The 62,500-nt window shown below is 45.8% G+C and overlaps 6 protein-coding genes across 9 annotated transcripts in view; 4 read left to right on the top strand and 2 right to left on the bottom strand.

Moving 5' to 3' along the window:
• The window catches only part of nrg2b (neuregulin 2b), a gene marked incomplete at its 3' end in the record, with an annotated part of 34,562 nt that extends 29,033 nt beyond the window's left edge, over window positions 1-5,529 (top strand). The window contains exons 10-12 of the mRNA XM_084451017.1: window positions 668-892; window positions 3,302-3,488; window positions 5,110-5,529. Of these exons, the coding sequence (XP_084307143.1) occupies window positions 668-892; window positions 3,302-3,488; window positions 5,110-5,529 (832 nt within the window). The remainder of the gene's footprint in view (window positions 1-667; window positions 893-3,301; window positions 3,489-5,109) is intronic.
• A 12,952-nt stretch (window positions 5,530-18,481) lies between these two features.
• Window positions 18,482-19,813, top strand: LOC311319455 (N-acetyllactosaminide beta-1,3-N-acetylglucosaminyltransferase 2; the record flags this gene model as incomplete). The annotated part of the gene is made up of 1 exon (XM_084451016.1): window positions 18,482-19,813. One exon carries the CDS (start codon window positions 18,482-18,484, stop codon window positions 19,811-19,813), a length of 1,332 nt encoding a protein of 443 aa, XP_084307142.1.
• A 546-nt stretch (window positions 19,814-20,359) lies between these two features.
• Window positions 20,360-26,560, bottom strand: eif1ad (eukaryotic translation initiation factor 1A domain containing). The gene is made up of 5 exons (XM_084450680.1): window positions 26,421-26,560; window positions 25,881-25,995; window positions 25,603-25,711; window positions 22,145-22,253; window positions 20,360-20,940 (listed from the first exon to the last, which is right to left on the bottom strand). Exons 2-5 carry the CDS (start codon window positions 25,965-25,967, stop codon window positions 20,712-20,714), a joined length of 534 nt encoding a protein of 177 aa, XP_084306806.1. The 5' UTR covers window positions 25,968-25,995; window positions 26,421-26,560; the 3' UTR covers window positions 20,360-20,711.
• A 430-nt stretch (window positions 26,561-26,990) lies between these two features.
• Window positions 26,991-41,961, bottom strand: ctsf (cathepsin F). Its single transcript, XM_084450660.1, has 14 exons — window positions 41,926-41,961; window positions 40,792-41,043; window positions 40,003-40,113; window positions 37,002-37,083; window positions 34,929-35,063; window positions 33,389-33,502; window positions 33,048-33,196; window positions 31,168-31,264; window positions 30,910-30,990; window positions 30,529-30,648; window positions 30,229-30,293; window positions 29,673-29,763; window positions 28,484-28,542; window positions 26,991-28,353 (listed from the first exon to the last, which is right to left on the bottom strand). Exons 2-14 carry the CDS (start codon window positions 41,038-41,040, stop codon window positions 28,279-28,281), a joined length of 1,428 nt encoding a protein of 475 aa, XP_084306786.1. The 5' UTR covers window positions 41,041-41,043; window positions 41,926-41,961; the 3' UTR covers window positions 26,991-28,278.
• LOC311319193 (seipin-like) lies at window positions 41,794-49,168 on the top strand. 4 transcript variants are annotated; one of them, XM_084450665.1, is made up of 9 exons: window positions 41,794-41,849; window positions 43,341-43,740; window positions 44,244-44,325; window positions 45,298-45,441; window positions 46,841-46,975; window positions 47,128-47,225; window positions 47,479-47,608; window positions 48,076-48,181; window positions 48,395-49,168. In XM_084450665.1, the coding sequence occupies exons 2-9, from the start codon at window positions 43,502-43,504 to the stop codon at window positions 48,661-48,663; spliced, it is 1,203 nt and encodes a 400-aa protein (XP_084306791.1). In that variant the 5' UTR covers window positions 41,794-41,849; window positions 43,341-43,501; the 3' UTR covers window positions 48,664-49,168. The 4 variants fall into 4 exon arrangements, with proteins under 4 accessions (XP_084306791.1, XP_084306793.1, XP_084306792.1 ...); XM_084450667.1 differs by having other exon boundaries at window positions 41,798-41,849; window positions 43,408-43,740; XM_084450666.1 differs by lacking the exon at window positions 41,794-41,849 and adding an exon at window positions 41,954-42,172 and having other exon boundaries at window positions 43,408-43,740.
• A 9,935-nt stretch (window positions 49,169-59,103) lies between these two features.
• Window positions 59,104-62,500, top strand: part of nxf1a (nuclear RNA export factor 1a) — a 17,778-nt gene continuing 14,381 nt past the window's right edge. The window contains exons 1-7 of the mRNA XM_084450659.1: window positions 59,104-59,321; window positions 59,941-60,145; window positions 60,428-60,581; window positions 60,898-60,981; window positions 61,684-61,788; window positions 61,911-61,991; window positions 62,251-62,320. Of these exons, the coding sequence (XP_084306785.1) occupies window positions 59,291-59,321; window positions 59,941-60,145; window positions 60,428-60,581; window positions 60,898-60,981; window positions 61,684-61,788; window positions 61,911-61,991; window positions 62,251-62,320 (730 nt within the window). The 5' untranslated portion in view covers window positions 59,104-59,290. The remainder of the gene's footprint in view (window positions 59,322-59,940; window positions 60,146-60,427; window positions 60,582-60,897; window positions 60,982-61,683; window positions 61,789-61,910; window positions 61,992-62,250; window positions 62,321-62,500) is intronic.

The following is a 62,500-nucleotide window of genomic DNA, read 5'->3' as shown; positions in this document are numbered from 1 at the left end:
CACACACACACTCTCACACACGTACTCACACACACACACACACAACACACTCACACACACATACACACATACACACACATACACACACTCACACACACACGCACACACGCGCACACGCACACACATTTCCACACATAAATCTGTTACAGCATATCACAACTTTAATTTCCCACCCCTCCATCTATCTCTCTCTCTCCTTCCCTCTCTCTCTACCTCCCTCTCTCTGTACCTCCCTCTCTCTGTACCTCCCTCTCTCTGTACCTCCCTCTCTCTGTACCTCCCTCTCTCTCTACCTCCCTCTCTCTGTACCTCCCTCTCTCTCTACCTCCCTCTCTCTCTACCTCCCTCTCTCTGTACCTCCCTCTCTCTCTACCTCCCTCTCTCTCTACCTCCCTCTCTCTCTACCTCCCTCTCTCTCTCCCTCTCTCTCTGTACCTCCCTCTCTCTCTACCTCCCTCTCTCTCTACCTCCCTCTCTCTCTACCTCCCTCTCTCTGTACCTCCCTCTCTCTCTACCTCCCTCTCTCTCTACCTCCCTCTCTCTGTACCTCCCTCTCTCTCTACCTCCCTCTCTCTCTACCTCCCTCTCTCTGTACCTCCCTCTCTCTCTACCTCCCTCTCTCTCTACCTCCCTCTCTCTCTACCTCCCTCTCTCTGTACCTCCCCAGACACGAGGAGAGGACGTGGAGCATGGAGCGCACAGACAGCATGAACTCGGACTGCCAGTCGGGGGCGCTGTCCTCCTCGGTGGGCACCAGTAAATGCAGCAGCCCTACGTGCATGGAGGCGCGGGCGCGGAGGGCCGCCCCCTGGGGCTGCTCTGAGGGGGCGGGGCCAGGCATGGCCTACGGGGACTCCTACGACTCACTAAGAGACTCACCTCACAGTGACAGGTAGGTGGAGAACTCTCACTCTCTTTCTCTCTCTCTCTCACTCTCTTTCTCTCTGTCTCACTCTGTCTTTCTCTCTCTCTCACTCTGTCTTTCTCTCTCTCTCACTCTGTCTTTCTCTCTCTCTCTCACTCTGTCTTTCTCTCTGTCTCACTCTCTTTCTCTCTGTCTCACTCTCTTTCTCTCTCTCTCACTCTCTTTCTCTCTCTCTCACTCTCTTTCTCTCTCTCTCACTCTGTCTTTCTCTCTCTTTCTCTCTCTCTCACTCTGTCTTTCTCTCTGTCTCACTGTCTTTCTCTCTCACTCTGTCTTTCTCTCTCTCTCACTCTCTTTCTCTCTGTCTCACTGTCTTTCTCTCTCTCTCACTCTGTCTTTCTCTCTCTCTCACTCTCTTTCTCTCTGTCTCACTCTGTCTTTCTCTCTCTCTCACTCTGTCTTTCTCTCTGTCTCACTGTCTTTCTCTCTCTCTCTCACTCTCTTTCTCTCTCTCTCTCACTCTGTCTTTCTCTCTGTCTCACTCTGTCTTTCTCTCTGTCTCACTCTGTCTTTCTCTCTCTCTCTTTCACTCTGTCTTTCTGTCTCTCTCTTTCTCTCTCTCTCTCACTCTGTCTTTCTCTCTGTCTCACTCTGTCTTTCTCTCTCTCTCTTTCACTCTGTCTTTCTGTCTCTCTCTCTCCTCTCTCGCTTGCTCTCTCTCTCTCTCTCTCTCTCTCTCACTCTGTCTTTCTCTCTCCCGGAATCCTTCTGTCACAAACTGAAATTCAATTTAATTCGATTTGATGTCGATGTTGGCATATCAGCTGTAATCCGGTCCTGCCAAAGTGGTGCAATTTAACTTATGAGTATTATTTACAAAAGGCAACAAATCTTTATTCGGTAGGTAGGTAGGTAGGTCAGTCGGTCAGTCGGTAGGTACATTACATTACATTACATTACAGTCATTTAGCTGATGCTTTTATCCAAAGCGAGTTACAATAATTGCATTGAATGTAGGAAAAGCCAATGTACTACTACTCGCCAGAACTCACAAGTGCATCTCCTTTCTAAAACAAGTGACTAAGAGCATAATCTAGAGCTGGAGAAGGCAAAGTGCAAGAATAGCAATCTACTGTATATTAAGAGGGAGGATTGTTGTAGTACTTCTTGAAGAGATGAGTTTTGAGTCTGCGACGAAAGATGGGCAGTGTTTCTGCTGTCCTGACGTCAGTGGGCAGTTCGTTCCACCACTGCGGGGCCAGGACAGAGAAGAGCCCAGAGGGGAGAAAGGTGGGATAAGGTGGGGCGTGGAGAGGAGGGGGGGAGCGGAGAGGGGAGAGAGGGTGGGGGTGGGGGGGTGAGGTTGGTGCACGGAGCGTTGACCGGGGGAGGGGGGAAAGAGGATCTGATATCGTTAACTTTCTTGTCAAAGAAGTTTGGCGAAATCATCAGGGAGAAGGGAGGAGTTGGGAGTAGGAGGTGGGGGCTGGAGTAGTGAAGAGAAGGTTTCAAAGAGTTTTTTAGGATTGGAAGCAGAGGTTAGGATTTTAGAGCGGAAGAAAGCAGCTTTAGCAGCAGACAGGGAGTATCTAGTAAGTTCAGAAGGTCCTCTGGGAGTCTTGCCTTTCCTCCATTTACGCTCAGCTATTCTCAGGCTCCATCTATCAGTACGCACTGAGTCCGACAGCCATGGGGCAGGTGGAGTTGGGCGTGCAGGCCTGGAGGTGAGGGGACAGAGATTGTCCAGAGAAGAGGAGAGAGTAGAGAGGAGAAGATCAGTAGCAGTATCAGAGGGTAGGAGAGAGAAGGATTCAGGGGCGGGGAGGGCGGAGGTGATGGCAGTGGAAAGGTTGGATCAAATGGGAGGCGCATTAATACTGAAAATGGAATGATATGCGGTCCCAGGTGTGTGTTATAAAGTATTTTAACACGGCTTCCAGCCAATCAGAATCAAGAACCAGAACTAACCATTGTATAACTGTAGATAGATAGATAGATAGATAGATAGATAGATAGACAGACAGACAGACAGACAGACAGACAGACAGACAGACAGACAGACAGACAGACAGACAGACAGATAGATAGATAGATAGATAGATAGATAGATAGATAGATAGATAGATAGATAGATAGATAGATAGATAGATAGATAGATAGATAGAGTGCTTTGTTTCTCAAAGGAGTTCCAGAGTTTAGGCCCCGCAATGTGAAAAGTGTTTCCCCCAATGCATTCTAGCTGTAGCGATGTTTAATGCTAGTTGTACGTGGCAATGCTGGTGGCAATATATGTGGTAATGCTGGTGGTAATACTTATTGTATTATTGTTGTATTGTCAATACAATTACTATTTATTGGTGTATGAACACCTGTGTTTGTTGGCATGCTTGTTTGTGTGTGTGTGCGCTTATTTTCTCTACTCCCTCGTCCCTGCAGGTATGTGTCAGCGCTAACCACGCCTGCCCGCCTGTCGCCAGTAGAGTTCCACTACCCCCCGCTGCCCCCCCAGGTACCCACCTTCCACATCACCTCCCCCAACACAGGCCACGCCCTCTCCTTGCCCCCGGCCGCCGCTGCCGCCTACCACCGCGAGAACGACCAGCCCCTGCTGCGCTGCCCAGAGGTACGATACAAGTGCACACACACAACACAGCACACGGGTTAGTGTATTACATTTTTGGTAGTGTGTGTAATATTCTCTAATATATATTAGGTGTACAGTAGAGAATTATTGTGTGTTGGTAGTGTATGATTATGGGGTGTAAACTATAGATTTATATTGAAAACCACAAATAAAATTACCAGCACTATGCACTTTTTTTGCATTAACATTAAAATAATGTGTCTGAGACTGTTGCTAGCCTTGGTTGATGCTGGACAGTATTTACAGTGAGTTTTTAAAATGCGGGGCAATCAAGTACAGTTTTAATGATACAATTATCACGATCAATTTAATCAAATTGAATCACGGTTTATCATTATACCGGTTATCGTTACATCCCTACTGCAGTTATAAACTCCATTACTACCTGTCTTCTAGCAATAAATATAGATGGATGTGACCAATAGTTAAAAGCTAAAGGGAAAAGATTTTTAAAAAATTAGCTTTCTTTTAAAAGTATTTAGCGAGCAGCCTTCCCTGATATCTATAGGTATTGTGTCCCCCTTCCCTCCCTGATATCTATAGGTATAGTGTCCCCCTTCCCTACCTGATATCTATAGGTATTGTGTCCCCCTTCCTTCCCTTATATCTATAGGTATTGTGTCCCCCTTCCTTCCCTGATATCCATAGGTATTGTGTCCCCCTTCCTTCCCTGATATCTATAGGTATAGTGTCCCCCTTCCCTACCTGATATCTATAGGTATTGTGTCCCCCTTCCCTACCTGATATCTATAGGTATTGTGTCCCCCTTCCCTCCCTGATATCTATAGGTTTTGTGTCCCCCTTCCTTCCCTTATATCTATAGGTATTGTGTCCCCCTTCCTTCCCTTATATCTATAGGTATAGTGTCCCCCTTCCCTACCTGATATCTATAGGTATTGTGTCCCCCTTCCCTACCTGATATCTATAGGTATTGTGTCCCCCTTCCCTCCCTGATATCTATAGGTATTGTGTCCCCCTTCCTTCCCTTATATCTATAGGTATTGTGTCCCCCTTCCTTCCCTGATATCTATAGGTATTGTGTCCCCCTTCCTTCCCTGATATCTATAGGTATTGTGTCCCCCTTCCTTCCCTGATATCTATAGGTATTGTGTCCCAGAGCTTTGAGCCATAATTGACTCCCGATCTTCCCCAGTTAACAATATAGCTTGAACTTGAAATAAATGCATGAATCAATTTTTGTGAATCTGTTTGATTTATAACTGGCCGTACCTTAGTTATGTTTCTAAGGTGTAAACATGTTTTGTTCTTGTTTAGCTTGTTTGTTGGTAGTGGATGATTCTGGGGTGCAGGGTGTAATATCCTGGTGTATTGTTGTTTGTTGGTAGTGGATGATTCTGGGGTGCAGGGTGTAATATCCTGGTGTATTGTTGTTTGTTGGTAGTGGATGATTCTGGGGTGCAGGGTGTAATATCCTGGTGTATTGTTGTTTAGTAGTGGATGATTCTGGGGTTCAGGGTGTAATATCCTGGTGTGTTGTTGTTTGTTGGTAGTGGATGATTCTGGGGTGCAGGGTGTAATATCCTGGTGTGTTGTTGTTTGTTGGTAGTGGATGATTATGGGATGATCTGTCACTCTGCAGGACGGACTGCTGTACCGGCAGCCCCGTCGCCCACGGCGACCGTACCTAGCGGAGAGCACGGGGAGTCTCCCATCCAGCCCCTACCATCTCCCTGACGACGAGGCCTACGAGACCACCCAGGAGTACGCCTCCTCCCGCGAGCCAATCAGGAGCCGCCGGCGCCCACGCCGGAACCGGCTCAACGGACACGTTTCCCAGCGTGCAATGGGCCTACGGGACTACAGCTCCCAGAGCTTCAGCGGGTCGGAGGAGGAGGAGGATGAGGAGGAGGGCCATGGGGAGAGCACGCCCTTCCTCAGTATGCAGAACATGAACATGGAGCCGTGTCCCGGGTACCGGACTCACGGTGGCGTGAGCCGACCCAACACGCGCAGCAATGGACAGAACCGGCGCTCCAAACCTGACAATGCACCCCTTTAAAACCTGCCCTCACCCCCCCCCCCCCCCACACCCCTCCCCGACCCCTGACCTCAAACCCCCACACAAACAGTGGACTAGAGACCCGCACCTAGGAGAAATATTTTTATTTTGTATAACAGACAGATATTCTAAACAAATGAAATATTTATTTTCATTTCAGCAAAAATTGTCTACTAGCGAACAGCAAAGACTTTTTTTATAGGGGGAAGAATATTTATATGTACAGTTTTTTGATTTACAGCATTATGAGAGAAAAAAACCCAGAGAATTACGTGCCAATTTTTTCACGAGTTAGACAGTAGAATAATATTGTGGTGCCTTTTGCTGTTTGCTGAACCTGGGGGTCCCCTTGAGTTTTTGTAGCCTTTCTTAAACAAACTCCTCGTTTTTTATAGACCAACTCCTTCCTTTTTCCTTTGGTTTTTCTCTTGAGTTTGGGATCTTCCTGTTCGAACTGTGATATGATTCTGTCATCATGCAATATGAATCACTCCTGTGTATAAGGTGTATGTTTACATGAGTATGATCTACACGCACGCTCGTTTCCCGGGGACATTCTATCACAGACGCAACAGGACGTGCTTCTGTCCCAGACAGGAAGTCACGGGCTAGTTTGTTTTGATGAGTCACTCCAACAAACTCGCATCGGTCACTCATGTCATCCGCTGCCCTTCATTGTGTGTTGTAGTTTCCATAGAAACAGAGGAGTTTGAACGGGATCTAACGTACCTGCACAGGTGTTCAGGGTGTTCTGAATAGGCGAGATGTTGACTTTGGTGTGTATGTGTGTGTGGGGGCCAGTGGGTGTGTGGGTGCGTGCATGCGTGTGTGTGTGTGTGTGTGTGTGTGTGTGTGTGTGTGTGTGTGTGTGTGTGTGTGTGTGAAAGAAAGAAAGAAAGAGAGAAAGAGGAAGCGTCCACTGTGCAAGGCTCTGGATGCGTGTGTGCAGCTGTGCATGCATGGATGTGCCCAGCGTCTATAACTGTGAGGTGTGAGTGTGTCTCGTGAAGTCTCTTTGATCTCTCACTGGGGACCTGAGTGTCCAGCTGAGAGGGTGTGGTCTCTGTTCATCCTAAGCCCACCAATTCTCATGCTGCCAGAAGCCTCATTGCACTGTAAAAACCTCCTTCCATGAGCAGCCATTGACCAGGGAGCTGCCGATCTCACTCCAACCAATCCAGTCAATCCAGCCTGATTCTGGCCTCCCATGGACTGCCCCCCCCTGCCCCCTCCCGTTCCTATGCCAGCAGCTTAAAGCCGCACTGTGTCTCAGGACTTTCCCATCCCATCCATTGAAAAGACTCCATCCCCCATAAGTCCACAGGCCAGATCCACTGTCCCTCCTTCCTGTCTGCCTGTCTGTCTCATGTGTGAAACCATGAAGGGAGTTTGGGCAACTCAAGATAAAACTTGAAAAAATGTCTGGCTTGTGAAATGCCAAAATATGCTGATGATGTGTAGTTGTGGGCGTGTCTAGACTTGTGGCTGATCGTCATTCAGTACATTTGATATGTTGTCCATCATTATGTGGGAGAACAGTCTCTGACAGAGTTTTGCCGTGGTTTTTCTGTGTGAAGGCCACGCCTGCTTGCGAGGACGATGGCACCAGTTCGCTGGTTCATTTAGCCACGCCTCTCCTATGTTGACTGTCCGTCTGCTGTACTTTTGATTCCGATTGGTTCATTCTCCTTTTCTTTTTTTTTTAAATCACAGCCAACAGATGGTATATAATATATTGATTACTTCTTGCATCATTGGTTTGCATATTTCCTATACCTTTATTAATTAACATAAGTATACCTTGCTTGGTCATATTGACTGGATGATCTGATATGTGTCTGTCTGTCTCTGTCTGTCCATCTTTACGGTCTGTCAGAGAGTTTCAACTATAAAAGAGGTGTCAGTGTGGCAGATAACAGCCCGTCCACTCATCTATGGCAGTCAGTTGCTCCTCACGATTCACCTCAGAGATACAAGAAGATTAGAACCAGCAGAAGGAGAGAACCTGGCTCCCCCATCTAAAGCAGGGCAGTAGGAAGTTCCATTCCAATTCCATCAATTCAGGAAGTGATTTGAAACTCCCATTTTGAACAAAATGTTCTAGTTTCAATTTCCTGTAGAGTATAAGCTGAATAGTCACAGCATATTATGTAACATTCTGTATCACCTGATACCCGGATGTTTCAAATTATTGATGTGAAAATGATGAATGTTTGCCCCTTTTCAATTTTAGTCAATTGGACTTCACTTCCTAAGTTGACAGAATTAGAATTGGAACTGAGCCCAGACCTAAAGGACATCAGACTGTCAGATATGGTACAGGTCCCCAGGAGTGTTCTCGGTGAATATTACATTTGCCCTAAGACAGGATTCACAGGAGCTGCATGTGTCACTGATATGTTAGTAAATACCTTTAAAAAATGACAGCAAACTTCTCTGGTAAATTCAGAGGAATTTTGTGATCACTTAGAAATACATAAATGTTCTTTTCATGGCCCAAAGTTCTGGCTAGTTTGTCTTAGTATCACTGTATACAATCTGGGATTTGCAATGTGGGATACTGCAAGTGAGGGTAGTGTGCTTCTAGAGGTAGTTGAAATTGTAAAATCCCCCCTCTCTCCATTCCCTGCAACGCCCCCCCCCCCCCCCCCTCGCCCCCCCCAACCAACAACACACACACACATCATTCATGCATGCAGACACATATACAGTACATCCACTATAGCACATGCAGACGTACACACTTTCATACCTCGCACGCACGCATGCACACACACACATACACGCACACACACATGCGCGCACGCACACACATACACACACACACACACACACACGTGCACACACATACCTATTGGAGTTTCTTCCATGTTTGTGTTTGTCCAGCTGTCCTTGTCTTTCTACCCCCCCCCCGTCCTCTCACCCCCCCTGCATGTCCTATTGGTCCAGGTAGTTGGGTGCATGGAAAAAGCAGCAAGCAAATCGTTTTTCCACTCGGTGAAAAGTGTCTTCATTTAACATTCAGCAATAATTCCCTCTTTTTTCATGTCCATTCTTGGAATATGCTAGAAGTTTTTTGCAAGTTTTATCAAACATACTACTTGTAAAAGAAGAAAAATCCAAACCACCTCTCTTCATATGAAAATAAATCTTTATCCCTACCATTTTTGAAATAGTGTTGTCGTGTCTGTAACAAAGACTGTTCACTGTAGGTGTGACTGTTTGGTTTTATGTTGTTGTTTTTGTCCTAAGGGTAACCTGCTCTGCTCTGTAACCTACAGCTCATTAGCCCATGAATACCAAACTATGTATGAGCAGTAGGCTTAGAGCAGGATTCAGGAACAGATTCTATAGTATTCCTATGAGTTTTAGTACAGAATGGAAGAAAATATGAAACCAAAGCATAAAACTACGCCCTCTACTGGTCTTTCAAAAAAAAGTTGAAATAATAATAAATCGATATCAAGACAAAATAACGACAATACATAGCATTTTGGATAGATAAAGCAATAAACTACTAACTATATCAACTTCCATCGTAATAACGTGCTGTTTCTCAAATGTACTTTTTTAATTTATTTTACGTTTTTGTTATTTTACAATGAACTACAGATCCGGGTCCTGCTGATTTTTGACAATGGATGTGGGTGGGCACCGTGAAAAATCATTCAAAAAACATGTTAAACTCTCAATTTCAAAGACAAGAAACTCACCGAGGTGTTAGTTGCCGTTCTGACATATAATTCACTATAAAGTAAGATTCTAGTTCATCTGGAAAGGCTTTTTTAAATATTTAGCATAGAACTATTAAGTCGCAGCACATACGTGTGTAAACTTCCACAAACTAGGTAGCCTAGCAACATAAACAATAACAATAGCTACCGTAAGTAGTTCCGCTTCCTGAATCCCCTCTGCGGATTGATCTACACATCTACAACGGTCGCTTCAATACAAGTCAATGGATTTCATAAAATGATCAATAAAACCCCACAGGATTCATACTTTGCGGTGAATTTGATGTCAGAACACCAACGGACACCAATTACCCCCTCGGTGAGCTTCTTGTCTTTGAAATCGAGAGTTTAACATGTTTTTGAATGATTTTTCACGGTGCCCACCCACATCCATTGTATGACCTAAACGGTGGTAGAGCAATTATCAGACTTTCTCGAAAGTACTAGTTTTGGCAACATTTTGAACCATTGTATATGATCATAAGTAACCTTAAAACAGGGCTAAACATAATTTTCCCTTTACTACTCCTTTAAGATCTCCCAGACTAGCTTCAGACTAGATCCCATACTGTTAGAATACTTAAACAACAAGAAGTAATATATTGAGGCCACATGGCCTGTACCAAACGCCTTGACTATGTCAGATAGTACATCAGAGGGTGGCAGGATTGTTGTAATGGAACCAAAGGTCTGAGATAAGGTGTCTAATCTGCAGATATCTCCACAGTTGCTGTCGGGGGAGGCCATACTGTTGTACCAAAGCCGTGAATGATTTCAGCGCCACCGTCGAGTAAGTCACCCAGGATTAGTATTCCTCTTTCCACCCACTGTTTCCAAAGAAATGTTTTTTTTGTCTATCTTCAATTTGGGATGCAGCCAGATACATGCTGATAAACTTAAGTGGGGGTTAAATTGAAGCATGAGTGAAATTCTTTTCCAAAGCCATTGGATGTTTTCCACTATGGGGTGACTGTGAGCCTCTCTGGGCAGCACTGCTGTGATGAGGTGGAGGGGAGGGGGAGCGTCATAGAGTGTGCTTTCAATACTGAACCAGGAGGGGGCGCTCAGGGGGCACGCACCAGTGGGCAAGGTGTCTGAGGCCAAAGACTAGATAGTATAACAATACATTCAGAACACCCAGCCCCCCTGGGTCCACCGGCCTTTGTTGTTTTAGTAAGTGAAGCCCGGGGCGTTTCCCAACCCTAACCCTAACCCTAACCCTAACCCTAACCCGTTTCCCATTCCATAGACACTTGTTGCAAAGTTTGTCAAATTGTTTCAAGAATTTAAGTGGAATTCTAACTGGAAGTGCCTGGAGAGGTCATTTTCAAAACAAAAGAGGGGCCATCTTTCAATATCCGGTTTTCATTTGTTAATTTTTGATTACTAGTAATTATGTCACCAGTACATTGATTGATTGGTGTAACATTAATTTTGCTTTCATTTTAAGATGTAAAGGCTGTGAGGCTGCATATAGTCTAAGTTGGCTAAAAATTATATCAAAACTACTCTTACACCAAACACCTGTTTGCCCCGTTAATTGCAAACAATTGGAAAATGCCCATTTATGTTAGGGATGTATGACATATAGAAGAGGCCTCTATATTCTATATATATCTATATTTTGCCATAGGATAGGCTATATGTTTTGATGTGATGAACAGGCCCATGTGGCTGTGCTGTGCTTAGATGTCAGAATCAGTCTCATATTCTCAAACTTGCTAGACGGTCTGAGACTTGTCGTGAGATTTGGTCTCAGTTTCCACTCACGCCCAAATTGATAAATGCCGAACTTAGCGTGGAAATGACGCCGTTTTCTGTCCTACGATCGCTTAGTAAATGAGGGCCACTGTCTCCATATGCAGTTGAATGCAAGCATTAACAATCTGATAGAAAACATATATTAAGATATGCACCTCACAACTTCCTGCTAGCAACTTGACAGCCATCAACCGTGTCCTTGTGAGCCCTGCTCCTGTGTCAACAAGACCCTTGTCTCCAAGGCACGGCAGGGCAAGTTTATTTGTATGCACATTTCAGCAACACTACTATGTGTGCAGGTTTCATTCCTGTTATGGCGCTGTCTAATGGGTCAAATATACTGTTGCCTGGATCCCACCAAATTGAACTGTATATATTTCTTTCCTCACCCCTGATTCTACCAGAGAGTGAACCGGTCTCACTAATTCATCATGAATATGCAGTACCAGGGCTAAATGCCAAGTCAATAACATTCCAGATGAACGTTCAAATGTCTTAACTTCTGCCTCTACATGTTGTCTATGTTTTCAGGCAACCACCAATCTCTCCTTGCTGCACTATGTCTGAGGCCCTATCTATCACAGGGGTTAGACTCGGTGCACCGACGAGGAGGCAGGCATGGACACACGGACAAACACACAGATAGACAAACACGCCCACATGATTGCACACATGCAGACAATGTTGTCAATGTGTCAAACGCAAATTGTCTATTCCACGAAGCTCATAATCTGAGTCTCCAGGAAGTGTGCGTAAGCAGACAACCTTGCGCTGGTGTACTCCGCTGGAGACTGGCAGGCCGTGGAGGAGACCTTGAGCCAGGACCAGACACCAGTGGCATACCTCCAGAAATGGAGATTGAAGCTCAGCTAGGCAAAGACGGTGTTGGCGGCCTTCCATCTTAACAACAAGGAAGCCAAACGTGAGCTCTGAGTACACATCGATGGAAAACTCCTGCCCTGCAGCGCCGAACCAACCTATCTCGGCGTGTCATTGGACAGGTCACTGACGTTCCGCCGACACCTTGAGTCACTGCACAAGAAGTTAACAGCCTGTGTGGCATTGATGAGGCAACTGCTCCGATCAGGCTGGGGCGCCGGCGCAAAAACACAGCGTACGGCATCCCTAGCCCTGGTCTACTCCACCAGGGAATATTGCGCACCGGTGTGGTGTCGCAGCGCTCACACCCGCCTCATTGATCCGCCTATCAACGAAGCCTTGCGCATCGTGACAGGATGCCTGCGTCCCACTCCTGTGGACAACCTTCCCATCCTCGCAGGCATCCAGCCCGCCGGCCTCCGCTGCACAGGAACCACAGCACATCTCACCTGCTGGGCCGTGGAGCCTAACCACCTGCTCCACGACAGGCTCACTGCAACAGCGGAGTCTCGAGACCCCCTTCTGTGCCTGCCGCACGGGATCTCCTGCAGCAATGCAGAGATCTTAACATCAGCGAGGCAGGATGGGTGGACTACACCTGGCGTGCGGAGTGGGAGACAAACATCTCCAGACTCCAGACTGATTTCATCCCGGCCGCCGGTCCTTCCCCTCCCGGGATGGACTTACCCAGACCGGCGTGGGTGAGGCTTAACCGCCTCCGGACCGGCGTCGGACGCTTCCGCTCATCGATGCACAGATGGGGCTTGGTATCCTGTGCGGCGTGCGAATGTGGCGCCGAGGAACAAACTGCAGACCTGGTCATCCAGGACTGTCCGATATATCGTACACCCAACGGAATGCTTGGCCTGATGGTTGTGCATGACGAAACGGTGACGTGGCTTCTGGAGGTGTGTCCGGGTATATATCGCCCGGATGAACCCCACACCCAGGCTCGGGGTGGTAGAAGGACAGCCCCTCGGCCCCGAGCCTGGGGGGAAAGGAAGATAATCTGAGTCCAAGGAGGAAATCATACTGTGTTCCACTCTGAAACCAATGCTTCTCTCATCTGTGCTTGTCCGGCAACTCCCAAGAGCGGGTCAAGTGGTGGAGAAGCACCGCTACAGAAGAGCCATACCTTCAACTGTTGTTCAAAGCAAAGGGCCAATCTTCTGAATGTAGTATAATTACAACGCCTTTAAAAGGGTCCCACGGGGCAAACCACTCAATATGAAGAGCTTCCAATAAGCTCTACCTCTCTATGTTAATGGTTAACTTATAATAGGGCCAAGCCCATAATTTGAATCCTCAACTATATAATGCTGAATACACTGGCCATAAACTGCACCTAGACCAGGATGAGAAGCTGGGGATGTTTGGCGTCACATGTTTTGGCAGTGGATGGCTATCTCCAAGATTGTAGGTCATTCAACCATGTCTGTTAAAAACTGTAAAAACGATCTGGTCATCTGTGTGTGTGTGTGTGTGTGTGTGTGTGTGTGTGTGTGTGTGTGTGTGTGTGTGTGTGTGTGTGTGTGTGTGTGTTTCTATATCTGACAATAAAAACACTCAGTAATGAACTGTAGTTTGTTATACTTTTATATACAACTAGACTACTGGGATTATAGAGTGCACTAGCCATAGCCTCCAGGTCATATGAAAATATGTAGCCTTAGTCTAGCAGACAAAGGGTCTTTTTTGGCTGGACCTTGCCTAGGGGTATTACGTTTATTTTACTGGCCCAAAATATTGTCTATATAACGAGCTTCATAAAACCACTTGCTGACCAGCTGTTAGCCTTGGCGATTTTACAGTACAGGGCTATGAACATACCTCTTTATTACAAGAAATGTCATCAAAAATCTTTTAAATAACCTTATTATATATATTATATATTTTATGAACCTATAAATATTTTAACCCATTAGTATACCATTTCGGACATAAAAAATAATGTCATAGTAGTCTGAGAAATGAAGATATGCGAGTCCAAAGCAGATTTGGAAATTTTGGACACAGGAAACCCAGTGTCTGTGGTTGTCATACCACTACCTCGCTCACCCACTCCTCTCTCCTAGGCTGAACAATCGTAAGCGCCTTCTAGACCATGGCACTACCGATATGACTGGCAAAGCTCTTATTTAAATAAGTGGCTGAAGCCTACCCATTGCTTTTCATTTGTTAATTTTGATTGCTAATAATTATGTCACCAGTAAATTCATTGATTGATTGATTGATTGATTGATTGATTGATTGATTGATTGATTGGTGTAACATTAATTTCACTTTAAGACTAAGGCTGCATAGTCTAAGTAGGCTCAAATATTACTCTTAAACCAAAAAACTGTTTACCCCGTTACTTGAAAACAATTGGAAAATGTATCCATTTATGTTAGGGATATAGGATACATAGAAGAGGCCTTTAAAAATATATTCTATATTGCCATAGGGTAGGCTCCATATTTTGAAGTGATAATTAGGCCTACGTGGCTGTGCTGTGCTTAGATGCCAGTCAGTCTCCGCTCACGTCCACATTGATAAGTCGAACTTGGCGTGGAAATGACCGTACACACAGTTTTCTGTCCTACGATCGCTTAGTACAGTAAATGAGGGTCATTGTCTTGTTGAACTTAGGCTATTGTATCTATCATAGGGTTGTCTGTCTGCTCATCTGTATATGGATCGGATATTTGGATATTTTTGCATATGTGCAGGACACCAAAATAGAATACTGTGTTGTTCTGAAGAATGTAGCTCCTAAAAGTTTTCAAGTTTTATATTTTAACTGTTTCACTCCATCTCACACACACACACACACACACACACAGTGTTGCAGTTGAATAATGTGTTGACACATTTCTTGCATGCTTTAGTGAGTTTAATTGGTGGGCACAGGTCTGGTTACACAGGTTCCCTGTGTATATACACACACACACACACACACACACACACACACACACACACACACACACACACACACACACACACACACACTTAAACACAAACACAGGTGAGTGTCAAAGCATCTTTGTAGCACTGAGAGAGTCACAGTTTCTTTATCCTTTCTTTCTTTGCGGTTTGATTACACTGCAGTGACAGATTACGTCCTCATTGTTGTATGGTGTCTGTTGGTTTGCTGTAAGCCACCTGTTATTCTGACCTTTGAATCCTTGAGAGATTGGAACATCCCACAGCAGCACCTGATTAGTGCCCAACAAGTGACTTGGCTAAAAGTCTTAAAATCTGTTTCAACTAGCTTATTAATCACACACACACACACACACACACACACACACGCATGCAGTAGCAGTCACCGATGGCAGTTATCCCATCCAAGCTGTCCTCCTCCAGGGCAGCCAGAAGCAGCGGGTGAGCTACAACTCCTCATGTCCGCGTCCCGGTCGGAGACGGCCAGCACAGACAGGAGGGCCATGTCCTTTTTCTTCGTGTTTTTATATCGGGCCTCTTTGTGGAGAAAACCCAGCTGTTGAGGTTTTGTGTTTTCCTCGTGTCCCATAGAGATTAAAAGAATGTTTACACCTTTTACCCAGCCTTGTTTGTGCGACGGCCTGGGATCTTTCAGAACACCACAAGAGCACCTTGAAGACAATCTTGGCGCAACACAACTTTGGGATGGATCATTGCTTCCCTCTTGGGGTTCCCTCCACGCTCTGGCTCACCCAGCTCTGTGCCTTTGTTGAAGGTGTTAGTGTTGCTCATCAGTATTGCTTCTGTAACCCTTGCGTTCCAGCGTGCCCAGGGTGGGATTCGAACCCGGGTCTCCCGCAGGATGGACACCGTTTTAACCAGCTACGCCGATAAAAAGCTAGCTCTTCATCAGCGTGGGTGGACGGTATTTATACTGGGGGAGTGAGTTATAACCAACAACTCACTATACCAACTCAGGACTCACAAGGACTTGATTAGTTTCACTCTTCCACCCTCATGGGCCCGTAAACTTCAACATAGCCAAATACACCACGGAAGAGTATAGGCCCTAGCTCCATGCTCGTTGAGAGGGGTCAGGGAAGAATTTTTACAGCTCACTATCTGGCCCCCGGGTGATTACTGTTTTTTTGCTTCCCTCTGGAATATGAGGGGGTGGGTCATATACCCACCTCCCTTGTTCTCTGTAAAGCGCATTGTGTTGCCTCTGGGTATGAAATGCGCTATATAAATAAAGCTTTGATTGATTGATTGATTGATTGATTGATTGATTGATTGATTGATTGATTGATTGATTGATTGATTGATTGATTGATTGATTGATTGATTGATTGATTGATTGATTGATTGAGTGGTAGGGGTCTTTCAACTGAGGAGTGAGTTTAACCAGTTCAACTTGCACCCGGAAGAAACTGGAGGCATTATATTCTTATCTCTCTGAAGTCTCACAGAAAATTGCAATGTTTAGCAAATAGCCTCCCTGTGCCAACCAGGTGTGGAAGGGAATACCTGTCCTGTCAGACAGCAAATCTGGGATGGGACGACAGCTCACACAAGTGCTGTTCCGATTCTCGTCATTCCGGTTTCACTTGATGTAGCCTACCTCTTAACAAGTAACCTACTTATGTAGCAAAACCACAAATTGTCGGTGGAAAAACCGGTTTCGGGCTATGTGAAACGCATTAATCTTGGTATTTAATCTAGTCTTGTAGGCCTATATCTTGTCTTGGATGTCGAAGTGTCCTTGGGCCCCACTGAACCCCAAATTGTTCCCTATGAGCAGGCGAGCGCCTTGCAAGGCAGCTGCCACCATTGGTGTGTGAATGTGTGAATGAGAGGCCTTCATTCACACAATCAAGTCCGTTTACCATTTGTACACATGTTTTGGCTCTGGTTTGTTTTTCCCACTAGAGGTTCAAACCTGTCGTTGAAATCCATTATGTAATCACCTTTAAGGTATGCTACACGTTTGAGCCGCTTCTCAGGGGTGCATGCCAGAGCCTGCCGGAATACTGTTTGAATATGAAAGGGGCGGATATTAAATAGCCTATAACAGCAATAAGGAAGGGTAGGGTTTGAAGCATGGAGGTATAATATAACGGGTTTGAAGTACAGCTGCGCTGATAAACTGAGATTACGACCGTGTGGCTGGGTATACAAGCCCTTTTATAGTTTTCACCTTTTGTGTTTGTGAAAGGTGGGCCGTCCTTGTTCAGGTGCACATGGGCTCTCTTTAGCTCAGTGTGTGTATTCAGAGAAAGTTGGCGCAGGATGTTTCATAACCTTAATAGTTTATAATAGATATAATCCAATTTGACAGTGGGGCTGGCCACCTCACCTCTAGAACAAGAAAACTATTTTTAAGCCACATAGCCAACTGTATTTGTATATACAGCTTTCTAATTAGCAAAACAGGAACTGTACCTCAACAAACATATTGACTAGTATCTGTTTCAAGGGGAACAGAATGAGAAACTGACTGAGAGGCGTGTCCCTCGTGTGACTGAGTCGGTCTGGTTAGTATGAGACTCACTCATGTCTAAAACGGATAGACTTCAGCTTTGGAGCCGTCTGCTACAGCATTTGGACCTGTCAGCTTCATAACTTGTTGTTTTGGTTGTTTTGTGGGGATTTTTGTTAGAAATCATGACGCAAATTGAGCCACATATGGACCAATGACATTATTGTTCAAAAGAAAAGGCTTATAGGAAAACGCCTATTCTAAAAGGTAAGTGTAGGCTAATTATTTGATTGGATGTTTATTTTGTGAATATCTGTTACAATATATAGGCCTATAGAGAGGGAAAGTGAAAACATGCGCCCCTAGCGGATTTGTTCCTATCGGAGAGGAGTTTCAATGTAAACTCCCATAGACCGGATTTTCTAATAATTACTACGAAGCCATTTCGGTGAAGTTATCAAAACAAAAACTTGTGAGTGTCTTTACAGTAATAACCTACTAACCGTGAGAATTCCAAACAGTATTTCGCCTTCTTTCAAATATTCGAAATTGCTCCATTCCTCCAGTCAAAGTCAATGGAATTTAAGAAAAATATTTTCATAATTCGGATTATGATTGAAAATCAACTATGATCACCAGAATCAATAAAGTTTATCTCCGAGTATTTGCCGTTTAAGGCATTCTACTAACTTTTCGGTGTCGACCAAGATATCATTTTTCAAAAGACGTGTGAGAAATGCCATTCATTCTCTCGGTATTAGGAACACTACCACTAGGGGGCGATGAGATTAATTTCCCTATACTCACAATATGACATGTTATTACTTAGATTATTTTGTGAAACATTAACACTTTTCAATATATTAACATAGTTAATATTTAACAGTCCTGGCAAAGAAAATGTACAACCTATTAGGGTTGGTCAGAGACACTGATATATAGTCAGGAACTATTATAGCCTACCGTTCAGCTCAGATATTTATTAACAGACGTGGTCATCAGAACCATAAATGCTACACTTGACAACCATGACTAACCCTCGGCTCTTTCCCCTAGCTGAATGGCTCGATGTCGATGTCGTTGCCGGTGGCGTCGGACGCTCATGTGCATTTGTACACCCTTCATTCTTTTGGCGCTGCTCTTCGTCTATGTCACTCTGGCGGTGTGCTCCAACATGGCCACTGGTGGCACCACGGGGTTCCCCGTCATGTTCGAACAAACCCGCTTCATCTCCCCTGGGACAGTCAGAAGCGCAGGTCTGGCCCTCATGCCCTCCAAGCCCTTCTGGGACCCCCACCCCCACGGGGACGCTCTCTGGAACCAGCTCCAGCTGCTAATTGACCGCCAGTACAACCCTATCCTGAGGTCCAGACTACAATCCCACCGTCAAACTTTAGTCAGATATCAGGGGTCCCGCTCCCCACTGGACACAGGGTTCTCTGAGATCACGGACCCGGGTTCTCAAATGGCGGATTTCAACAAGATGCCGCAGCTGATGAAGGACTTTGTTCGCTCCATGCACCAGAGGAAGTACCCCGTCCTGATCGAGCCCCCAGAGGGCTGCGGCGTCGGGGCAGACGGGGTCCAGAAGAAAGCCACCCTGCTCCTGTTGGCCATTAAGACGGAGGAGGCGAACTTCGCAAACCGCCAGGCCATCCGGCAGACGTGGGGCCGGGCGGGCTGGGTGGACGGGCAGCTGGGCCCCGGCGGGTTCGTCCGCAGGGTGTTCCTGCTGGGGAAGAACCGGGCGGTGACGGCGCTGAACACCACGCCACTGCTGCGGATGGAGAACCAGCACTACAAGGACATGCTCCAGTGGGACTTCCAGGACTCCTTCTTCAACCTGACCCTGAAGGACGTGCTGTTCTGGGACTGGTTCTCACACCGCTGCTCGCACGCCCTCTTCGTGTTCAAGGGGGACGACGACGTGCTGGTGCGGACGCCGGGCCTGCTGGACTACCTGTACCGGCAGATGTTGCAGGCGGGGGGGCCCGCGGGCATGAGGGACTTCATGGTCGGTGAAGTGATCGGCGCCGCCAAACCCGTCAGGGAGGAGTCCCAGAAGTACTACGTGCCGGCCAGCTTCTACAAGGGGCTGTACCCCGCGTACGCCGGCGGCGGTGGCGTGGTGTACTCGGGCCTCCTGGCCAAGCGGCTGGCCCAGGTGTCCCGAAGAGTCCACCTGTTCCCCATAGACGATGTCTTCGTGGGCATGTGCGTGTTCAGGCTCAGCGGCAATCCCATCCACCACCCCGCCTTCCTCACCTTCGACTTCCCCAAGAAGGAGAAGGAGCAGCCGTGCCGGTACCACACCATCCTGGTGGTCCACAAGCGCAGCCCCTCCCAGCTCATCCAGATCTGGCAGCAGCTGAAGGAGACGCAGGCCCAGTGCAGAAACAGCACGCTGAGAGTGGACGAGGCCGACGGCAAGGGGATCACTAAGAAACAGGAACCGCCAAAGGTTGAACTGGATATTAATCCAATTAAGCAAGTCTCAGAAAAATGAGGACAATGAGGAAATGACTCTGGATATCTAACGGGTTCCTACGCTGTAGGTTTGTTTACATGTTTCTTAAACGGTTTTGTACTGTTGGTTTCTTCACATCGTTGTTGTATTATGCAGATTTCCCTCAGAACTGCAAACATACATGACCTGTCAGACAGGTTCTGGTTCCAGCAACTGCAGTAGTTTCTTCCTCCGTTTCAGGGCATTGGGGTCAATTGATAAACATCAGGTAGTCACCCCACACCCCCAAATACCTACCTCTACACATTCCATTCCTGAGGTTTGGGTATTAGCTTAAGCATACCCAAGCTAATCTGTTAATACATACTAGTGTGAAGCACTTAATGTGAAAATATTTGTCAAATAAACTGCAAAAAATGAACAAGTGTTGAATGTTAGTGTTTGTGCTCTGTAATATCACCTCTCCACATACAACTACTCAACATTCACATATTAGCTTCAATAAGAAATGAGCTACTGAACAAAGTTCAACCTTCAAAAAGACATGTTTTAATACACAATCTTTATGTACACATAATACACAAACTATTTTCTTCAGTCAGGAATGTCATGGACTAATAAAGGAATTACACAAACAAAATGTACTTCTCTAAATTTGCACTCAAGGGAAAGCTGGTTTACATCTATCTGTGAGTGGATATTATAATAAACTATGAATATGTCCACTGGGTGCCATCATGCCATGTTATATACTGTACACAACATACAAGCAGAGCAGTTGTCCATTGGGCAGCTTGGCAATCAGTGAGTAGTATTATGGGATGGGGTCGATGGTTTGCCAGGGTTTAACGGGTAGTTGAAATCTCAATCTCTCCATCCTTGAGGTGGCAGGCATCACTGGCCTTCATGTGGGTGTTTGTCCATCTGCATGTTTTCACTATGAGCTGCCCTCCACTTTTTCATCTTCATCCTTCTCCTTCTCCTCATCATCATCAGTCTCTTCCTCGCTCTCGCTGTAGTGGTAATTGCAGCGGTTGGTGTTGACGAAGAGGTCGCTTTCGTCATCCTCGGAGTCACCGCTGCCCTCTTCCTCCTCCCCGCCCTCCGCGGGAGGCTGCCCGTCCCTCCCTTCTACCGGTGAAGGCTCCTCGGTGAACCCCTCCGGCCTGGAACACACACACACACAGAGCACACCACCAAAACCACCATGCCGGTGAAGAGCGCTTCAAAGTGCTTGTTCCCATTTGCAGCAGAAAAGTGTGGCGGTGCCTACAACACCAACCTCTATAAAAATGCTGCAAAATAGACATTTACCAGTCAAATTAATTGTTTGTGTGCGTGTGTGTGCGTGACCAGCGTTTCCGCTGGTAAGGTTTTGCCGTGGCGCAACGTGCCGACAGCTCATGCCCATCTCAAGCACGTTGGTAAAGCCTTTGGTTTTATAATTCCCTGATGACAACTAGCGGATCCTATAACCTAATATATCAATACAATTTTCCAGATGGGCATACGACGATTTTTGAAGAGGAAGAGAGAGGAGAATGATGAGACCAGTCAGGTAGGCTAGGTTATTGCCAGCTAGCCATGATTCACACCGGGGGATTAAGGAACAAGGCAAGCTACCTGTAGTAGGCTAACAGTTTTGCCCGCTTCCCAGGGACCAGTAAACTCTGTTCGGGCAAGAGGAATGCCTCATGCAGTTGTCTGATCGGACAAGTAAAAAATGAATATGATAAATTGGCCTTGTGTTGCTAACGTTACGTAATCTGAAAATACAGTTTGAGCCGAAGCGGAGCTGCTCCATTTGAGCTACGCGCTGCTGTCTGTCCGTCCGTCAGTCAGCCCTTCAAGCGAGCGTTGTCAAGGAGACATACTGTACACCCCAAGCGCGAGTAGGTTTTGCAACTTTCGTGCGATGGATTGTGCGACGGTCTTTTTGGCTGGCTGAACTAACACTAGCTTGCGTTAATGTTCCTCCAGCCACCTAAAAAATGCCAATCAAAATAACAGAAAACATCAGCTGTTACCATTATAACAGCTGCTGTTATAATGGTAACCTACAATACATCTGATTAAAATATGTCTATAAACCATATGATTTATTAAGTGCCTGTGTGGTTACGGTTTTATCCCGTCCAGTTACATGTAATTAATTACATTTTAAGCTCTAGGACTTTACCAGCCTTACGAGATAAGTTAGGCCATCTTTATAGGCCTACGTATAGGAAGGGGACAGGAGAGAGGAACAAGGGAGGAAGAAGGGCGGTCTCTGATACCCCGCTTTGGTTTGGAGATGGGACTCTTTTTTTCACACAGCACCACACCAAGAGATCCGTTCCACAGGACACACCGTCTTAACTGTGTACTCACCAGAGCTGCAGCTTCTGTAGATGCTGAATGTTGTCTCTGTAGAGGATGAAGCTGATCTCTGCCTTCACCTTCTCCCCCTCCTCAATGGGGTCGACTATCACATAATCACCTGCAGGAAGCCAGGCAGGCCTGAGTAGCTGAGCAGCAAGGCACATGTTGAGCTTCTACATTATCACAATCACTACATCTACATTATCACAATCACTACATCTACCGCTACATTATCACAATCACTACATCTACTGTATTATCACAATCACTACATCTACATTATCACAATCACTACATCTACCGCTGCATTATCACATAATCACTACATCTACTGTATTATCACAATCACTACATCTACTGTATTATCACAATCACTACATCTACATTATCACAATCACTACATCTACCGCTGCATTATCACATAATCACTACATCTACTGTATTATCACAATCACTACATCTACATTATCACAATCACTACATCTACCGCTACATTATCACAATCACTACATCTACCGCTACATTATCACAATCACTACATCTACCGCTGCATTATCACAATCACTACATCTACCACTACATTATCACAATCACTACATCTACTGCTACATTATCACAATCACTACATCTACTGCTGCATTATCACAATCACTACATCTACCGCTACATTATCACAATCACTACACTACATTATCACAATCACTACATCTACCGCTACATTATCACAATCACTACATCTACCGCTACATTATCACAATCACTACATCTACTGCTACATTATCACAATCACTACATCTACTGCTACATTATCACAACCACTACATCTACCGCTACATTATCACAATCACTACATCTACCTCTACATTATCACAATCACTACATCTACAGCTACATTATCACAATCACTACATCTACTGCTACATTATCACAATCACTACATCTACTGCTACATTATCACAATCACTACATCTACCGCTACATTATCACAATCACTACATCTACCGCTACATTATCACAAACACTACATCTACTGCTACATTATCACAATCACTACATCTACCGCTACATTATCACAATCACTACATCTACCGCTACATTATCACAATCACTACATCTACCGCTACATTATCACAATCACTACATCTACTGCTGCATTATCACAATCACTACATCTACCGCTACATTATCACAATCACTACATCTACTGTATTATCACACTCACTACATCTACCGCTACATTATCACAATCACTACATCTACATTATCACAATCACTACATCTACCGCTACATTATCACAATCACTACATCTACCGCTACATTATCACAATCACTACATCTACCGCTACATTATCACAATCACTACATCTACCGCTACATTATCACAATCACTACATCTACCGCTACATTATCACAATCACTACATCTACCGCTACATTATCACAATCACTACGTCTACCGCTACATTATCAATCACTACGTCTACCGCTACATTATCAATCACTACGTCTACCGCTACATTATCAATCACTACATCTACCGCTACATTATCACAATCACTACATCTACCGCTACATTATCACAATCACTACATCTACCGCTACATTATCACAATCACTACATCTACCGCTACATTATCACAATCACTACATCTACTGTATTATCACAATCACTACATCTACCGCTACATTATCACAATCACTACCTCTACAGCATTATCACAATCACTACATCTACCGCTACATTATCACAATCACTACATCTACCGCTACATTATCACAATCACTACATCTACTGTATTATCACATAATCACTACATCTACTGTATTATCACATAATCACTACATCTACTGTATTATCACATAATCACTACATCTACCGCTGCATTATCACAATCACTACATCTACTGCTACATTATCACAATCACTACATCTACCGCTACATTATCACAACCACTACATCTACCGCTACATTATCACAATCACTACATCTCCCTCTACATTATCACAATCACTACATCTACCGCTACATTATCACAATCACTACATCTACCGCTACATTATCACAATCACTACATCTCCCTCTACATTATCACAATCACTACATCTACCGCTACATTATCACAATCACTACATCTACCGCTACATTATCACAATCACTACATCTACCTCTACATTATCACAATCACTACATCTACCGCTACATTATCAATCACTACATCTACATTATCACAATCACTACATCTACCGCTACATTATCACAATCACTACGTCTACCGCTACATTATCACAATCACTACATCTACCGCTACATTATCACAATCACTACATCTACCGCTGCATTATCACAATCACATCTACTGCTACATTATCACAATCACTACATCTACTGCTGCATTATCACAATCACTACATCTACCGCTACATTATCACAACCACTACATCTACAGCTACATTATCACAATCACTACATCTACCGCTGCATTATCACAATCACTACATCTACCGCTACATTATCACAATCACTACATCTACCGCTACATTATCACAATCACTACATCTACTGTATTATCACAATCACTACATCTACCGCTGCATTATCACAATCACTACATCTACCGCTGCATTATCACAATCATTACATCTACTGTATTAATCACAATCACTACATCTACTGCTGTATTATCACATAATCACTACATCTACTGTACTATCACAATCACTACATCTACTGTATTATCACAATCACTACATCTACTGCTGTATTATCACATAATCACTACATCTACGGTATTATCACATAATCATTACATCTACTATACTATCACAATCACTACATCTACTGCTGTATTATCACATAATCACTACGTCTACTGTATTATCACATAATCAGGGCTTAATTTGTGCCGGATCCTGCCGGAAAAAGATCCGGATCCTGCGAGATTTGGACGGGACCTACAGTATTTGGATCTGGCACCTTATTTGTAGTTATCAAAATATCAAAAATTGTGTGTAATAGTTAATGTTATCTTTTCTGCCATTCATTTATTTCCCATTGAAGTTACTGGTAAATCTCTTGCTTGCCCATTTTGAATGCATGAGAGACGTGACAGACATCAATCACTCAGGTTTCGCGGTGACGCCGGCTCCCTGAGGGCGTTTTGTGCAAGCGTGGAAGTTGTGAGTCACGTAGGCTAAAGTCGTGGTAAAAATGTTCAAAAGACAGTCCATTTTATTTCATTTCTTCAAACCTGTTGGTGAGTTCCACTTCCCATCTCGCGTGGCAGAGCTGGGTCAGGGCACAGTGGTTGATTTGCATTATGTAGACAAGTATGGGATGTCTGCCCACCTCCCTTGTTCTCTGTAAAGCGCATTGTGTTGCCTCTGGGTATGAAATGCGCTATACAAATAAAGCTTTGATTGATTGATTGAAGTAGCTATAATAGGGCTGCATACACAGTACTGTTACCTCTCTTGATCCATAGGTTTTTCCTGAACTTGGTGGGCATGCTGATCAGGAAGGTTTCTCCCAGGGCTGTGATGGCCTCATGCAAGTTATTCCCCCGACTCCCCAAGACCTAGAGGCACACAGGAGAAGACAAACGAGTAGACCTTCATTACTGTGTCAGACCTCCTGCCTGTGGTATGCCTACATAAACACAACCTGAGCTTACCTGTTTGGGGAGTACTATGAGAACAAGGCGTCACTATGGTACTTGTGATAATTACATACCGACTATCACTCACCTTCACGACCTGCTGGTTCTCTGTAGGAAGGACGAAGTCACCCAGGACCTCCTTCACAACGTGTTTGCGTTTGGTGGCCTGAGACATGGAGGGATCTTCTGTGGTTGATCGCCAGCTGTGGAAAGAGACATGCACGAGTTGAGCTAGTTCGTATTCATTGTGTGCACAATGCACAAGGGCAGTAAGAGAAATAAAAAATAACTTTGCTGACAACTCAAAAGTATGGCAATGTCTGAAATGCATACTACCTGCTACTTGCTATATAGTAGTAGGCATACTACATACTATATAGTACCTACTATATAGTAGGTGAAATACAGTATGCACAGTTTTGATGTAGCATGCTGCATCTCGCCTACTATATAGCAAGTAGTATGCATGTCGGACACGGCCTATGTCTTTTATGACACTGGTATTTTGCTCGCTAGAACACAGACTTGACTTGAACGAGGAGTTGACAGATTAACAACTCAACATGCCAGATATGTGCTAACTAGCATAACATCACACACGGGCAATTGTATTATAACAAAGTACTACCTTGAAAGTCAGTAATAAATGTGTTTCTTCGAAGGAGACCAAAGCTTAACCCTCTTAAATCAGGGAAACATAGAAAATGACCCGTTTTAATATTTGTTTTCAGCAACGAGACGCATGTGCCCGGTTTCCTTCCTGACAGCTGTGACGTGGTATTCAACAGGGCATTATGGGAGGTGTAGTTCGGGTTACATTCAAGAGCCAGAGTGTTTTCCCGAAAATCCTGTCAATTGGAATGTATTGTAATTTGCTATGGAAGTTTTTTGGCCTCTTTATTTAAATGGAAATGCATTTTGCAATTGGCAATTCAATGTGCACTTTGGTCATGCAATTGGAAAATGCATTTTAGATATTATTATTGTATACTCAATTGCCAATTGTAAAATGCATTTTCAACTGGCATGATCACTTTGCATATTGAATTGCCAAATCTAAAATGCATTTTCAAATTGCACAACCAAATTGCACATTGAATTGCCAATTGCAAAATGCATTTCCATTTGAATAAAGAGGCCAAAAAACATCCATAGTTTGCAAAGTACGTCGTTATAAAAGATGGCAGGACACAATGAATACACTTTTTTTACTTTATTAAAACTTTGATCAGCACTGCAAATTCATTCTGTAGACTACAGCCAAAGACATGTTTCAATCTTCATCAATCCCATAAACCATGCAACCCTTCTCGAAAAAGAACCTTTCCACAGTGTAGCTTGTGAGTTGTAAACTAAGGGTAAGAATTAACATGGTGTATTGCACAGAACAATTACAAGTTAACAATGGGAACACTATCAGAAATGTACAAGCGTTAGTAGAACTCAAGCTATTCCAGAGTGTAACAGTACAAAGAGAAGTCACACCCAGGGAAACAGGACAACAGCATGACAACGGGTACGGTAGGCCTACTGGGTATCAACATATGAAACTGATTAGGCTCAAAATACTGCAACAGTAGATAACGGAAGTGACCCTCTTAAACAGCAGTTAAATCATCATGTATTTTAAAGCTGCAATCGCTGATTTTATGCATATTGTCAAAACTAATTAAACCACCTGATGGCAGATTATTTCATTGAGCCATAGCGTCCTAGTTCAATGACTCACTCCTACCGGTGACCTGGCTGTTGTTATTCCAGTATTTCTGCCTGTGTTGTCTATAGCTGGCCCGCGCCTTTGCTCCCCCGTGTGCTTAAACGTTTTCAGCTTTTCATTTGTAAACAAGTCTCTTACTGCCATCTAGTGGTAAATAAAATCAATGATTGCAGCATTAATATAAATTTTTAAAAAATAAATTACCACAGCATTAAAACTAGCCTACCTTAAACTGAGCTGGTGGGTTTTTAGTAAAGATCAGTCAGGTAAGATTGAACGGAATACTGCAACCCATGTTTTGTGTACAGTATAGTCAGCAGGACACAGTCTGAGCGCTTCACTAGTACAGTATAGTCAGCAGGACACAGTCTGAGCGCTTCACTAGTACAGTATAGTCAGCAGGACCCAGTCTGAGCGCTTCACTAGTACAGTATAGTCAGCAGGACACAGTCTGAGCGCTTCACTAGTACAGTATAGTCAGCAGGACACAGTCTGAGCGCTTCACTAGTACAGTATAGTCAGCAGGACACAGTCTGAGCGCTTCACTAGTACAGACTTGGGTAGCGATGACAGTCCTGTTTGCAGGAGAGTCAGGTCGGATGTGTGTTGGGTTTGTTTGTGTGATAGAAATGTGACGGGATTGACTTTCATATTCCAAGAGTTCAAAAGTAATTCAGATAACATGAATGTAGTGTGTGTGTGTGTGTGTGTGTGTGTGTGTGTGTGTGTGTGTGTGTGTGTGTGTGTGCCTCCTCTTCTGACTCCTCTCCTAGTTCACCACGGCAGATGAGCACATCTTGTTGATGCCGCAGAGTCTGGATCCTCTGTACAGGTAGTAGTAACCCTGTAGGGAACACAAGACAGCATGATGAAACACTAATTTCTACACACGTCATCACATGTTTGTTTGTACAGTATGCAATTCATTCCAAGCATCTAGTCATGTAGGTTCAGGAATAACAGCTTTCTGTCACCTGTTCCCCGTAGTTCTCTCCCCAGCTGTTTTTGATTGCCCAGAATGGAATGCCTTTACCTGCAGACAGGAGGAAGACGCATAAAATAACCTTTAACGTTGGAGGATAACGTGAACTATGTTTGGAGGTGACGTGTTTGGAGGTGACATTTTTGGAGGTGACGTGTTTGGATGTGACGTGTTTGGAGGTGACGTGTTTGGAGGTGACATGTTTTGATGTGATGTTTGGAGGTGACGTGTTTGGAGGTGACGTGTTTGGATGTGACGTGTTTCAATGTGACATGTTTGGAGGTGACGTGTTTGGAGGTGACGTGTTTGAAGGTGACGTGTTTGGAGGTGACGTGTTTGGAGGTGACGTGTTTGGAGGTGACGTGTTTGGAGGTGACGTGTTTGGAGGTGACGTGTTTGGAGATGACATGTTTAGAGATGACGTGTTTGGAGGTGACGTGTTTGGATGCGATGTGTTTGGAGGTGACGTGTTTGGAGGTGACGTGTTTGGAGATGACATGTTTGGAGATGACGTGTTTGGAGATGACATGTTTGGAGGTGACGTGTTTGGAGGTGAGGTGTTTGGAGGTGAGGTGTTTGGAGGTGACGTGTTTGGAGGTGACGTGTTTGGAGGTGACGTGTTTGGAGGTGACGTGTTTGGAGGTGACGTGTTTGGAGGTGACGTGTTTGAAGGTGACGTGTTTGGAGGTGACGTGTTTGGAGGTGATGTGTTTGGAGGTGACGTGTTTGGAGGTGACGTGTTTGGAGGTGACGTGTTTGGAGGTGACGTGTTTGGAGGTGACGTGTTTGGAGGTGACGTGTTTGAAGGTGACGTGTTTGGAGGTGACGTGTTTGGAGTTGATGTGTTTGGAGATGACGTGTTTGGAGTTGATGTGTTTGGAGGTGACGTGTTTGGAGGTGACGTGTTTGGAGGTGACGTGTTTGGAGGTGACGTGTTTGAAGGTGACGTGTTTGGAGATGACGTGTTTGGAGGTGACGTGTTTGGAGGTGACGTGTTTGGAGGTGACGTGTTTGGAGGTGACGTGTTTGGAGGTGATGTGTTTGGAGGTGACGTGTTTGGAGGTGACGTGTTTGGAGGTGACGTGTTTGGAGGTGACGTGTTTGAAGGTGACGTGTTTGGAGGTGCTGGTTTGGAGGTGACGTGTTTGGAGGTGACTTGTTTGTTCGAAGGTGGGTCTTACGCTCTCCATATCCCACGAGCAGCACGGCATGGTCGATCATCCAGGGGTTGCAGAAGATCTTCAGAGGGTGAGACACGCCCTTCCTGTAGAACTGAGACAGACAGACAGACAGGAACATGGAGGAGAGACAGACAGACAGGAACAGGGAGGAGAGACAGAGACAGACAGGAACAGGGAGGAGAGACAGACAGACAGGAACAGGGAGGAGAGACAGACAGACAGACAGGAGCATGGAGGAGAGACAGACAGACAGACAGACAGACAGACAGACAGACAGACAGACAGACAGACAAGAACAGGGAGGAGAGACAGACAGACAGACAGACAGGAACAGGGAGGAGAGACAGACAGGAGGGATAGATATTGCGTCCACTATAACTACATGATAGTAGCATGACCCACTGTAATAAACAGCAGAGGGACTGCTAACCTGCCAAGGGACTGCAGATGCAAATTAGCTCAAAGCTATAATCTGGTATGGTGTATCAAATGGTGATATTTATGTTTGAATTGTACATTGTCCCTTTTAAATAAAGTTTCTAAATAAATAAATTACCTGCATGGCGAAGGCATTCAGAGCCACTGAGACAGGTCCATTCTCTGCCAGCCAAGCTGCAATTTCTAAATGTGAAAAGGAGATGAAATCAAAAGACATTCTAACATCACCTAGTAGACAAGCATCATTCACATCAACCAATCCCTTAAAATGCGTCCATATCACCCTTCCATCCATCCATACCTCCTCCTCCTCCTCTATTTCTCTTTCTTATGCCCTCTCTCTTTCTCTTTTACCTTCTCTACATCCATCTCTCTTTCTTTTCTCCCCCACATCTCTCCTCCTCCTCCTCCTCCTCACCGTTCTCATCCTTGGACAGTTCCAGAGAGCTGTTGATGTAGGCGGCCACTTTGCCGGTGGTGAAGTCACAGCTCTGCTTCTTCCCAGTGTAACTGTAGTCCGTCTCTGTCTCCAGGCCTCCTAGAGACAAACAGAGGAGCACACAGACTTTCAAACACTAGCAAACCCCGACTTCACCCAATACTACATATGTACGCATGCATGTATGTATGTATAGATTTCTTGTGCTCTATTATATATGTTCCGTACTCTACTCTGTAACCTATGCTGTGTGTGTGTGTGTGTGTGTGTGTGTGTGTGTGTGTGTGTGTGTGTGTGTGTGAGAGAGAGAGAGATGTCTAGAGAGAAGGGTCATTCAGCAGGCTTTGTCTGAACTCTCACCCAGCTTCTCAATGGCCTCATATGCATTGGATGGCAGCCCGCCCCCACATGCCTGGTCCAGCCCATCACAGTCCACCAGCTCTGTGAAAGACAGATCAATCAATCAATCAATCAATCAATCAATCAACCAACCAACCAATCAATCAATTAGTCAAAGGCTCTACATGAACAGGGGAACCACTTCATTTGTCCACGTACAGTAGGAGAAAGTTCTGTATAACATTTCTTGTGTAAATCTGATTGTTTGAATGTTTCCACCTTGTTCTGAGAGTGACAGCAGACTTCCTCTCTTCAGGAACCACTGGCCTTCGATGTTGCCAGTCACTGAGAACGCCCAGCAGGACCCACACATGCCCTGTAATACACACACACACACACACACACACACACACACACACACACACACACACACACACACAAGCCTTACAAACATGCATATCCTCCAATTCAAAATACCTTCCCTTGATTAATAGTTTGGCATTAAGCATAATAAACCCTGATAGTTATTTCTGATCATATATAACGGTGCATATTAAAATTTTGACAGACTGTGCACTCTTGAGACATTAGCGCTCATTGCTTATGTCACAGCTAAGTACACAATGGATCTCTATGGGTATATATATATATATATATATATATATATATATATATATGATCTCAAGAGTTAATTTGCAAAAACAGATAGTGTATCTCAGTTTTGATACATTTTGATAAATTATTTTTTAATTAAATATCAGTATCAAATATCAATCAAATTGCAATTGGGATGTTTCGACTCTTCTTTACTTAATCAAAACAACCCAACCGTAATTTGATCTGTTTTTGCAAATGAACCATTCTTAGCGTGTTGGGTCTTTATATTAATTCTTGGATGATGAACGGTCGAAGTTCTTGATCAGCAGTCAAAATATTTCAGAGTCCAAACAAAGAGGCACTGGAAACACGCAGAGTCCGATGCAACAGGCTTTATTGCTTAGTTCTGCAGAAAATAGCAACAAACGGGTGAGATCTTAAGAAGACACACTTCTGCTGTCTTACGCAGCTCCTTATATACGTTTTATGGCTATCCATCATTTTTAAAACACACCCCTAAGTTGGCTCGATTCTAATACCTCGGACATCATGGTTCAACCAGATTTTTCCTGTATTTTTGAATGAGCATGAAAAAGCTAGTATGTACTTTTTGCCTGTGCTGAGTTGTCCCACGGGTCCCGTTGTAACTGGCGTACAAGAGAGTTTCATCTGAGACCTTGAAACTTTGGTAGTCAATTGCTGTGTTTAAAGGCACCATGTGAAAGCTGAAGCACATCTCTGCACACGTGAAGCTGTGCACCTGGCTTTAAAGGCTTTTAAAGGCACCATGTGAAAGCTGAAGCGCATCTCTGCACACGTGAAGCTGTGCACCTGGCTTTCCTACTGCTCTCCCAGCATTTCCCTCCTGCCACATCAGCACTTTTTTGTCCAGAGTACATTTCAACCATTCAGTGACATGATTATAATATGATAAGGATATAGATACTTGATTAGATCAATCACAACAAGCGATCCATTGTGTAGTTATATGTGGTCGGGTCCATATTATGGTTGAGTCAATATTAGTGCGTTTGCTCATTAGTTGTGTCCATATACACTGTATGGTTTCATATTAGTGCTCATTGCTCATATAGTATACACAGCTAAGTACACATTATGCATATGCCCATAGAGATCCATTGTGTGACATGAGCAATGAGCACTAATATCTCAAGAGTGCAAGGTCTATCAAAATGTTTATATATGGACTGTTGTGTATTGTACGTACAGTAAATAACCTTATAACAGGGTTTATAATTTTGCTGCATGCTCTATTTGATCTCTCTCCCTTCTTGTGTCTGTTCTCTGTCTTCTGGCCAACTGTGTTCTATATTAGTCTGTCTTTCTTTTAGTTTCTTGTTGTTTTTTATGCTGCAATTTAGGTCAGGTGTTGCTCGGAAAAGAGTTATTTGATCTCAAGCTTATTTACCTGGTTAAATAAAGGTTAAATAAATACATAATAATAATAATAATAAAAAATAATAATAATAAATATCAAACGACTCATTTAAGCTGCTCTTTTATTACATGTATTTCGGCGGCTGTCTGTGTGAAGCTCATACCTGGTTTTTGACTGGGCTGACTGCTCCATGCTCTCTCCAATCCCAGCTGGGAGGGGCGGGACTTCGAGGGCGAGCGGCCGGTTTCATTGGCTGGTGGAGGTTCCATTGGCTCAGAAGTGGGTTCAGGTACAGGGACTGGAACTCCTCCTCTGGGCAGAGAGAGAGAGAGAGGGCAGAGAGAGAGAGGTGAGGAACCAGAGATATGTCCTCCTACTCTCAACACAACACCGTTGCACCATAAAATAGACACGCTGAGATACGTTTACTTTATACACACACAAACATAATTATATACACAAACTCCAAGGACACACATGCACTCACTCAACACAAACACTCACCTGTGAGGTCACTGAACTTGGTGACCCCGTACTCGGCCGAGCCCTGGTCCAGAGACTGCAGCTTCTCTGCTGTCTTCAGGTTCTTGTGGAAAATACGCAGACGGCGGTCAGCCTCTGCGGGTTCAAAGGTCACGTTTAGAATAACAGATCATATCAAAGGAGGCAGGTATATTGTGTACTATGGTAAACGTCCGGCCACCAAGACTGTGTAGCAGGAAGTGGAAGGTATGAATGTCCACTACGTATAAAACAGCGATCCCCAACCACGGACCGGACACCTGGGCTTAATTTGTGCCAAGATTTGGACGGGATCTATTTGATTGGATCCGGCACCTCGTTTGTAATTCTCCAAATATCAAAATAAATTGTGTGTAATAGTTCATGGTATCTGTTCTGTCATTCTTTTATTTCCCATTGAAGTTACTTGTAAATCGCTTGCTTGTTTATTTTGGATACATGACAGACGTGACAGACGTCAATCACTCAGGTCATGACACCGCCTCCCTGAGGGGGTTTTGTGCAAACATGGCAGTTCTGGGTAACGTAGGCTACGTCGTGGTAAAATGGGCAACAGACTGTCAAATATGAGGAATACGGTTCGGAGAACTTGGAGTCGGGGGAGAGAGGGAGATGAAGGCGAGTAGGCTAGGGTTAGGGCTAGGGTTAGGGCTAGGGTTAGGGCTAGGGTTAGGGCTAGGGTTAGGGCTAGGGTTAGGGTTAGGGCTAGGGTTAGGGTTAGGGTTAGGGTTAGGGCTAGGGCTAGGGTTAGGGCTAGGGCTAGGGTTAGGGTTAGGGTTAGGGCTAACCCTACGGAGCTGGTGAGGAGACGTAGATGGGGGAATTTACCGGCCAGTGGTTTAATGCTTTTTGGTGTTATTTTAGCAAATGATTATGATACTGTAAGCCCCACAGCTGAGCAAGTGGGTGTTTGTCCTGTGAAATGATGAGTAGCTATTATAAAAACTCGTAAAGTCCCATCGTCGTGGGCATGATTCGCATTTTGTGGGCCTTCGCATCTTGAGTTGACTGCATAGCCCTCCTCCCCAAAGAAAGGCCTGGAGGGCATTTGTGATGTGCACTATATGCCTGGAGGGCATTTCTTGCACTGTTTTACATTATTCTATGTGGGGTTTTTGTGGACCATATAACCACACCAAAATTTGGCTTCAAAACACATCTGCGTTCTTAGTAGCCTAATTTAAAATATGTACGGTAACTAGGTCAGGGGTGCCATTGCCACTAAAGTGTACTCACATTAGAATTTGTGCAAATATAGCCATCGGTTTGAGAAAGACTGCAACAATGGGAACATGCATATGACTAAACTCTCATTAGCCTATATTTAATTTAGCCGAGTATTTCCTAAACGAGCAGAAGCTGTGCCATATAGTCAGATAAACAACTATCTGCACACATCCCTACATCTAATCTCTCCTCTCACCCTCTCCCTCTCCTCTCTCCCTCTCCCTCTCCTCTCTCCCTCTCCTCTCTCCTCTCTCCTCTCTCCTCTCTCCCTCTCCTCTGTCTCTCTCTCTCTCACCCTCTTGGCTGCTGTAGGTGCGGTTGAACTGGACCATGAACTCTTTGAACTGGCCCAGGAGCTCCGCTGAGGCCTGGGCAGCCTTGCTGGTGGGCAGGGGCTGGACGTCCACCTGGTTGGTCTCCCGGGGCAACACTGGAGAACACACACATCACAACTCATACTGGAGAACACACACACATCACAACTCACACACACATCACAACTCACACTGGAGAACACACACACATCACAACTCATACTAGAGAACACACACACATCACAACTCATACTGGAGAACACACACACATCACAACTCATACTGGAGAACACACACACATCACAACTCATACTGGAGAATACACACACATCACAACTCATACTGGAGAACACACACACATCACAACTCATACTAGAGAACACACACACATCACAACTCATACTAGAGAACACACACACATCACAACTCATACTAGAGAACACACACACACATCACAACTCATACTAGAGAACACACACACATCACAACTCATACTAGAGACACACACACATCACAACTCATACTAGAGAACACACACATCACAACTCATACTAGAGAACACACACATCACAACTCATACTAGATAACACACACACATCACAACTCATACTGGAGAACACACACACATCACAACTCATACTGGAGAACACACACACATCACAACTCATACTAGAGAACACACACATCACAACTCATACTAGAGAACACACACATCACAACTCATACTAGAGAACACACACATCACAACTCATACTAGAGAACACACACATCACAACTCATACTGGAGAACACACACACACCACAACTCATACTGGAGAACACACACACATCACAACTCATACTGGAGAACACACACATCACAACTCATACTGGAGAACACACACACACATCACAACTCATACTGGAGAACAGACACACATCACAACTCATACTGGAGAACACACACACATCACAACTCATACTGGAGAACACACACACACACATCACAACTCATACTGGAGAACACACACACACCACAACTCATACTGGAGAACACACACACATCACAACTCATACTGGAGAACACACACACATCACAACTCATACTGGAGAACACACACACATCACAACTCATACTGGAGAACACACACACATCACAACTCATACTGGAGAACACACACACACATCACAACTCATACTAGAGAACACACACATCACAACTCATACTGGAGAACACACACACACATCACAACTCATACTGGAGAACACACACACATCACAACTCATACTAGAGAACACACACACATCACAACTCATACTGGAGAACACACACACATCACAACTCATACTGGAGAACACACACACATCACAACTCATACTGGAGAACACACACATTATAAGACAGTACAATCCCTATTTTCGTACCAGGGCTCGGGCTGTTTTGTCTGTTGCAGACTATATTTCTCACCTCCTCCAAGTTCGGTGTGCAGTGAAGATGCACCGAACTCACAATTTACAAACATCTTCATTGTGCACCAAACTCGGCGGAGGCGAGAAATATTGTGTTTGCGATGGACAAAACTTTCATGACACCTTTATTTAACCAGGCAAAGCCATTAAGAATGTGTTCTTATTTACAATAGTGGCCAATTGTTGAAAAGTGGCAAGAGTCAAAGCCTCTTGAGGGAAGGATGGAGGGGCTCAAAAGGAATGACAAAGTTAATTTAAAACCAACACAGTTAAAAGACAACAGCACACACCCAAACATTCAACACAGCAACAGACATCCCAACATTTCAATACAGAAAGAGACAGCAGCACAACTTTGCTCTAAGCACTTAGCGGCACGAAAATAGGGACCCAAATGTCATTTGGCTTTTAGGTTCATGAAATAGGGAGTAGGGTTTTTAGGTAGTCTCCCAAACACAGGTTGAGCCTAATCCTAGAGTTCCAGCAGAAGATGGAAGGTCCAGGAAATGTCTCATCGTACATTTTATTTTTCTAAACCAGACGGAGAGGAAGATGGATTCTATCCACGTCTATGTGGCCGTGAGGACCATTCTGCAGTCACTCACCTGCTGGCTGGCACTTCTGTTTGAGCAGCGTGGAGGTGCTCTGCCAGGGAACGTCCCAGACCTGGAACACACACACCTCCGTCTGCCACAGGAAACACACAGAACATTCAGGAGGTTAGAGGACAATCTCTTTATCAGCTCAGGTCTGAACCGCTCATTAAACACTCCCCCTCTCACAGCTCCAGAACACTTAGCCATCCAACATGGTCGATCTCTCTGCTCTATAACAACATGGTAGATCTCTCTGCTCTATAACAACATGGTAGATCTCTCTGCTCTATAACAACATGGTAGATCTCTCTGCTCTATAACAACATGGTAGATCTCTCTGCTCTATGGCAACATGGTAGATCTCTCTGCTCTATAACAACATGGTAGATCTCTCTGCTCTATAACAACATGGTAGATCTCTCTGCTCTATAACAACATGGTAGATCTCTCTGCTCTATAACAACATGGTAGATCTCTCTGCTCCATAACATGGTAGATCTCTCTGCTCTATAACAACATGGTAGATCTCTCTGCTCTATAACAACATGGTAGATCTCTCTGCTCTATAACAACATGGTAGATCTCTCTGCTCTATAACAACATGGTAGATCTCTCTGCTCCATAACAACATGGTAGATCTCTCTGCTCTATAACAACATGGTAGATCTCTCTGCTCTATAACAACATGGTAGATCTCTCTGCTCTATAACAACATGGTAGATCTCTCTGCTCTATTACAACACGGTAGATCTCTCGGCTCTATAACAACATGGTAGATCTCTCTGCTCTATAACAACATGGTAGATCTCTCTGCTCTATAACAACATGGTAGATCTCTCTGCTCTATAACAACATGGTAGATCTCTCTGCTCTATAACAAGCTTTCATCCAAATCCAAAGCATCATCTGACTCCAAGAGAGTAGCATTGAGTGAAGATCTGCATAATGAGGTTTTGGATTGTAAGTGGAAACAGATATGCACTAAGGCCCAATGTCTCTCAATAAATATTAGATTTAGGATGATTCAATACAACTGGTTAATGAGAACTTACATTACTCCAGTAAAGTTAAATAAATTCAATCCAAACATTCCGGACATCTGTATCAAATGCCAAATTCATAAAGGAACTCTATTCCACTGTATTTGGGAATGTGAGGTAATACAAACATTTTGGAAGGAAGTTGTAGGATTAATTTCCCAAATTATATTTAAAACCACCCCTCTCTGTCCCAAACTCTGCATTTTAGGCCTATATCCTGATTATCTATCTAGAGACATTGGGCAAACTGCATGTAATAACACATTTCCTGTTGTCATTGTCACGTGATGTGTTGATGTTCCTCCTAGTGTGTGTTGTCCTGTGTTGGTTGTCCTGTCTGGCCTGCGTCTAGTGAGTCTTGTTTGGGATCCAGGGCTCCAGGTCTTTTATCTTCTCGCTCACCTGCAGCTCATTCATGGATTGTTCTCCCTGAGACTCTACTGGAAGCCCTCCTGTTTCCGCTGTTCAGTCTGTTCATGTCTTTGTTAGATGTGATTGCTCCCTGTGTTCCTCCCTGTGTTCCTCCCTGTGTTCCTCCCTGTGTTCCTCCCTGTGTTCTCCTCTGTGTTCCTCCCTGTGTTCTCCTCTGTGTTCCTCCCTGTGTTCCCCTCTGTGTTCCTCCCTGTGTTCCCCTCTGTGTTCCTCCCTGTGTTCCTCCCTGTGTTACTCCCTGTGTTCCTCCCTGTGTTCCCCTCTGTGTTCCTCCCTGTGTTCCCCTCTGTGTTCCTCCCTGTGTTCCCCTCTGTGTTCCTCCCTGTGTTCCCCTCTGTGTTCCTCCCTGTGTTTCCTCCCTGTGTTCCTCCCTGTGTTCCTCCCTGTGTTCCTCCCTGTGTTCCCCTCTGTGTTCCTCCCTGTGTTCCCCTCTGTGTTCCTCCCTGTGTTCCCCTCTGTGTTCCTCCCTGTGTTCCCCTCTGTGTTCCTCCCTGTGTTTCCTCCCTGTGTTCCTCCCTGTGTTCCTCCCTGTGTTCCTCCCTGTGTTCCCCTCTGTGTTCCTCCCTGTGTTCCCCTCTGTGTTCCTCCCTGTGTTCCCCTCTGTGTTCCTCCCTGTGTTCCCCTCTGTGTTCCTCCCTGTGTTCCTCCCTGTGTTCCTCCCTGTTTCCCTCTGTGTTCCTCTCTGTGTTCCTCCCTGTGTTCCTCCCTGTGTTCCTCCCTGTGTTCCTCCCTGTGTTCCCCTCTGTGTTCCTCCCTGTGTTCCTCCCTGTGTTTCCCTCTGTGTTCCTCCCTGTGTTTCCCTCTGTGTTCCTCCCTGTGTTCCTCCCGTGTTCCTCCCTGAGTGACCTCCTGTGTGTGCGTGTGCATGTGTGCGTGTGCATGTGTGCGTGTGTGTGCGTGCGTTTGTGTGCGTGCATTTGTGTGTGTGTGCATGTGTGTGCGTGCATGTGTGTATAAACAATGAGAACAGTCAGAGTGTGTGTGTACGGAGGGGGTGACTTTGAGTCATGAGAAGTTCTTATATTATCACAAGGTCTGGATCACATGGCGCGCACACACACACACACACACACACAGACACACTGTTACATCTCCCGTGTGTGTGTGTTTGTGTGTGTGTGTGTTTGTCTACATTCCAGGCATCCGTTTGCAACTGGCCAATCAGCCCCATCACCAATCACCTGTTCTGTCCAATCTGAAGGCTGTCTGTGTATATATGCGCTCCACCTGTCTCCCCATTGGCTGTTGACCATTGCTCTGTCACACACCGGGGCCTTGAAGTGGTCACTATACTACTGTACATACTTATCTGTTTTCCCAGTTTAGTTTTGGCCAATAGGCTTATTCACAATTGCAAAACTGTGGACTTAAGATAAAGATTAACACATAAAAATATTAATTGACAAAGCCCTGGACACACACACACACACACACACACACACTATGAATAAAGCCATAATAGCATGAGGCTGGGGTGAGGCCGGGGTGAGGCCGGGGTGAGGCTGGGGTGAGGCCGGGCCAGTAGGAGGAGGCCTCACCTTCAGCTTGTTCTGTTCAGGGTAGAAGTCACAGGTCTCCGGATCAGCGGACTTCTTACACTGGGTGTTACTCAGCTCCGCCGTGATGGTGTACCGGATCCCCTTCACCAGCTGTAACACACACACACACACACACACACACGTGCGCAGAGAAATGAACACACACAGTACACACACAATATACACAGAGACAAGCTAGAGAACCTAATTGTTGTTTGTCCATCCAGTCTGCGAATGTAGCTCTTACTGTACGTCACATAATCACATTACCACATTATCATTATGGCACAAGGACTCTTCCGGGGCTGCTTGTTATGAATAACAAACAACAACTAATTATAGCAGCCTATCAATCAAGTAGTTCAGGCCATTTTCTCAGATTCCTAACTGCTGAATAGCGTATTATTTTAAGGATACTCAAGACAAATAAGCCTTTTTTTACTGTGTATTTATTAAAATTATATAACAGAGCGCTGTAGGCTCATGTTTTTTCATCTTTTTTCACACCGGCCTGGGTTCAGGCTCTGCGCGAGCATCCCGCAGTCCAGACGCAGAGGAACAGGTTGTTCCGCTGACGTCAGCAGGCCCATTTAAATGCAGCCGCATTTGTCCCAGACTCGGCTTGTTTACATCTTAACACGGTAATGCAATGACCCCCCATAGAGAGAACTATTATAGCCTACATACAATTGTGTCCGTATAAGAAAGCATTAAAAGCTGGCAATGTGTAATAGAAAATTGTTCATGTTATTTTAATAAACATAGCAGCCTACAAAATAATATGTTTACCTGTTTGCTGGCAGAAAGGATTTTGCTAATTCTTCGGATGTGCATTGTATTGGACCCCATGTTGTATCGCTCCTCGACAAATTTGAGAGCCTTCATCAGACCTGGGTCCGAGTCCGACAGACGGACCGCAGACCCGGGAGCACCGGGAAGGGTTTTTCCCGATTCCCCATCTAAGCCCAGAACCGAGCCCGTCAAGGCCAGGGTCAGGCAGAGGATTACGGGACAACGGAGAAACCCGATGTCCATCATCACCTGCCGGTGGGTAAGACAATAAAACGACGCCCGGCGGTTTAGATAGAACTAGATAGATTATTAGTTTTTCAAAGATAATTTGATCCGACGATGCAGCGACCCAAGTTAAGAGATGGTTACACGATGGATACAATGTTGCCGCTTGCCATAAACAACAGCGGCACAGTGGGGATGAGGTGGGAGGAGCTACGAGCCTGTAGCCTATTTAGGGGTGTGTTCAAGATACATTAGTGACTCCGAAGTGTAGGCCTACGGTATCTAAACCTAATGTAGGTACAGTAGGCTAGGTATTTTAATAATTGCACTGTTACACTAGCCACATTCAAGGGACATCAACAAGATTAAGAAACAGAGTAACATAGGCCTACAATTGGTACAAGTATAAATATACTGTACTATAGGACCCTACGATACAATATACAGAAATGTAAATATATATGGATGAACTGTACAATCACGCCAAGTAGTGCAATATACAATAATAATACTTATAATACAATAATAAGTGGGATTTTACAGGCCTACAGTACACTGTACTGTAAACTCATAATAGCATACAGTATCTAGCTATTATGAGCAATTCCATTTTTGTCATGGCGAGATACTTTTTTCTTATATAATAAAATAACAGAATAAAAAAGGATATCATTGGAGAGGTGGATGTGGGGGAAATGTGGAGGAGGGAGCACTCGTATGTGCTCATGTATTTCAACACCTCCCCTGTTGCCCAACCACACATTTCTGGTGAAATATCGCTACTGGACTAGACCTCAACATATCAAGCAACATATGAGAAGGCTCAGAAGGTATCAGTTTCTCTCATTTATCTCTATTAATCCACACAGTTATAATAGGCAAACTCTTGTTTCCCATGCTACATACCCAGAGCAGTTCAGCTGTTCCTCGTTGTGCTGTGAGTGAGTGGGAAGGACTGGGATTCAGGCCAATTCAGTGTCTTTTAAAGTAGCCTATTGGAAAGCTTGTTTATTAAGTCCTGGAGGGGGTGTTGTGCTGTTTTATCAACACGTTGATACAAGCTAAGAGGAAGGTGCACCAAGAAAGCCTTTAAACCAAGAAGCTGTTTCTCGGGGCCTACAGTGCCTGAGGCCACTTCAAGGTCAAAGTAGAGGTGAGTTTTGACATGGATAAATAAAGTAGCTTAGATAAAGGGATATACTAAGCACTAGCCTGCATGCTGGGTTATGTCGAAGCAAATCATATCTGGATCAGATCAGGTCTTGTCTCTATTTTTATTTCATGACAAAGCGTGACGTAAATGTTGTTGCTAGGCTATCAAGGCAAGGCAAGGCAAGGCAAGTTTATTTATAGAGCACATTTCAGCCACAGGGCAATTCAAGGTGCTTTACATGAGACATTAAAAGCATTAAAACAAAAAGCAAGACATTATAGACATTTAAAACAAAAGGCAGGACAAATTAAAAGCATTAAAACAAAAAGCAAGTCATTATAGACATTTAAACAAAAAGCAGGACAAATAGAATATAGGAATAAAAGTTACATTATCAGTTATCAGTGTTTATCTTTTTTGTGTGCGAGATAAAAAGCAAGTCCCCAAGTGAGCGTGAACAAGAAGGGTTCTTATTGCTACATTCTGATCCTCTCCTCTGCTAGAATGTTCTATCCAGAGTCTAAGTTAGAGCTAGGTTAGGTTAGAACTAGGTTAAGGAAACGGTCTGGACCGGTCCAGTCTGTGGACCCCCTGCTGTGTGTGGTGATTTTCCCCACTGTAGTACACAGTCATTCTAGACTGACATCACAGTAGCCAACTGCCTGTCTCTCCACAGGGGTCTCTCCACAGGGTTCTCTCCACAAGGTTCTCTCCACAGGGTTCTCTCCACAGGGTTCTCTCCACAGGGTTCTCTCCACAGGGGTCTCTCCACAGGGGTTCTCTCCACAGGGTTCTCTCCACAGGGTTCTCTCCACAGGGTTCTCTCCACAGGGGTCTCTCCACAGGGTTCTCTCCACAGGGTTCTCTCCACAGGGGTCTCTCCACAGGGTTCTCTCCACAGGGGTTCTCTCCACAGGGGTTCTCTCCACAGGGTTCTCTCCACAGGGTTCTCTCCACAGGGTTCTCTCCACAGGGGTCTCTCCACAGGGGTCTCTCCACAGGGTTCTCTCCACAGGGTTCTCTCCACAGGGTTCTCTCCACAGGGTTCTCTCCACAGGGTTCTCTCCAGCAGTCTCCTGATGTGGTCTGTTCTTCACTTGTGACTGAGACTGTATTCAGGTCCCTTACCCCTCAGCCTGATCACTGCTGTCTCTCTGTGTGTTTTCAGCTGACCTGTAGGATACTATTACTCAAAAGCATCGCCAACAAACCTCATCTCTCAATCCGTTTGATAGGGAGACGCGTATAATGTGATCCACACAACCTGACCGAAGAGATTCTACTGAAGATCAGATCTGATCAAAACACTCGGAACCAGGAAGAGGTGGGATGGACGTCCGAGGTCATAGCTCCGGTGAGACGGGCGAGCTGATTGGTCTGGCGCTGGTCTGGCTCCAGGAGGCGGTTGCCATGGCGGTGCTGTGGACACGTCGGAGGGTGTTGCAGGGGTGCGTGCTGGCGTGCGTTGTGGCGCTGCTGCTGTGGACCTCCTGCTTTCTCTATGCCAGCTTCTACTACGCCTACATGCCCCTCGCCACCTACAGCACACCCGTGCACTTCTACTACAGGTGTGTGTGTGTGTGTGTGTGTGTCTATGTGCATGTATGTGTGTGTGTACAGTATGTGTGTGTGTGTGTGTGTGTGTGTGTGTGTGTGTGTGTGTGCGTGTATGTGTGTGTGTGTGCATGTGTGTGTATGTGCATGTGTGTGTGTGTGTGTGTGTGTGTTATACTGTAGGTAGTAGATACTTTATTGATCCCCTGGGGGGAAGCTGCTCTGTATGTAGTAAAGTTTATTTATATAAATCGTTTGAACCACTCACACAGCGGTGGGTCATTTGAACCACTCACACAGCGGTGGGTCGTTTGAACCACTCACACAGCGGTGGGTCGTTTGAACCACTCACACAGCGGTGGGTCGTTTGAACCACTCTCACAGCGGTGGGTCGTTTGAACCACTCACACAGCGGTGGGTCGTTTGAACCACTCACACAGTGCCATCTTGTAGAGGGTTTTTTGTTTGTTTTTTAAGTTATTTTATATGTATCCTAATAAGTGTTTTTGCTGTTCAGGTCAGACTGTGACTCCTCCACCTCCATCCTATGCTCCTTCCCCACCGCCAACATCTCTCTGCTGAGGAATGGAAGGCACCAGGTGACCGCCGCCAGTATACCATCCATCCATCCATCCCTCCATCCATCCATCCATCCATCCATCCATCCATCCATCCATCCATCCATCCATATCAGTATACCCATCCATCCATCCATCCATCCATCCATCCATCCATCCATCCATCCATCCATCCATCCATCCATCCCTCCATCCATCCATATTAGTATATCCATCCATCCATCCATCCATATAAGTATACCCATCCATCCATCCATCCATCCATCCATCCATCCATATAAGTATACCCATCCATCCATCCCTCCATCCATCCATCCATCCATCCATCCATCCATCCATCCATCCATCCATCCATCCATATCAGTATACCCATCCATCCATCCATCCATCCATCCATCCATCCATCCATCCATCCATCCATCCATCCATCCATCCATCCATATTAGTATATCCATCCATCCATCCATATAAGTATACCCATCCATCCATCCATCCATCCATCCATCCATCCATCCATCCATATAAGTATACCCATCCATCCATCCATCCATCCATCCATCCATCCATCCATCCATCCATCCATATTAGTATATCCATCCATCCATCCATATAAGTATACCCATCCATCCATCCATCCATCCATCCATCCATCCATATAAGTATACCCATCCATCCATCCATCCATCCATCCATCCATCCATCCATCCATCCATCCATCCATCCATCCATCCATCCATCCAGCCATCCATCCATCCATCCATCCATCCATCCATCCATCCATCCATCCATCCATCCCTCCATCCATCCCTCCATCCATCCCTCCATCCATCCATCCCTCCATCCATCCATCCATCCATCCATCCATCCATCCATCCATCCATCCATCCATCCATCCATATCAGTATATCCATCCATCCATCCATCCATCCATCCACCATCATACATATACAGTAGCTGGTTTACATGATCAGGACCTGAACCTTCTCCGTGTAGGTGATGTCATACGGTCAGCCCTATTGCATCTCTCTGGTGCTGGAGATGCCAGAGTCGCCAGCCAATCAGGAGCTGGGCATGTTCATGGTGTGGATGAGCGGTTACTCCAGAGGAGGCCAGACTGTGACCTCGTCGGGACGCTCGGTGAGACTATATATTTGCCTTTGTGGAGTCACTCCAGTATTCTCGCCACATTTTGTATGTAGGCTTCTCACGCCTGATTCCAGAAACATCCCGGTGCCACTGATTGCAGGTTCAACTCAGAAGCACTCTCTCTGTCTCTCTCTTTTTCTCTCTCTCTCTCTCTCTCTCTCTTTCACTCACTCTCTCTCTTTCTCTCTCCCTCTTTCTCTCTCTCTTGCTCTCTCTCTCTCTCTCTCTCTAGCTCTCTCTCTCTCTCTCTCTCTCGCTCTCCCTCCAGCATTTCATTATACATGGTACCCGTATGTTGTACAAAAGACCAATAAGCCCCCTGGAGCCTTTCTCTCGCTCCGGGGTAGCCTATTGTCTCTCACAGAATGCTTTGCTCCGCCTCCAGCTCTCTCTTTGTGAGTAGCCTACGCCACGCCACGGTCCTGCCGCATCCTACGATATCCGTCATGTAATAATGTTAACATATAACTGTAATGGTAATGTGTATAAAGTGCAATGCCACCTCTACGAAAAAGATATCACCCCTTGCTTCGCGTCTTGTTAGATTGTTTATTGTTTATTTGAAACCCCATTAGTCGTTATGGCAACAGCTATACACTTCCTGGGGTCCATATTGGACACCATCCACAACAGATACCATCTCCTTGATCATCCTTGTCATCATTTTGGGATCTTATTAAAACAAACTGTACAAGATGACGCTGTGCAAGTGGTACCTAGTTGCAGCAGCTGTTATTTACCCTCTTGTATATTTGGATTACTGTATATTTTGTATTGGACATTTGTATCTAGTCTGGATTGTGTTTGTTCTCCTTTGATGGTCTGAATCTGCTGCCCTGTCCTGTGGTGTTCCCCAGGGTTCTGTTCTGTGGTGTGCCCCAGGGTTCTGTTCTGTGGTGTTCCCCAGGGTTCTGTTCTGTGGTGTTCCCCAGGGTTCTGTTCTGTGGTGTGCCCCAGGGTTCTGTTCTGTGGTGTGCCCCAGGGTTCTGTTCTGTGGTGTTCCCCAGGGTTCTGTTCTGTGGTGTTCCCCAGGGTTCTGTTCTGTGGTGTTCCCCAGGGTTCTGTTCTGTGGTGTTCCCCAGGGTTCTGTTCTGTGGTGTGCCCCAGGGTTCTGTTCTGTGGTGTTCCCCAGGGTTCTGTCCTGTGGTGTGCCCCAGGGTTCTGTTCTGTGGTGTGCATCAGGGTTCTGTTCTGTGGTGTGCCCCAGGGTTCTGTTTTGGGTCCTATCCTGTTTGTTCTATATACGATTCCCCTAGGACTGATTATTAGTCAATTTAAAGATGTCTTTATCCAAGTCGACTTTATCCTAAGATGTTATAAATCTGTGCTGAGAGAAAATACAGCGGCGTTGGTTTGTTTTCCTGTCAAACACGACATGTCGCCCGGCCAGGCGATGCTCCGGTACCGCTCGGGCCTGGTGAGCACCCTGGGCACGCTGCTGCTGCTGCCCGCCCTCCTGACTGGACTCTCAGAGCAGAGACAGCTGGTGGAGGTGGAGCTCTACTCCAACTACGTAGACAACGCGGTGAGCGTGTGTCAAAGAGGTGTTGTGTGTGTGTGTGTGTGTGTGAGAGAGAGAGAGAAATAGAGAGAGAGAGAGAGAGAGAGACAGACAGACAGCACATTTAAATTATATATTAGTTCTGTCTAACTGTTGTTTTTTCTGTTGCTGTCCAGTATTCCCCTGCAATAGGAGCCATCATTGAGATCCAGTCAGACAGGGCTCAGATCTACTCCTCCCACCTGTACATTCACTCTCACCTCACCGGCATCAGGTCAGGCCTCCCAGGCTCCGCAGACGGGACCTCTAGCTCTACTAATACATACCCAGGGCATGAAACAACAACCAGGAAACACATGGAGAAAGCACATGGCTTCTGATTAGAACAGTCTGCACGCAAAGTGTTTTGATCATTTTAATACCTTTGAAAAATGTGGGCAGTCAAATGATTCCCAGTATCCTTCCTTCTGTATTCTCTCCCTCTCTCTCTTCTCTCTCTCTCTCTCTCTCTCTCTCTCCCTGTCCAGGTACCTCCTGTTCAACTTCCCGCTGATGTCAGCGTTTGTGGGCGTGGCCACCAACTTTGGCTTCCTCAGTGTCCTGTTGTTCTACGCTTACCTGCGGGTGCACTGGGGCCAAATCTCTCCACGCCAACAGGTGAGAGGGAACCTACTCTAACCCCGGTGGAGAGGGGGAACCCACCTGACGCGCCACAGGGTTTGCTTCTCCTAACCATCTGAGAACTCTCCATTGGAAACTGTTTGGAAAAGAGCAGGCACTTTCAAAAAAAACTTGGCAGGTGATTGGATGAACCATCTGTCTATCACTGTCCATCGCCAACTTCAACCGCTCCTCGCTGTCGTCAAACCTAAACCCGCCCAGCGTAGCAGTTTGTGTTTCCTCACAGAACAACAGCACCTCCTCCAAATGAGGAATAGACAGAGAACCTCTCCATTGGCTTCAGCAAAACAAAATAAATGTCACCTTGATTCCACATTTTTTCTCAAAAATGTATTTTCCTACTTTATTATGTGATGCTCATACTGTGTGTGTGTGTGTGTGTGTGTGTGTGTGTGTGTGTGTGTGTGTGTGTGTGTGTGTGTGTGTGTGTGTGTGTGTACTAGACAGGTGGTAGATCTTGCCTTCGACAGATGTCTAATGGACTCACAGAGTCACAGATGAACCAGAGTGAGACAGAATATCCAGAGGATGTTCAAGATCTCACTGCCGGTACATGCGCGCACGCACACACACACACACACACACACACACACATGCACACACACCAATATTGTGAGATTCCTCATGTGTTATAAGGTCAAGGTCAACTTTATTTCTATACTGTAACACATTTAAAATCAACCGAAGTTGCACCAAAGTGCTTTACAGTATATACAGTATATTATGTGTCTTCTGTATTGAGCTGGATGTGTTTCCTCTCAGAGATGGCGAGCTCCTCTTCAGATCTACGGGCGCACCTGGAAACACTCCACATTAAAACGTCCGATCTAAACCAAGAAGAGTCCGTCCTCCAATCAGGTGGCAGGGCCATCATGGACATCAGACATGGAAGGATCCAGAATGGAACAATGGAAGAGACCATTCCTGAAGGAGGGGTGGAGAGTATGGGGATATCTCCAGACTCAGAGCTGGAGGAGGGGCTATCTGACCTCCCCCCCAGCACACTGACGGAATCCTGTGTGACCTCATGAGCAGGGCTGGGGTCGGCCGCCAGGTGACCTTTAAACTCCAGGTTATGGTAATGACATGAATGTGGAAGGTGCACATTCATCACATAACATTCATCGCAAGTATATGTTACTGTTAAACAGAGGTGCTTCGCACTGTTTCAACGCATTTCTATCATTTAAAAGCTGTATGAATATATTGGTTTCTATCATATTTTATTATGAATATTCATTATTGTTGCTGAGGCAAGGTATGTTGCAATATTGTGCACCAAAAACAAAATGTTTCAAAAGTGGAGTAAAGGTCATGAAGTTTTACACCATACTATTTCTCTATTTATTTATTTATCTCTCTATCTATCTATCTATCTATCTATCTATCTATCTATCTATCTATCTATCTATCTATCTGCATTTTCAGATATAATGCTTTTATATGAGTGTATAAATGAGTGTATATGAATGTTTCTCCTCTAGAGAGATCTCTGTCTCTCTGTTACTGGATGTTGTGAGTTGTAACTAAAATTGTCTGTTGGCTTTTTCAAAATGAATACATGCTCCTTCCCTTGAGGCCTCTTTTTTCTTTAATTTGGCAAATCACCAATAGACAGCAATGTTTTTTGTGAATGTTCAGTCAAAAGCAGAAATAAGTGCAGTCAATCTTTGAAGAGAGCTGACATAACTGCTCAGCATTGTAGGAGCAGTATTTGGTTGACATTTCCACAGGACTCAGTTCCAGGATATGGAGAGAGAGAGACTATTGTCCCGCTAGTAGAGTTCAGGCAACACCAAGTTGTTTTGGAAACCTAGTGCCATCATTACATGCAAAGTAAGGCTACGTTGGGGACACTGTATAGAGAGAGAGAGAGGGGGCGGGGGGGGGAGAAGAGAGAGAGAGGGGGGGGGAGAGAGAGAGAGAGGGGGGGAGAAGAGAGAGAGAGGGGGGGGGGAGAAGAGTGAGAGAGAGAGAGAGAGAGAGAGAGACTAAAGCAGCTAGTAGCCGTTCACAGAGACAGCTGTGTTCCACAACCTTATGAGCTGGACCTGCTGGATGAACCAGGTGAGCTGCTATGTTCATATTTCATGTTCATTTTGAACTGTTTGAGACAGCACCTCTAAACAGACATATTAGATGCTCTTCCTCTTTCTCTTGTTGTCGGCTACATGTAGCATATTACCAGCAGGTTTCCTTTTGCTGTCTTTTGACCCTCTCTTTAAATGGGGTTATGTCATGGGAACTGATGGTAGGGGATTAACGTTGTGATTGAATATGTGCTCTATCAGTAGAGTATTTGATGCTGCTCTATCAGTAGAGTATTTGACGCTGCTCTATCAGTAGAGTATTTGATGCTGCTCTATCAGAAGAGTATTTGATGCTGCTCTATCAGTAGAGTATGATGGTGCTCTATCAGTAGAGTATGATGCTGCTCTATCAGTAGAGTATTTGATGCTGCTCTATCAGCAGAGTATTTGATGCTGCTCTATCAGTAGAGTATTTGATGCTGCTCTATCAGTAGAGTACTTGATGCTGCTCTATCAGTAGAGTATTCGATGCTGCTTAACACTTTGTGAAACCTGTATTCTCCATAGGACAGCTCTCTCACTCCTACTTTCACTTTCCTAAACCTGGAAAAGAGTTATCTGCTTGCTCCCGTGAACCATATCTGTGTGGGAGATCTTCCCCGATTACCATGAAGAGGACATCCCAGCTGCGCCCTGAGAAACACTGCAAACTTCCAAAGGAGGTAGGAGAACTGTTCAATGGACAGTATGAAGAAGAGGCGTTGATCCAGCTCTCCGAGGAGTTCCATCAGCGTCTGTCCATCGGGGACCCGTCGTCCGGCGAGGAGGATGAGTCGAAGGAGAGACGGAGAGCGAAGGAGAGGGGGGGGTCAGGAGGAGGTGAAGACAAGGAGAGAGAGCAACACGAAAAGAAAGAGAGGAGAGAGAGGTGGAGGAAGGCAGGAAGGATGAAAGGGTCCGATGGAGAGACGCTGGGCGAAGGTGCGCTGGAAGAGGCGGAGAAAGAGACAGAGACAGACAGAGAGACAGAGACAGACAGAGAGACAGAGACAGACAGAGAGACAGAGATAGACAGAGAGACAGAGATAGACAGAGAGACAGATGGAGAGACAGATGGAGAGACAGAGATAGACAGAGAGACAGATGGAGAGACAGATGGAGAGACAGAGAAAGACAGAGAGACAGATGGAGAGACAGATGGAGAGACAGATGGAGAGACAGATGGAGAGACAGAGAAAGACAGAGAGACAGATGGAGAGACGGAGGGAGGAGGTGCAGACGTGGACACAGAGACAGAAAAAGAGAGCACTTGTGATGGAGGGACGGACGGACAGCAAGGGGACGGAGACAGCGAACGCTGGAGGCCGGTAGCCTGTCCCCTCCTCTCCAGGATGCTCATGCACTCCTCCGCCTCGTCCTCCTCGTCCTCCTTCAACTTCTCCTCGGCAGAGAGCGACGAGGTCTTCAGCGACGGGGAGGACGCCACCGCCACACGGAGACACACGTTGAAGAAGGTAAGAACAGAGGAGAAAAAGAACAGATAGAAATGGACGTCTGAACACGCCTCCCTAGTCTCAGACTCCTGAGGTGATTGTGTGCTTCCGTTTCTTTTCTTCTTCCCCATGAAAGGTTTTATTCTTTTCCTTCTCTTTCTAATTCCCGCGGATCATTTGCATGAGTTTGAAAATGAGCCGTGACACCGTGGGGTCATTTGAATGGTATTTGCATTGGCCCTGCTGATGAGATGAGATAGAGGCAGCCTTCCTCAACTTCAACACAGTCTCACTTATCTTTGGCTAAAGGGATAGTTCACCTAATATTCTATTAGATCATTCATCCAGGCAGTCCTTAAATCCAAAATGTAGTTATACAGAATTAATCCACAAAGCACTTTAAGCTAATTAATTTGGTCAGTTATGACGCCTTAGAAAGAGGGTGAAAGAGGGTGAAAGTCTTGTGGTTATATAATCTGACGACGGACGTTCTCTTTGCTCTATACAGTCTCGCTCCTGGAGGACGTTCGTGACCATGATGCACTGGTCTGCCCGGCGCGAGAGCCCCTGGGTCCAGCTGGCTGGTCATCAAGGCATGCCTCCTCAAACCCCACGAACCTCACAGCACACTGTATCACTCTGCACCCACATTCCACCGCTCAACATCACACTGTATCACTCTGCACCCACATTCCACCACTCAACATCACACTGTATCACTCTGCACCCACATTCCACCACTCAGATCACACTGTATCACTCTGCACCCACATTCCACCACTCAACATCACACTGTATCACTCTGCACCCACATTCCACCACTCAACATCACACTGTATCACTCTGCACCCACATTCCACCACTCAGTTCACACTGAACTAGTCATTCACCATCTGGAAGACAGAGAATGTATGCTGTCAAGAGCAGCTCTGTGCTACTGCTGCAGACATTGTGTGTGTGTGTGTGTGTGTGTGTGTGTGTGTGTGTGTGTGTGTGTGTGTGTGTGTTCCTCTCTACCCCCACTCCTTCCTTGGCTGGGCTGGAAAAAAAAAGGTGCAAAAATGTCCTGTTAGATAACTGCCCACTAACATCCGCCCCCCACCCTCGTGGTTCTGTGCTTGCCTGGTCAGGTGACGTCCAGAGGACGGACGGCGGCGAGGTGCTGAAGCTGTTTACGGAGGTGGAGGGCGCCTGTCTGCAGGCCCTCATGTCCGACCCCCTGCGACGCTTCGTACCGCAGTACCACGGCTCCGTCACCAGGGGGGGCCACCGCTTCCTCCGCCTGGACGACCTGCTCTCCGGGCTCACGCGCCCCGTCATCATGGACTGCAAGATGGGAGTGAGGTACAGATTACCTGTGTGTGTGTGTGTGTGTGTGTGTGTGTGTGTGCGCGCGCATCGTATGGTTACATCACAGGCAGGTATATAACATAGAGAGGCTGCGCTCTTGATAATTGAAGCAATAATGTTTCTCAGAACGTACCAGGAAGAGGAGCTGGTCAGAGCACACACCACGCCCACACCCCGCGCCGATATGTACCAGAAGATGGTGAAAGTAGACCCCAGCGCTCTGTTGGCGGAGGAGCACAAACAACGAGGTGTGACAAAATGGAGATACCTGGAGTGGAGAGATACTACTACGTCTACGTCCTCACTGGGTTTCAGGATTGAGGGGATCATGGTAAGACAAGTTCCTGCTATCCCCTTATTTAATATTTCCCAATTATTCCCTCACAAGAGAAAATAAACACAGAGTATGTTGTATGTTTATGGACAATTTCCACGTTATTGTGTATCTCACCATCCCCATAGTGTTGTATTCTATGTGCATCTCTGTCTCCCTGGGTCTGCATGCCAGATGGAGAACGGTTTCATCCAGAGGGACTTCAGGAGGATGATGACCTCAGCCCAGGTCACCGAGGCACTCCTGTCCTTCACCAAGAGCCAGCTGCACATCCTGGTCAGTTCTTATCAAACAGGGCGCTGTCCTTGTTTATACAAAGGTGTAAGCAAGTTTAATTGGTTCAACTCACTCCTCAGTGTAAATACCGCCCACTCGTGCCAACAAATCGCAAGCTTTAGCTGGCTAAGTGCTGTTTATGAGAGGCAGTCACGTGTGTTTGAGTCAGAGGACCCAGGATCAAGCCCAGCGTCGGGCAAGTGAGGCTGGAAAACATGGGTTCTTTCTGAATGTTATCAGAATCAGAATCAGATGTATTTAGCCAAGTAAGTTTATACCTATGAGAAATTTGCCTCAGTCTGTTGGTGCATGACAATTGTGCAAGACAAGATAGGACAGAGACAGTTAGTGCAAGACAAGATAGGACAGAGACAGTTAGTGCAAGACAAGATAGGACAGAGCAAAGTACAATAATTAAGTGGTAAATACAGTAAAAACAATATAATATACAATAATCTACAAAAATGTACAGAATAGAACCGTGTCTCGTGCCTTTTGATGAGGCCAGTTGCGGTCGGGAAGAAACGGTTTTTGGGCCGAGAGGTTTTTGGGCCGTGATGGACCGCAGCCTCCTGCTGGAGGGGAGGGGTTCTGAGACCAGGGTGGGAGGAGTCGACCACAAACAGTATAATATGATATGATATGTGATATGATATATGATATGATATGATATATGATATGATATATGTAAGAGTGTGAGTTTAGCAGCATCTCTGACAAGTTGAGTAAACACATTCACACCCTCTTTATCTGTCCTCTCTTCATCACGTCACTTCTCCCCCTATCTATTCTTTTTCATTTATCTCCCTATCCTCCAATTTCCCTCTCTCCTCCTCCTCCCCCTCCTCCTCTCTCCTCCCCCTCCTCCTCCCCCTCCTCCTCTCTTCTCCTCCTCTCTCCTCCCCCTCCTCCTCTCTCCTCTCTCCTCCTCCTCTCTCCTCCCCCTCCTCCCCCGCCTCCTCCGCCTCCCCCTCCTCCTCTCTCCTCCTCCCCCTCCTCCTCTCTCCTCCCCCTCCTCTCTCCTCCCCCTCCTCCTCCTCCTCCTCCCCCTCCTCCTCTCTCCTCCTCCTCTCTCCTCCCCCTCCTCCTCCCCCTCCTCCTCCTCCTGCTCCTCCTCCCCCTCCTCCTCCTCCTCCTCCCCCTCCTCCTCCCCCTCCTCCCCCTCCTCCTCCTCCCCCTCCTCCTCCCCCTCAGAGAGCCTACCATTCCAGGCTCCAGGCCCTAAGGGAAGCCCTGAAGGAGTCACCATTTTTCAAAACCCATGAGGTCAGTTCACTCATATGATCCATCCCCTGGGTTAGAGATTCTCAGAGGTTTCCGAGCCTCCGTTTAGTTCTCTACTAGTGTGAAGACGTGTGTTTGTCTTCTTCTCACTGACAGGTCATCGGTAGCTCCCTCCTCTTCGTCCACGACAGCAGCAGCAGGGCCAGCGTCTGGATGATCGACTTCGGGAAGACCACCCCAGCGCCCGGCGGCACCGAGCTCCGCCATGACGTCCAGTGGGTCCAGGGGAACCGGGAGGACGGGTACCTGATCGGGCTGGCCTCCCTCATCTCCCTGCTGGGTCAGGCCATCACGCAGCAGGCGTGCCGGCGGGGGGAGGAGGCGGAGGAGGAGCCCGGGGGGGAGGAGGCGCCGGACACGCACCCTCCCCTGCAGGAACACACGCACAAAGACAAACCCCCAGTCCCTCAGGAGCCCGCACACAAACACACAAACACATCCCTTTAGGGACGAGCACTCCCACAGGCACTGAGCCACACACACACACACACACACGCATACATACACACACACACTATGTCATCCAGAGGATCTTGGCTCAGATATGCAGATCTACACCACGCCCTGAGGGTATCAGAGTTGCTTCAGAGAATGTGTTCAGCAAGGAAGTACCAGATCTGGATTTGGCCGCTGTACACGCTGCGTTCTGCGTCTCGGTGCCACAGTAAGACACTTATATTTCATGTCATTTTTCTAGAGAAACCTGAGGACTTCGATTCAAGTTTGATGACCGACAGCCTCTCTCTGTGTTCCTCCCACCAGAGACGCCCCCGCTGTCTCCTGCTAAGAGCACGGCAGCCACGCCTCAGCAGGGACGACGCCTGTGCACAAACCCTCCCGCTTTAGCTACATTTACCAGCTGCGTTCTGCGTCTCAGCACCAGAATAAGAACATATCCTTGCATACAACACCCATTTTTTATGCCACATTATGGGGAGTGACAGCTGAGGACCTTCCATTCCAGTGTATACGTTCACCAACAGCCTCTGTGTGTGTCAGGAACTCCCCTGTTCAGAAGGCCTTCAGCACGGTCAGTGTTCTGTGCCAGACTGAATGGTTTTAAATGTATTCATCAGACAAACGTGATGGCTGTTTTCCGTCGTCAGGCACGTTTATAAACATGCGTGCAGCGCTCACTGGTCGCCAATTACTGAGATGCTGTCAGTTATTAATCACAGCTTCCTAATTTAAAAGACTAACAAGAAAAACATGCAGGAAACAGAGCAGACCTCTCTCACCCGGCCATCCTGACCTTGGACTGGAGCACTGCTGGACTTGATGCCGGGAACCACTGATGCTGGCTGCCCCTGGGCGAGGTCATCCAGACCTTGAAAGGGGCAGTGGACACATTTCATCAGTGACTGACCGCTAAATGCACGCGTATGTGTATCTGTGTTCTCTTGTGTCGTGTGTTGGTGCATCGAACATGCTGTATGACGAATAAACTACTTTACGAATAAACTACGTCGTTGTTTTGCCTAGGGCGGCCAATCGCCTTCCACCGGGCCTGATGTGCTCCCCTGTATCGACCTTGACCTCACGAGTCCATGTGCTCCCCTGTATCGACCTTGACCTCACGAGTCTATGTGCTCCCCTGTATCGACCTTGACCTCACGAGTCTATGTGCTCCCCTGTATCGACCTTGACCTCACGAGTCTATGTGCTCCCCTGTATCGACCTTGACCTCACGAGTCTATGTGCTCCCCTGTATCGACCCCTTGACCTCACGAGTCTATGTGCTCCCCTGTATCGACCCCTTGACCTCACGAGTCTATGTGCTCCCCTGTATCGACCTTGACCTCACGAGTCTATGTGCTCCCCTGTATCGACCCCTTGACCTCACGAGTCTATGTGCTCCCCTGTATCGACCCCTTGACCTCACGAGTCTATGTGCTCCCCTGTATCGACCTTGACCTCACGAGTCTATGTGCTCCCCTGTATCGAGAGCCCTCGCAGACCCAGAGGCAGGCTGGTCACTAAACACATACAGGAGGCCCCTGGAGGCCCCTGGCTTGAGCAGGCCGCTCAATAAACCACCAGCAGCCTGACTTGGCTACAAATAAGCCAGTAACTTTAGCTGATAGGCCGATATGGGTGTGCAGACGAATACCATTAGTTAGGCCTACTTACCTCCATGGTGCTCTATCTGAAGTTAATTTCTATAAGATAAGATAGACGAAATACTATACATTTCTAAATAAAAGTGTGTACAAAAGTTTTTATTTTATTTTTTGGTAGACATGTACTTGGTTATGCATTATAAATGCAACAAGTGCGATAAACAAAACGAGAGAGGCTCTCCACTTTGGACAGTAGCACTCTACCTAAGAGACAAATCTCTTTGTAGCCAGCAGTTAAAAATCCTTTTAGTTTTTTAAAGTCTATTAGAAAAATGTAGATTGTCTTGCCGTTATATTTCGGCTGACATATATACCCAAGTATTTAACAGTATCTTTGATAGGGATGTTATCAGTAACAGAATCATCACAATTATGTAAAGGCAATAATTCACATTTAGCTCTGTTCAATCTCAAGCCCGAAGCATCAGAGAATTGGTCAACCAGGTGAAGAGCAGGACAGAGCTGGCTCTTATCCTTTAAAAAAAAAGAAAAAAAAGAAGTGGTGTCATCTGCTAGTTCAATCAATCAATCAATCAATCAAAGCTTTATTTGTATAGCGCATTTCATACCCAGAGGCAACACAATGCGCTTTACAGAGAACAAGGGAGGTGGGCATACGACCCACTCTCTACATATTCCAGAGGGAAGCAACAAAACAGTAATCACCCGGGGGCCAGATAAGTGAGCTGTAGAAATTCTTCCCTGACCCCTCTCAACAAGGCGATCGAGCAAGCTCCAGGAGTATGTTTGTCTACTGGCTAAGAACATTTATGAAGCAATACATTGCATTGAATTACATTTCAGAGTGAGAGAGGCTAAAAGCATCATAGGAGAAAGAATATTCTACAGACATGCTACATCATCCACTGTAGACACGGGGGTATCTATCGGACTCCGGGAGGTCTGCTGGTGACAGTGGGGCATCCACTGGACCTGGTTAGAAGATAGGAGGGAGAGAGAGAGGCACTAGGGAGAGGGGAGGCAGAGGGAAGGCAGAGCAGGGTTAGTAGCACATAGAGCCATTCAGACCACACAGATATTGAAACAGGCAACCTGGGGCAGGCTCCTGGAATATATTTGTCTAATGGCTAAGAACATTTAAAGAACAATAAATAATATTAAATTAAGTTTAAATTAAGTTTTCGGAGCAAGAAAGGCTAAGAGCATCAGGTCCAGGCCTAAGCCGGATGTGGACTGATGTGGACTAGTTGAGACCATAGACATTATAAATAACTTTATTATTTTAAGTTCTTTATAATGTCTATGGTTGAGACATCCTCAACTCTCTACCAGGGATTGGAAGGCCAGGGGTCTATGACGTAATGACAGACCGTGCTCGCGCGCAACTCCTGCCCTGACCATTGGGGCGCGCGCTTATCAGGAATCCCATTTTCACATAAAATTTGACCTATAACTAGCATTTTCCCAACTTTGCATGACAAGAAAGCACTATTTGGATTAGGTATCTGTTTTCTTGTTTCAAGCACTCCAAGCAAGCAATCGCAAGATACCATGTCCTAGGCTGGCTAACGAGCATGCGAAGCTGGTCACTTCGACAGGCCTGTCTGCTAGCGAGCCTACTCATTGCAGAGTAACTTTAAAAAAAACTATTTTTTTTAGTCTTTCGCCTTGAATATCAGTTCGGGTGCACAGGTTTGCAATTTCAAAGAAGAAACAACGCAGAGAAGATAGATGTCCTTCAATCGCAAATGTTACCCCAACTTGGCAGTGGTCGCACGTGTTCATCATGATCGAGGTAACAAGTTGCACCATCCGCAAAGATTTGTGCCAGCTAGCTTGCAATAGCTACACTGATTCCCAGTCATGTAAGTCTCATGCATGGCCTTTTTTTTAGTTAGCAATTAATTTGCCACGTGCAGATTGAAAACTGATAGTTTTGTCATGGGTACCACATGTAGTCCTAGACCTGCCATCTTTGTGTCCTCCACAGGTGTATCAGGTCTAATTGGCTCTAGTGCATAGAATCCTATGCAATCAGACACATTGATACACCTGTGTAGGGCACAAATATGGCAGATCTTGGACTACAGGTCCCCATGATGTCCAGGGGCCATGGCTGGAGGAATGCCATTATGATGCATGACAGCCCTGGCAACTGCAACAGGTGGGTAACGATAGCTACGGCTTTGTGAGCAAGTTCAAGTTGGTTTATGTGTTGATGCAGGTCATTTTAAATGCAAGATTACATTTGATCTTCTCGCAAACAGTAAATGAGAAGATGTTAAGTAGGCTAAGCATGCACTGCACCTCCATCATGAAGCATAATTCCTGGAGGCGTCTGAGCCTGATGCTGGGTAGGCCGATCAAACACTAACCCTAACTTAACCTTAACCCAGCCCTATACCCAAGCCTAACCTTAACCCTAAACCTACCGTAACCTAATCATAAAAGGCCTCTGTGTTTATGGTAACTAGCCTATACCATCTATCTACACCGGCCGGAACTGTATCCCTTCAAGCCCCGACCCGGGCGGACCGGTGATTCAAATCGAGATTTCTTTTTTGTAACACGCCCTCACCCGGAAGCGAGGAATATAGTACCGCCCACTCCACAACAATAACAACCTGCAGTGCTTAAACTGTGAAGTGTTGGACATTACTCAAATTAGCCGAGATTAATATTAATTGTGGCTTATCACACGTTTCTCAACAATAATCTTTATTCTTGAAAAGCAATTTTGGTCTTGTCTGGAACAAGTTTATGTCCCAGCCACAGGATTGTGTTTTCCTGCTGACAGTGACTGAGTGAATATGGCCGAGGGTGGTGGTCGGTTTTACAGTGGTAAGTTGCTCTGGTGCATCTGTTATATGACTGTAACTCGGTTTTCCGCTCTCCTATAGACCAAGAACGAGTGATCGTGGAGAGAGAGGTCACTAGCAGTGGCATTCCGCTAGGTAAAATTGTTGGTACATAATAAACGCATGTTTTTGACGGTTCTCAGACTGAATTGGCGAATTGTTTACCAGTATCCATGACTAACCTTAGATAGCTGGCCTGTTTAGTTAACTGTCATACTCAAACCCTTGCCAAAGATACAAGCCTGCTGATACACATTTGTGCATGAGTGATCTGCTCATTTGCACTGTCCCGTCTAGTCCCTGCACCCTGTCTAATGTCGCCAAAACTAATTCCTAGTGTGTGTAAACTACCATAGCTAATAAAATTGCTTCTGAATTCTGATCATGTCTGAGAACCTTTGAGCTGGACTCAGCCACACACCACTCTATGGTGTTTCAAGTATTCTGCATGTGTTGTCAGAAATGCACCGTTTGAGCAGTGTTTGATATGATGCTACTTCTAGTAATAGCAGAGGCCCACATGGTTAAATTTCTGAAATAATTAGGAGTATGCAGTAACTAGTGTGTGTGTGTGTATATATCTTTGCCATTCTTCCCTCCAGAACATGATGATCGAGTTTGTGGCCCCCAGTTCCGTAACCGCAAAGGCCGAGGGGGGTACAGGGGGCACCGGACGCCCAGTGATGGACCCCCAAGGCCGCGTCCTCGAGGGGGGCACATGGGGGCGTTTGGTGGACCGGGGCCACGGGCACGGTTCGAGGATGATGGAGACCCGTCTATGAATGATGGAGGCCCCCTGCGCAGATTGTGAGTATGGTGGACTGACAGTGCTGTGAAAAACTTTGTGTCTGTTGAGACTCATATTCAAGTGTTGAATAACTCCAATTCACTCCAGAAATCCAGTCCTATTTTTGACTTTTCAGGTTGTTGTTTATTGAAAGGCAAATTGTTTTATTGAATCTAGTTTTGAAATTAATTTGATTTGACTGGAAACCTAGTTAATTTATTTTATTGAAGCATCTGCTATTTGTGGGATATTTTTTTCTCTTTTCCGCCATGTTAAGTAATAAAACATCCGTGTTCCCTCAGCAACCCGTATGGACGGCCGTATCGGAGAGGCGACGGGCGGTTTAATCAAGACAGAAGAGGAGGAGGAGGAGGAGGAAGAGGAGGAGGAGGCGAGGGTCACAGAGGCTTCTCAAGAGGAGGAGGCGGACGGAGCAGAAGTTGGTTCAAGATGACGGTTAGTCTACAAAAACTATAGATTAAACAACCATCCTGGATCAGAATCATATTTGTTTTTGCCAGGTCGGCACAACACTGATGAATAGACTCCAATAGACGGTGCAAGGACAAGACAGGACAGCGCAAATACATAGTAGCGCAAGAAGCAAAGGGCAAATGATGATGTGCAATGTGTTATATACAATATATGTGTTATGTGTTTATATATAATACATGTGCTCTCTTTATGCATGTGCAGTGAGATTCTATGTGCAATACAGGCTGAGGCTGGTCAAACACTCGTCCAGGTAAAGTGATTGTGCTTCGTCTGGCAGATCCCCCACGGAAAACGATATGACAAGAAATGGCTGCTGAGCGCTTTACAGAACCTGTGCTCTGTTCCCTTCACACCTGTACAGGTAGGGACCCTCATTCTGGGCTCAAAGCTCATTGAAATGTTGTCAAAGTCAAGTGTATTTATGTAGCACGTAAAGGTATGCCTTAGATTTCGCATAAACATTTGCACAGTTTCAGCCGTTCTCAGGTTCTCTGGCGGGGTGTTGAGGCTGGGGGCAGACAAACCGCAGGCTGCATCCTTGTGTCTCTTGGTCCTGGGCTCCTGTCCTCCTGTCTCTTGGTCCTGGGCTCCTGTCTCTTGGTCCTGGGCTCCTGTCCTCCTGTCTCTTGGTCCTGGGCTCCTGTCTCTTGGTCCTGGGCTCCTGTCTCTTGGTCCTGGGCTCCTGTCCTCCTGTCTCTTGGTCCTGGGCTCCTGTCCTCGTGTCTCTTGGTCCTGTCCTCCTGTCTCTTGGTCCTGGGCTCCCGTCCTCCTGTCTCTTGGTCCTGGGCTCCTGTCCTCCTGTCTCTTGGTCCTGTCCTCCTGTCTCTTGGTCCTGTCCTCCTGTCTCTTGGTCCTGTCCTCCTGTCTCTTGGTCCTGGGCTCCTGGCTCTAGGAACCATTAAAAGTTCAGTGCCAGAAGAGACCAGACAGGAGAGCGTTATAATCCAACCTGCTAGTAATAAAAGTATGCACTAGTGTCAGCCTGGGAGAGAAAATGTTTCACCTTAGCAATGTTACTCATTTGTGGGCCTTGTTAATCTAAATAGAACCTCTCACTCGTCAGTATCACACAGATGGGCACAGGGTCCAGTTCTATGTGGACGACGCCTCGGCGGCCAAGGCTCTCCATGGGTGCTCACACAAGATCACCAACACCGACGGCTACACGGTACGCCCTCCCACTCACCAGCTCCCATGGGAAATAATACTAATGCATTGTTCATCCTGCCTGAGATTGTTGTTGCTAGCATTAGTATGACCAGATCTTTCCCAACTTCTACCCCCCACCAGGTGATGGTGCATATGAACGCCTGTCACCCACCCTCCTTCATCCTGGCCGACCTGAAGCCTGAGGACTTGGAGCACTTGAAGGTGAGAGAGCCAGAGTGATATAATAACCATGATAAAGCAGTCCCTCTCATGTGGTATTGCTTATATATAATAACCATGATAAAGCAGTCCCTCTCATGTGGTATTACTTATTTATAATAACCATGATGGGCCTATATGCCAGCCCTATAAATCTAAACTAGAAAATATCACTGACGCATTCAACAACTGTACAGGGACAATGTTCACTATGCACTTGTTTGTATAGATTGGTCATGTAAGTGATGACTGTCTTCCTCAGAAATGCATGGCCAAGCGGTTTGATGGCTCCGGTCAAGCTCTGGACCTGAACAACATCCGAACTGACCCAGGTAACACACACCTCTACGAACATGGGGGGTCGTTTCGTGTGGGGTTCCCCTCTGGCGCTCTGTCCTTGCCTCCTTCTCGGAGCGCATCCTAGATCTGTCTTCCACCATCTTCCAATCTGTAGTTGAGGACAGGAGAGGAGAGAGTGGAACCTTCTGGTCTGAGAAGTTCTCTGTGTTTCA

Source organism: Borostomias antarcticus (assembly GCF_949987555.1).
Source record: "Borostomias antarcticus genome assembly, chromosome: 16".
In the NCBI taxonomy this organism is placed as follows: Eukaryota; Metazoa; Chordata; class Actinopteri; order Stomiiformes; family Stomiidae; genus Borostomias; species Borostomias antarcticus.
This window is presented reverse-complemented; position numbering and strand designations above follow the sequence as displayed.

Bases quoted from the DNA above. Each gene is read 5' to 3' on its own strand.
- eif1ad (XM_084450680.1), bottom strand. From the start codon at position 25,967: ATGTCTCAGGCCACCAAACGCAAACACGTTGTGAAGGAGGTCCTGGGT. The intron at 22,254-25,602 runs GTAACAGTACTG...GGCTTCCTGCAG, and splicing joins AAACCTATGGATCAAGAGAG to GTGATTATGTGATAGTCGAC. The intron at 20,941-22,144 runs GTGAGTACACAG...TGTGTGTTCCAG, and splicing joins CTACAGAAGCTGCAGCTCTG to GCCGGAGGGGTTCACCGAGG.
- ctsf (XM_084450660.1), bottom strand. From the start codon at position 41,040: ATGATGGACATCGGGTTTCTCCGTTGTCCCGTAATCCTCTGCCTGACC. The intron at 33,197-33,388 runs GTGAGTGTTTGT...CTCTCTGCCCAG, and splicing joins CAAGTTCAGTGACCTCACAG to AGGAGGAGTTCCAGTCCCTG. The intron at 30,991-31,167 runs GTGGAAACATTC...TGTCTTTCACAG, and splicing joins GCTGTCACTCTCAGAACAAG to AGCTGGTGGACTGTGATGGG.
- LOC311319193 (XM_084450665.1), top strand. From the start codon at position 43,502: ATGGACGTCCGAGGTCATAGCTCCGGTGAGACGGGCGAGCTGATTGGT. The intron at 45,442-46,840 runs GTGAGACTATAT...TCGCCCGGCCAG, and splicing joins TGACCTCGTCGGGACGCTCG to GCGATGCTCCGGTACCGCTC. The intron at 47,226-47,478 runs GTCAGGCCTCCC...CTCCCTGTCCAG, and splicing joins TCTCACCTCACCGGCATCAG to GTACCTCCTGTTCAACTTCC.